The sequence below is a fragment of the Apium graveolens genome, chromosome 5 (genome assembly GCF_009905375.1).
Source record: "Apium graveolens cultivar Ventura chromosome 5, ASM990537v1, whole genome shotgun sequence".
Taxonomy (NCBI): Eukaryota; Viridiplantae; Streptophyta; class Magnoliopsida; order Apiales; family Apiaceae; genus Apium; species Apium graveolens.
Genome location: NC_133651.1, coordinates 313,957,481 through 314,029,569, shown reverse-complemented (window position 1 = coordinate 314,029,569; position 72,089 = coordinate 313,957,481). Strand labels below are relative to the sequence as shown.

Genomic DNA, 72,089 nt, shown 5'->3' with positions numbered 1-72,089 from the left:
GTTGATTCATCAAGTGGCTTGGTAAATATGTCAGCAATTTGTTGTTCACTTGGAACAAAATGTAGTTCCACTGTACCATTCATGACATGCTCCCTGATGAAGTGGTACTTAATATCAATGTGCTTGGTCCTTGAGTGCTGCACAGGATTCTCGGTTATGGCTATGGCACTTGTGTTGTCACAAAAGATAGGTATTCTATCAACATGAAGTCCATAATCAAGGAGTTGATTCCTCATCCATAACATTTGAGAACAGCAACTTCCAGCAGCAATGTATCCAGCCTCAGCTGTAGAAGTAGAGACTGAATTTTGCTTTTTGCTAAACCATGATACAAGCTTGTTTCCCAGGAATTGACAGGAGCCTGTTGTACTTTTCCTGTCTATTTTGCAACCTGCATAGTCTGCATCTGAATAACCAATTAGATCAAAGCCAGATTCTCTAGGATACCAAATTCCTAAATTTGGTGTACCCTTGAGATATCTGAAAATTCTCTTGATAGCAATTAAGTGAGACTCCCTAGGATCAGCTTGAAATCTTGCACACAGACATGTAGCAAACATTATATCTGGTCTGCTAGCAGTTAAATATAAAAGTGAACCAACCATGCCTCTATAACTTGTAATGTCCACAGACCTTTCAGTCTTATTTAATTCAAGTTTGGTGGCAGTGGCCATGGGAGTTTTTGCAGATGAACATTCCATTAAGTCAAACTTCTTTAAAAGATCATGAATATATTTAGTTTGACTAATGAAAATTCCATTACTAACTTGTTTAATTTGTAAACCAAGAAAATAGGTTAGTTCTCCCATTAGGCTCATTTCATAATTACTTTGCATTAGCTTAGCAAACTTCTTACAAAGATTATTATCTTTAGAACCAAATATTATGTCATCTACATAAATTTGAACAAGTATACTAGAGCCATTAACATTTCTAAAGAAGAGAGTTTTATCAACAGTACCTCTAGTGAAGTGATTCTCCAAAAGAAATTTTGATAATGTTTCATACCAGGCTCTAGGTGCTTGCTTCAGTCCATAGAGTGCTTTCAACAGATAATACACATAGTCTGGAAAATTTGGATCTTCAAATCCTGGAGGTTGACTTACATAGACTTCTTCCTCTAATTTCCCATTTAGAAATGCACTCTTGACATCCATTTGATAGACTTTGAAATTGGCATGGGCTGCATAGGCTAGAAAGATTCTGATAGCTTCAAGTCTTGCAACAGGAGCATATGTCTCATCAAAATCTATTCCCTCTTGCTGAGAATAGCCTTTAGCAACCAATCTGGCTTTGTTCCTTATGATAATGCCATTTTCATCCATCTTATTTCTGAATACCCATTTTGTATCAATAGGACTCTTGTTCTTTGGTTTGGGTACCAGCTTCCAAACTTGGTTTCTCTCAAATTGGTTTAGCTCTTCCTGCATAGCTAATATCCAATCTGGATCCAATAAGGCTTCTTCCACTTTCTTAGGTTCCTCCTGAGATAGAAAACTACTATACAGACATTCATCTTGAGTAGCTCTTCTTGTTTGCACTTTAGATGATGCATCACCAATGATCAGTTCAAAGGGATGATTCTTGGTCCATTTCCTTTGAGGTGGAAGATGAGCTCTAGATGAGGTGATCTCAGTATTGTCATGATGTGAGATAGAGTTTTGATTAGTTGAAACTCCCCCTGAGTTGTTGGTCCTTTGCAGGGAACTTGGAGTTCCATCAATTAATGATGTAAATTGATTATCAGTTGATGAGCTATGATCAACGGATGCTTCATTAAGTACTTCAACGGATGATGCACAATGTCTTTCAACGGATGCTGAATTTTGTGCATTATCCAGGAGCAAATTTTGTATTCCTTTTGAAGTGTCGTCTCCATCAATCTCTTCTTCACTATCATCACAATATATTTCAATATTGTCAAATTTGAGTCTCTCATAATGTTCCTCATCTGTTAGTCCATCAATCTTTTTATCATCAAACACAACATGCACAGATTCCATAACAATGTTGGTTCTTAGATTGTAGACCCTATAAGATTTTCCAGCTGAATAACCAACAAATATTCCTTCATCAGCCTTTGCATCAAACTTCCCTTTATGGTCAGATTGATTCCTTAGTATAAAACATTTACATCCAAAGACATGAAGAAAGTTTAGAGTTGGTTTTCTTTTCTTGAACAACTGATAAGGAGTCATGCCTTTAGCTTGATTGATCAGAGAAATATTTTGAGTGAAACAGGCACAATTAACAGCTTCAGCCCAAAAATATGTTGGTAACTTTGATTCTTCAAGCATTGTTCTGGCAGCCTCAATTAAAGATCTGTTCTTTCTTTCAACTACCCCATTTTGCTGAGGTGTTCTTGGAGCTGAGAACTCATGCATGATTCCATTTTCTTCACAGAACAGCCTTAATGTCAAATTCTTGAACTCAGTTCCATTGTCACTCCTGATGTTTCTTACTTTCAAGTCAGGATGATTATTGACTTGCCTGATGTGATTGATAATGATTTCACTTGCCTCATCCTTTGATCCAAGAAAATAGACCCATGAGAACTTTGAGAAATCATCTACAATCACTAGGCAATATCTTTTTCTTGCTATTGACAATACATTGACTGGTCCAAACAAATCCATATGTAGCAGCTGTAATGGTTCATCAATTGTTGTTTCAAGCTTCTTCTGAAATGATGCTTTCCTTTGTTTGCCTTTCTGACAAGCATCACACAGACCATCCCTTGAGAATTCAACAAGAGGAATTCCTCTTACTAAGTCCTTTTTGACTAGTTCATTCATTGTCTTGAAATTCAAATGGGATAGCTTCTTGTGCCATAGCCAACTCTCAACTGAACTTGCTTTGCTGAAAAGACAAGTAATAGATTCTGCATCTGTAGAGTTGAAGTCAGCTAAGTACACATTTCCTTTTCTAACTCCAGTTAGAACCACTTTGTTGTCTTTCTTACTAGTGACAACACAGGCTTCAGAATTGAAGGAAACTGTATTCCCTCTATCACATAGTTGACTGATACTCAGTAAGTTGTGCTTGAGACCATCAACTAATGCAACTTCTTCAATGATGACATTCCTTGTTGAAATCAAGCCATATCCCATAGTAAACCCTTTGCTGTCATCTCCAAAGGTTATGCTGGGGCCAGCTCTCTCTTTAAACTCTGTGAGCAGGGAGAAATCTCCAGTCATGTGTCTTGAACAGCCACTGTCCAAGTACCATAGATTTCTTCTATTTTCCTGCACACCACAAAATCAATCAATTTGATTTTGGTACCCAAGTTTCCTTGGGTCCATTCTTGTTAGCCTTTCTCCTAGACTTCATTCCTCCTGCATCTTTAGACTTAGGTGAGTTTGAGTCAACCTTGGTCTTAGATGTGGTTGGTTGAGGTGTAGGGTTAGTCACAACATTATCCAGCACATTTATAGTATTATTAGGCATGGATTGTGCATACATGTTATTCCACATTGGCATATTGTATGGCAATTGAGGCATACTGAATGCAGCAAGATAAGAATTGTTAAAATATGGCATGTTTGCAAAATGTGCATAAGGATTTTGTTGAGACATAACAGGCAGAGCATGTAGAGGTGATACAGACATGTTAGGCATGGAAGAGGGTACAGTTATGGGAGATTTCTTAATAGATTTACAGTTAGCAGATAGATGATTAACACTACTACAATGCACACAGCTTTTTCTAGGAGCATACTTGTCAGGTGTGTAATTGTTATGTTTGTTAACTCCTACCTTCCCATTTCTGTTGGATTTCCTTTTGGATTCCTTTTTATCCTCAACCATCTTGAGCCTATTGTTTAACTGTTCTAAGGTCATGTGCCCTACATTCACCTTTCTGACATCTTTGGATGTGCTTGCTCCTTCTTTGACAAAGTTCTTTGAAGTTGAACCAAACTTTTTGTTGAGTTTCTTTAGATTTTCTCTTTTAGAAACATCTGCCTGTTTTAATTGAGGAACCTTCAACGGATGTTCCTTTTCTTCCTTCAACGGATAACTTTCATCATCCGTTGATTCCACATCCGTTGACAGTCCATCAATTAATTCCAGTTTCTTTTTATTTTTATCCCAGGCAGTTTCACAGAATGATTCAATTCCTTGGACTTTGGCAATTTGAGCACTTACATCCCTAGATGTTTTCCAGGCTTTAATCACCTCTTGCTCTTTCTCTAATTGATTGGAAAGTATTTCTACTTTCTTAATAGATTCAGCTAGTTCATTTTCAACAGATACACAATGCAGCTTAGTCTTTTCTAGGTCAATTAACTTATCTTCTAACACAGCATTTCTATTACTTAAAAACAGATTGTTCTCTTTAATCCTGCTATTTTCTTTAGCAAGAGATTTAAGAGATACACGCAAATGATACAGTTCAGTAGACATGTCATTAAAAGCATCATTGCACTCTTCTTTAGTAAGCTGTGTTATATCAGTAGTAATTACCTGGTTGCTTGATGAACTAACTTCATTCTCCTCAGAATCAGCCATGAGAGCCAAGTTAACATATTCCATGTCTTCATCCTCTTCTTCTCCATCAGCTGCCCAGTCTCTTTCTTGAATAATGAAAGCCCTTTCCTTCTGTTTGAGCAGATCAAAATATTTCTTTTTGTAATCTACTTGATCAAACTTCTTCTTTTCAGAGGTTGGCTTTCTGCACTCACTTGCAAAGTGTCCACTCATACCACAATTAAAACACTTGAACTTGGATTTGTCCACCATGTTCTTATGGGGTTTAGTGGCTCTAGTGTTTTTCCTGAACTTCATCTTTGCAAATCTCCTGGACAGAAATGCAAGATGCTCATCAATACCATCAGAGTCATCTTGACTGGAGTTGTCTTCATTTTCAGCAACTTGCCCTTTACCCTTGTCTGATTCTGGATTTCTTACACCATCTTTGGAGCTTGATGTAGATCTCACAGTTTCTTTTCTGCATTCTTTCTCATTTTCAGCTACCAATGCAACTGAACCTCCTTTCTTTCTCCCCCTCTCCAATACCTCATCCTGTTCCAACTCTAGTTCATAAGTCTTCAAGATTCCATATAATCTTTCAAGAGTAAAGTCCTTATAATCTTGAGAGTTTCTTAAGGAAACAGTCATGGGTTTCCATTCCTTTGGTAAGGATCTCAAAAATTTAAGATTTGAATCCTTCACCTGGTACACTCTACCATACAGCTTCAGTCCATTCAACAGTTTTTGGAATCTATTGAATGTGTCATTTAAAGATTCATTTTCTTCAAAATGAAAGTGCTCATACTGTTGAATGAGAAGCTGCATTTTGTTCTCTCTTACTTGTTCTGTACCTTCACACAGCAGCTGAACTGTGTCCCAAACCTCTTTGGCAGTTGAACAATTTATCACATTATCAAACATATCCTTGTCAAGACCATTAAACAAAATGTTCATAGCCTTCTTATCCTTGTGGACTTCTTCTGTGTCTTCCATTGTCCATTCTGCTCTAGGTTTTGGAATGGATTGACCAACAGCAATTGTGGCCGTAGCAACTGTGGCTACTTTGTGGGGAATGTGAGGACCATTCACAATGCAGTTGACATAACCTTCATCTTGGGAGAGTAGATGAAGGTGCATTTTCACCTTCCAGTGGTGATAACTGTCTTTGTCAAGAACTGGGATCTTTACTCCAATATCCTTCTTACTCATCTTTGTTAGATTCCAAGATCTTTAAACTCTTTGTGTGTCAAGAGCCTGCTCTGATACCAATTGTTATTCCTAGAAGACTAACAATGAGATTTACAGAAGGGGGGTTGAATGTAAATCTCAAAACTTTTTCAAGTTTTGAGCAGTTTATAAAGTTGTGTGTTCAAGAAGAACAAGTGTGTGAATTGCTTTAAGCTAATACAGACAGATATATATTCAAGCACAAATGTAAAGAACACAACAGACCTTAAAAACTTTTCTGGTGGATTTGTTGTTCCACCAGAGATGGTGTATTAGAAAATCTGTGTTCAACAATGTTGATCACAGCTGCATCCTAGTACAAACTAGATGAATTTTCTCTCAAGATATTTCTTAACAGCTCTGGAAAAATCTCTCTAATTACTAGCTTCTTCTTGGTTCATATATATATTACCAAGTGTACAAGTGAAAAACAATATAAAATTACAATAGTAAAATAAGTTCTTCACTTGCTTCTTTTCCTGTTCACTCAAGTACTTTGTTGACTATTGCAACTTTGTACAAAAGAAGAACGGCTGCTTTTTCTGTTGATCCTGAAATTCGGCTACCACATCTCAGTTTTCTCTGTCAACCCACGTGCCTCTGCTTGTAGGTACAACTACCACTTATCAACGGCTGATTAGCAGAACATCCGTTGAAGCTTTCATCCGTTGATGACTTCATCCGTTGAAGGATGTTATCCGTTGAAGCTTTCATCCGTTGATGCTCTCATCCGTTGAAGGATGTTATCCGTTGAAGCTTTAGAGACATCCGTTGAAGCTTAGCTTCTCATCCGTTGAAGGTCTTTTAAATCATCCGTTGATACCACTTCATTTATACAAAATTACAAGGCATGAAATATTTACAATTGGCCTTCCTATCTGCATATCATCTAGTAGTCAACATGACTCATAGTTTCTCTCAACTTCTAAGAATTACAATTTTAAATACAGAGACTGAAATATGCTACAATACTAGACTTATTTCTAAGTAAAGCTACACCATCAACGGATAGCCAAAGTGGTCTTATCCGTTGAGGCTACAGACACTAAATTTCTACTTAAGTGTTTTGTTAAACATATCATCAAACTAATGCACATATATTCCTAACAGTAACTCTGATGGGTTTGAGAAGGAGATGAAGAAATGGGAGGAGAGAGCCAAGGTCCTGGAGAAGAAGCTGGACACGAAGAAGGAGGAGCTGGTTAAGGCTCATTCCGAGCTGGTGAAACTTAGGAGCGATAAGGATAAGCTCATTGATGACTACATGGATTCTAACAAGTTTAAGAATCTCATGGAGATTCATGATGAGGGTCTTTATTCCCTACAGTTTACTCAGGGATGGGATGTGGCCGTAAAGGCGGTTTCTGAGAGGCATCCGGGCTTAGTCGACCCTAAGGACTTTATAAGTCCTGAGTAGGCTGAGACGGAGGACAGCATAGATGCCCTCTTCAACTCCCCTCAGCCAGATGATCGCATCTTGGATCCTAACACTGCTTCTCCTCCCGCTTCTCCTGCGAAGGATGCTGAAGGTGCTAATAAGGAGCAAGAGAATGAAGGCTCCCGCATGGAGGAGTAGTTTTTTCATTTTGTAATTTTATCCTTAACTTATGTCTGGACTTTTGTTTGTATCAAAACTTATTATCCTCCGGGGTTATTTTATATGCTACTTTCCTTATTCGCATCTTTCTCCTTTATCTTTCCGATACTTTAATAAGCATTCAAACTTGAACTAATTGGCCACACAAGTACTATCACAACTCAAACATCCATAGGTTGAAATAATTTCGAACTATTCAATTTGAAGTCTGGTTTTTCAAAACCTTACATAATATGGGTTCGACCCTTAACAATAATAACTTGACAATGTAAATTCTACTGGAATATAAAATCCTATGCAAGCAAAGCTTCAAGGTGCTTTTCAACCTACTTGTCATCCCGACAAGTGAGAATCGCATTCAATTGCCCTACACATAGTAAACCTTCAGGTTTTGTGCATGCCAAGTTCTTGGGACTTCAAAACCATCCATTGTCTCCAGCTTGTAGGTTCCTCTACCTTGAACGCTCTTGACTTTGTACGGCCCTTCCCAATTCGGGGAAAGCTTCCCTTTCTGTCCTACCCCAGAAGCTTCTATCTTCCTCAAGACTAGGTCACCTTGTTTAAAGAACCTTTCTTTAACCCTTAGGTTGTAGTAGAATGAAGCCTTCTTCTGATACTCTACTATCTTTGCATGTGTCCCATCTCGCACTTCATCGATTAAGTCCAGAGCCAACCTTTGTCCTTCCTCATTTTCCTCAGCATTGAAAGCCTGAATCCTTGGAGAAGAATGTGATATCTCCACGGGAACAACTGCTTCTTCCCCATATACCAACATGAAGGGGGTTGCTCCAGTAGTGACTCTATAGGTAGTCCTATAGGCCCATAATATTGGAAGTATCTCATCCACCCAATTATTTCTTGATTTCTCGATCCTCTTCTTTAGTCCATCCAAGATTATTCGATTTTCTACCTCCGCTTGTCCATTGGCTTGCAGGTGAGCCACAGAGGTGAACCGTAACTCAATTTCATTTTCTTCACAATACTTCTTAAATTCCTCATTGTTAAACTGCGTTCCATTGTCGGTGACTAGGATACGGGGAATTCCATACCGGCACATAATATTTTCCCACAGAAATTGTGCAACCTGCTTAGTTGTGATCTTGGCCAAAGGTTTGGCTTCAATCCATTTGGTAAAATAATCAATGGCTACAATCAGGAACTTTCTTTGTGCCGTGGCCATGGGGAAAGGCCCTAGAATATCTATCCCCCACATAGCAAAGGGAATAGGCGAGTTGATAGAGGTCAGCATCTCGGGGGGTTGTCTAACAACTGGTGCATGCTTCTGACAGCGATCACACTTCTTCACATATTCTTTGGCATCAGCCATCATTTCTGGCCAATAGAAGCCTAAACGGGTTATCTTATGAGCCAAGGCCCTGCCCCCCAAGTGTTGCCCACAAATACCTTCATGCACTTCCTCAAGAGCCAAGCGTGCCTCATCGGGCCTGAGACACCTCAAGTAAGGAACCATGAAAGATCTTTTATACAGAATCCCATCTATCAAAGAGTACCTTAGTGCTCGAACAGTTAACTTCCGTGCTTCAGTTGCATCACTTGGCAACCAATCAGTTTGAATGTGAGCCTTGATGGGATCAATCCATGATGTCCCCAGGCCTATGGGAGCCACAAGCTTAACATCTATACTTCGTGTCTTCAAAACACGGAAGTACACACTTCCTGAACTTTCTTCTATCTCAGATGAAGCAAACTTTGATAACGCATCTGCCTTAGCATTTTCTTCCCTTGGAATGTGTTCAACATGGCATTCATTAAATTGGGTCATCACAGCCCTTACTAGGCGGACATACTTAGCCATCGTATCATCCCTTGCCTCAAATTCTCCCTTTACCTGGGATATGATTAGTTTCGAGTCTCCACGGACCTTTAAGTTTTTGACTCTAAGTGTCTCAGCTAGGCCAAGGCCAGCTATCAGGGCTTCATATTCTGCCTCATTGTTTGTGTTTTGGAAGTCTAGCTTCATAGCATACTCAATTAAGAACCCATTAGGGCTTTGCAATACCAATCCTGCTCCACTGGAATTTGTTTTTGATGCTCCATCAAAATAGAGAACCCAATACTCTTTCTCCTTATCATCCTTCTCTCTGTCCCCATTATCGACTCCCTTATCTTGCGGTATGGTATCTTCCTGCCCCCGACTTCTTGGTTGGGTATGGTACATTCCACCACGAAGTCAGCTAGCGCCTGGGCTTTTATTGCCGTTCGCGGCTTATACTTGAGATCGAACTCTCCCAGCTCTATTGCCCACTTAATCAATCTCCCACTTTCCTTGGGACTGTGAATGATATTTCTCAGTGGTTGATTTGTTAGCACCTCAATCCGATGAGCCTGAAAGTAAGGACGCAGTTTTCTCGAAGCCATTACCAAGGCTAGAGCAAATTTCTCAATAGTTAAATAATTCAATTCAGCACCGTACAGAATTTTGTTGATATAATATACGGGTTTATGGACTTTCAGCTCCTCCTTAACCAACACCGAGCTCAAGGCGCTCTCTGAAACAGCCAAGTACAAGAATAAAACTTCATTCAAAGATGGTTTGGCCAACAACGGGGCCTGAGCCATATATTTCTTTAACTCTTCGAATGCCTTCTGGTTGTCCTCATTCCATACAAAGTCCTTGATGTTCTTTAGTGACTTGAAGAATGACAGGCACTTGTCTCCTAACTTAGAGATGAATCGTCCTAGCGCAACAACCTTTCATGTGAGTTTCTGAACACCCTTGACGGTTTTTGGTGGTTCCATGTCTAGGATTGCCTTTATTTTGTCGGGGTTAGCCTCTATCCCCCTCTTGGAGACCATTAATCCCAAAAAAATTCCAGATCCTACTCTGAAAGCACTTTTTGTAGGGTTTAACATCATCTTATGGTACCTCAGAACCTCAAAAGCTTCCCTCAAATGGGTTATATGATCAGTCTTTGCTAGACTCTTGACTAACATGTCATCAACATAGACTTCCATAGTCTTACCAATAAGGTCCTTAAAAAATTTATTTACCAACCTTTGATAGGTGGCTCCTGCATTCTTAAGACCAAATGCCATAACAAGATAACAATAAACACCAAAGTCAGTGATGAATGATACCTTTGAAATGTCATCCTTATGCATTTTGATCTAGTTGTATCCGCTAAATCCATCCATGAAACTCAGCATCTCATGCCCAGCAGTGACATCAATCAAAGTATCAATCCTTGGCAACGGAAAACAGTCTTTAGGGCATGCATCATTCAGATCAGTGAAGTCTATACACATCCTCCACTTTCCATTAGCCTTTTTCACCATTACAGGGTTTGCTAACCACTCCGGAAATTGAATCTCCTCAATGAAACCAGCCTCTAAGAGCTTTTCTACTTCCTGTTTTATAGCCTCTTATCTTTTCGGGGCAAAATTTCTTTTCTTTTGTTTCACTGTCTTCCGGCTTGGATCCACGTTTAACTTGTGAGTAATCAGCTCCGGGTCTATGCCTGGCATATCAGCTGCTGACCACGCAAACACATCACTATTTTCTTAGAAAAATTTCACCAACTTCCCTCTAAGGGGCTCCTCTAATGTGGCTCCAATGAAAGTCATCCTCTCAGGATTCTCGGGGTCTATAGGAACCGAAACCAAGTCTTCTGCTGGTTTTCCTCTCTTCTCGTCATTTTCTCGGACATCCGTATCTTCAATAGGAAGAACCTGCCCTCTGACTCCATCTGCCCTCCAAGAGGCCACATAACAGCTTCTAGCCATTTTTTGATCTCCCCTCTCTTCTCCAATCCCGTTCCGGGTGGGAAACTTCATGACTGAATGGTAGGAAGAAGGGACAGCCTTAAAGGCATGTATCTCTGTTCTTCCCATGATAGCATTATAGGTTGAACTAGCCTTTACTACCACAAAATCCAACATCTGCGTTGCTTGCCTTGATTCCGTACCTATGGTGGTTGGCAACTTGATTATCCCTTCTACATGACATTCTACTCCAGCAAATCCATATATCGTCATGTCGGTTGGTGTCAACTGGGAGTCGTTATACCCCATCCTTTGAAAGGTGTTGTGGAGCAAGATATCCACAAAAGCATCATTATCCACAAGGACCCTCTTAATCGGGCTATTTCCTATTATCGGTGTTATGACCAGCAGGTCGTCATGATGAAACTTTACACCCTCTAGGTCAGAATCATCAAAAGCCAATGTTACTTCTATCATGGCCCTCTTCGGGGCTTCTCCAACAATATGCATAACCTCTCTAGTATATGCCTTTCTGGAATTTTTGGACAATCCAGCAGCAGTTGGACCCTCAAAGATCGTGTTTATCACAGGCCCTCGAGGTCGCGGCCTTCCAAAAATTGTATTTATAACCGGCCCTCTAGGTTCGGGATTCCGCCCCTGATCGTCTTGGTCCCTCCTACGATCTTTAAAGTTCTTCCTTTCATTATTATTCCTGTCCCCTCCTTCTCCAGTATACTTGTTCAATCTTCCTTTTCGAATCAAAAACTCAATTTCGTCTTTAAATTGCCTACACTCATCGGTGTCATGGCCAACATCTTTGTGAAATCTGCAATACTTGCTCTTATCTAGTTTTGCGGGATCAGCCTTCAAGGGCTTAGGCCAGCGAATATCTCTATCTTTCTCAATCTCCATCAAAATCTGGCTTCTAGGAGCATTCAGCTTAGCATATTCAGTGAACTTTTGCCCAGGTCCTCCCTTCTTGGGGGTTGAATCGGAATTTTATTCGGTTCTAGGATACTTGTCCTTAGCAATATATTCTAAATCAGTTTTCCGCTTCTTGTTTCCAGTGGCCTCATTACTTACTACGGTCTTCCTCATACTTTCTTCAACCTTGATATACTTCCCTGCCCTCTATTGGAGCTGCAACATGCTTTCAGAGGGACGTTTGGCCAAGGACATCTTGAAAAACTCATCCATAGTTCTTTGTTGCAGTGCTAGCATGGCTACCTTATCATCAAGGTCCGGGACTTTTAAAGCCTCCTTTGTGAAACCATTCAAGTAATCTCTCAAGGATTCCTCAGCTCCCTGCACAATACTCATAAGAGATGCTGAACTTTTCTCATGGACTCTCCCACTGATGAACTGCTTAATAAAAGCCTGACTTAACTCTCTAAACGATCCAATAGAGTTTGGGGGCAAGCGACTGTACCATCTTTGAGCCATACCCGACAGGGTTTGAGGGAAGGCCCGACACTTTATAGCATCATTCACGGGTTGCAGCAGCAGTGCATTAGAGAATGTCCTAACATGATTAGCGGGGTCTCCTGTGCCATCATATGCTTTGATAGTGGGCATCTTGAATTTCCTTGAGATATGGGCATTCATTATCTCTTCAGTGAAGGGCGGAGTTGGATCATCAGGATCTCCAAGGGGAAGGAGATTGCTTGGATCAGTTCTTGGGACAACAGCCCTTCTCCGTACCGGACCATCCAGGTTTATGACAGGAGGAGGATTTCTCCCCCTAGGAGGTATCTGGGGTCTGGTGGCCTAGTGAGCCTCCAAATCACGCCTCAGCCTTTGGATCTCGGCCTCATGAGCCCTGAACCTTTCCTGCACTTCTTGGGGATTCGCCCCTTGGGTGCTTTGGGGCGTTGCCTTCCATCGGCCATCGGCTCTTTGCCAGGACGCCTCCTTCTTGGGGCCACTTCATCATCCGAAGATTCGGAGTCTCTCTCGGTGTAAGGACCAGAAAATTCCCGATCCTCGGGGATAGGAGCCAAACCTCGTATATAGGGGGCGATTGCCCTCGTGCTTCACTTCGCCCAACATATCCACTTCCTCCAACCTCGGGGTAAAGTGGCATCCCATAAGGGGGGTTAGTAGTAACAACAGTTGAATATTCATACCCGACGGGTCGAGAATTCACAGGTATATGTACTTGATGAACTTGAGGATTCATACCTTCAATAGTCGGGGGAGTCGTCCCTTGTGGCTGAGGTTGAGTTGCCCCTATCTGGGCTTCCGCTTGATTAGATGCATAAGTTGAGTGGGGAGGTATCTCCACGGTTGATGAAATCACCTGGGTTGTCCCCCGATGGCGTTCCTTCTTCCAGAGCTCTAATTGTTCTCCGTGTTCTCACCATGGTTGTTGTTGTGCTTTCCCACAGACGGCGCCAAATGTTATGGATAAAAAAACTAATACATATAATTGCTGTATTTATTACTAAGGTACGGGAGCTCAAGGCCTTTAATGGCTGCTCTCGTGTTTCGTAGCTTAACTCTGCCTTTACGAGATGTCTACGTATCTCTGTGAATTAGAGAATCAAGCCAAAAAACGTAGTTCTGATTTGTGGGGTGAGACCCCTTATATAGATGTGGGAGTCCTTGAATTGGACTTGGTATAGGAGACTTGGTGGTCAAGTCTCTGAATTAGGATAGACTTAGGAGTCCTAGGGAGTGGGAAGCTGATTCCTTATCCCATGAGGTTCCTTGGAGGCCAATCTACAAGGATTTATATCCCTACTAGGACTTATCTTAATAGTTGTTTTTCTCCCTTATTTATTAATTATGAAATTAATAAATAATCAGGGTTTTTGGGCCTTCTTTGTTCCATCAGGCATGATCTGGTCCATCAGGCCTGATCAACATGTTAACCTTTCTGGCCTGAATGTCATACATCTTCTTATTGGGCCTTGCAGCCCATACTGTAATATTTAATTATGTAATCAGGATTTATTTATCCCTATCAGTGATCAACCAACTTTAAATGTGAGTCAAAAAGTTAAGAGACTACCATTTAAAAACAGAGATAATAAGCTTTTTGTTTTAAAAAAGTCAAAAGTGTCCAAAAGTTATTAAATTATTCACGAATCATAATTAAAATATATTAATTGGCAGCTCGTATATGAATATGTGGGCCCATTTTATTTACGAGGAAATCAATTATTACTTTATTACACGGGTGTGCACGTTTTGTCTCAGTTTTTACTAAAAATTGTTACTGTGCATATCATATCGGTTTTGGCCTATTAACCGTAATTGAACCGTATGAAAGGTTTTTTTTATTTTTAATTAAAAAATGTTATACAAATTTATTAATGATAAAATTGAAAATTTTATTACATAAAAGATTTTTTATTTTGAAATTTAAAATAACATAGTTTTAATTATCATACAATTACAGGTAAAAATTAGTATATCTCCTTCTATACATCTACTCACGAACTTTGTCAAACTACGTCTACCTAAATCAAAAGAAAAATCACCGGATCTAAATCTAAATCATAACAATAATCACTAATCACAACCACCACATCACCACCACCACCATCTACATACCACCAATGCCATTTACAAACCCCCCAAATCTAAAAAAAATCACCAATAACAAAGCAAAATCACTAAAAATGAACAAAAAATGATAAAACCGCTACATGATGTGAGAATCAAAATTATCCGATCGGCGAAGGAACAAAAATGACACAATCATTGGAAAAATGACAGGGCTCCAGTCAGTGGTCATTTCAGACGGTAATAAAAATTTATTCAGCCGCTGGAAAAGCTGCGAATCCAAAAAAAACGGCGGGATAATGATTAATATGAGGCGAAACAGCAGTGATAAGGATGGGTAAAGAGGTTAATGAAAAAGATGAAGTATAAAATGAAATTTTAGAATACGTGGTTGTGATTTAATTTAGGGATAAAATGTGTGGCTGAGATTAGATCTCAGTTCTCACAATAACGTGAGTTCTCATTTGAACAAGAGCCTATATATACAAATCACACATTATTTATTTATTTACTTATTTAGTTAATCGATTCAATTTTTTTAATTTGTCTGGAATCTAAATTTAAAATCCAATCATTATAACTAGTTTAATTTCTTGAATTTTGAATTTCGAACCGGTTAAATTTTATACATTCCAATTTTTACCATTTTCATGTTATTTTTATTTTTTGCTCAAATTCACGTTGCGTAAGCAGCATTATCGACGTCATCGGTGTAACCCCGAGTCACGTATCAAGTAGATCTGGAACTTCTGTTCAATTTATAAGGCGAAATACTACTACTATATACACCAACATATCGTATCTTTTGGGACATGTGGTGGGTTTGTTGTTTAACCATTTTGGTTACATTTTATCCAATAGGCTTCGGCTTATTTCAGACTCGTCGTGAGGACTTGACCGATTTCGAAAAAGGTTCGAGATTTGATCCAAATTATCACAATCGTTCTTGCCTTATCGATTGTAATCAATTCTTAAATGATGATCTTTTACGAAATATGTTGTATATAAATTTAAATAATTGCCTAAATGATGATATTTTACGAAACATGTTATTTTATATAATTATCTAAATTCATGTCACTTTTCTATACAAAATCAAGGTTATTTTTTGTAAATATAAGGGGTGAATTCTATTATTACAAAAATGTGATTCAACTTTTATATACAAAATCTTAGTGAGTTTAGATAATTTTCCTAAAGTGAACTTTGAGAACATTTTTTTCTTTTACGAGTATATTTTGTTTTTTCCTAAAATTATATGCTTTTCAAAATTAAGATATTCTTTAATTCATTGTTATTATAAATGAGTCGAGTCGATTCTAATCGAATCGAATTCTAAATAATTTATGCCTCATCTCGTTTAAAAATATGTTGAGTTAGAACTCAATTTCAAATTTTTAGCGAAGTGTTAAAGGCCCATTATATTTAGGCCCATGTTACGTATTTGGGCCGAAGACGAAAAAATGTTATTCCGGCCGAGAAGAGGTCAACCCAATAATAGGAACGGGGATTGGTCCAGTAAAGGCGAGGACGCAGTCCCGTCAAAACGTCCACTTCCCCTCTAAGCGGAACGAACCAAAGACTCTGAGAACATACTGTTAACTTGGTACAGGTTATATACACGATGAATCGAGATTCACTCATCAACACACACTTTAGATCACACAAACTATCTTGTATTTCAATCAACACACCAAAAACTAGTTAACTTATTCTTACACCGGAGGTGAATATGGAGGATCATCCCTCGCATTCTTCTCTTCGCAGACTGAAGTTAATCCATCAGGGGCGAAGCAAGGTCGGCAGAAAACTAATCCTACAAAGCAACTTTAATTACCCCACGGAATCTGGAAACTGATTTTGATGAGGAAGCGGATATAGTCCCAATTCCCGAAGAACAGGCGATGTTGAGGAGTTTGAGGGTTGAAAAGATCGCCAAAGCGAAGGGAAAATCAAAAAAAATCGATGAAGCTGAACAGGAAAAGGCTAAAAAATGAGAGATCAATGCACTGAAACTCAAGGTTATAAGGCTACAAAGGGAGGAGTTGGAACTGCAGGAGAAGACGCTGAGGGCGTCACTTGAAGAGACCGAAGGGGCTAAGAGTTCTCGAAAAGATAAATGAGTCCATGTTGAGGAAGATGATTCCACGAACTCTGACTCACACTAAAGGTTGAGGAGGACAAAAGTCGCATTGACTTCAGACTCTGACTAGGAGGAGGAAAAGGATATATCCCGTACTAGGCTGTCCAAGATGGAAAAGACCATGTTTGGGGACAAAAAATTTAAACGTGAACCGGTGGTGACCGAAGAGATCGAGGCATATCGACATCTTCCCGGGGAAGAGAAACAGTTCCCGAAGATGACTGAGTTCAATGAGAGGGGTGATCCCGAAGTCCATTGTGACAAGTACAAATTGCTGATGACAGGAATGGACCACAATCAGATGATGTTATGCAAGATGTTCAAGACATACCTTAAAGGAAGGGCTTCAATGTGGTATAAATCGTCTCAGCGACGTTCGATCCACTCTTATGAGCAACTGAAGGGGAAGTTCATAAGGCACTATTCACATCTGTGCTAAAGAGAGAAAGATACTGAGACTCTCATCCATTGTAGACAAAGGACGAACGAGTCCCTAGGAGATTACGTGGCCATGTTCAATGAGGAAGCAGGCATGGTCACCAACCTGAACAAGACGAAAGCTATGGGGGATCTGACCACTGGACTGGACCCAATCAAAGGTAAAAAAAACTCTTATATTCTCTTAATAATTACCCCCTAAATTCCTTAATGACATATATGTGAGGAGTAAGAACATTCAGAGGAAAATGGAAACTCTGGAGGGGTATAAAGAACCTCGAAGAGATGACCGAAGCAGGCAGTCAGGTCTCTACGAGTACTCTCGAGAGTCCACCCGTGACCGAAGGGACGATCGTAGGACTGATGGGGCCTGGAAAGGTGAAGAGATAGAGATTCAACCGCGTTCACACCTCTTAACGCGCCAATCTCCAAGATTCTCCATGAGATTTAAGGCAATCCAGGCTTCGTCCGCCCTGCCAAAATGAAAATGGACGATCACAAGAAAAATGCTGAAAAATACTTTGACTACCATCATGATAAGGGTCATAATACTGATGAATGCTTCCACCTGAAGAAGCTAATAGAGAAGATGATCAAGGCTGTAGAGTTGAACGAGTTTTTAAGGGATCTGAGGGACAAGCTGGAACAGAACGATGCAAGAAATAGAGGGGTTGTAGAAAGGTATTGGGGCGAGGTGAAGACTATTTTAGGAGGCAATGCCCTTGGTCTCGATAACAAGAATTCCAGAAAGAGGTACTCCCGCCAAGTCTACAACTTGTATCAGTTCAGCTCTGCTAGACAATCCATGCCCCTATCCTTTATCGAAGAGGAATATAAAGACGTCATATGTCCTCACGAAGACCCGCTGGTAATCAATCCCATAATTGGAGAAAATAAGATATGGAAAGTGACGGTGGACGGAGGAAGTTCGACTAACATTTTGTTCCATCGGACATACACCAAGATGAACCTAGCGGGGCAACAAATGGAACCGTGCCGTGAAGTACCCCTTGAGGCCTTCGACGGGCATCACATTCCCTGTGAAGGTACGATCACCTTACATGTTCTTAACGGTAAAATGCCCTACATTGCTGAAAACAGGTCATATTCGACATTGTGAGGGTCAAGAGCCCTTACAACGCACTTCTGGGGCAACCATTCCTATCCGTTTTTCAAGCCATAGAATCAATACCACATCCCAAGCTAAAATTCCCCACTGAAAAGGGAGTTGGGGAGATGAGAGGTGACGAGATGACATCTAGGATTATTATGCTTGAGGACCTCGACAGAGACAAAAAATATGAGGAGAAGGACTTAAATGGGAAAAGAAAGCGTACGAAAGCCGAATCGAGCAGGAATAATCAGTTGTTGAACATTGAGTTGGAAAAATTTTGGGCCGACTTGTCTTGTCCAATTGCCAAACCTGCAGCCGAAGTGGAGGAGGTCGAACTCTATGCTAGATGTTCGGGAAAGATGATCCATATCGGGAAAAATATGAAACCTGGCCTGCAAGAGAAAGTTATCGCAGTGGTAAAGAAGTACCATGACGTCTTCACATGGGTCCCTAAGACATTCCCGGGTTAGATCCGAAGACGGCCAAGCATTGCCTTAATGTGAAGCCCGAGGCTAAACCCGTAAATGAGAAGAAGAGAAACTTCACCTTAGAGTGACAAAAGGTTATCGAAGCCGGAGTTGAGAAGTTGCTGGAAGCCAAGTTCATTGAGGAAATTGAGTACCTTGACTGGCTCGCTAATGTGGTAATGGTCAAGAAAACAAACAACAAATGGAGGATGTGTGTAGACTACACGGACCTTAATAAGGCATGTCTGAAAGATCATTACCCCTTTTCGAGAATTGATCAATTGATAGACGCCACGGCCAGCTACCAAGTCCTCAGCTTTCTCGATGCTTTTTCGAATTACCATGAGATAGCCATAAACACGGCTGATATCCTGAAGATAGCCTTCATCATGTCGAAGGGAACATACGTTTACATCAAAATGCCCTTCGGCCTGAAGAATACAGGGGCAACCTTCCAGCGTATGGTCAATAAAGTTTTTAAAGAACAAATCAGGTGTAACATGGAGTGTTATGTAGACGACATGATCGTTAAGTCACTCGTTCGGGATCATGCCGAAGATTTCCGAGAATGTTTCGAAACCCTGAGGAAAAATAACATGAAAATTAATCTAAGCAAGTGTACTTTTGGGGTAGTAAGCGGGAAATTTCTGGGATACATGGTAAGTAAACAAGGCATACATGCCAACCCGGAAAAATAAAGGCAGTGTTGGATATGGAGCCCTCGAAATGCATCAGGGACATTCAGAAGCTAATAGGCCGATTGGCAGCACTTTGGCGCTTCATATCACGATCAATCGAGAAGGCACTTCCTTTTATTTGTTGTGCTAAAAGGCTCGAGAAACTTTGAATGAGGACTTGAAGGCCAGATAGCCTTTGAGCAAGTAAAAGAATATTTGAATAAAGCCCTTTGTTGATGAGACCAGATCCGAAAGAGATACTTCAGCTTTATCTCGCTGTTTAAGACCGAACTCTGGGGGTAGTTCTGGTGAAAGAACATGAAGGTAACCAGCACCCTATTTTTTATGTATCACACATGCTTAAAGATGCTGAAACCAGGTACCCCAATACTGAAAAGTTCGCATATGGGTTAGTCATGGCCACCCAAAAATTGCGACATTACTGTCACGGAAGGACAATGCAATTTGTGACCGACTAGCCACTCAAAAAGATTCTGACAAGACCAGAGGCTTCGGGAAGAGTGGTCGCCTGGTCGATTGAGTTAGGCGAATATGATCTGGACTATGTACCGAGAACATCTATTAAAGCACAAGCCCTGTCCGATTTCATGCTAGAGTGCACTTTCTCAGGGTAGAAGGATTTGACGCCCGAAGATAAGTTGGTTCGGTAACCAGGGAAATGGAAGCTCTTTGTCGATGGTTCAATAGCGGGGTCGAAGTGTGGGGCTGTCCTCTCCCGATAGATTTAAAATATGATAGGCTATTCGGTTCACTTTCCCCCTCACCAACAATGAGGCCGAGTATGAAGCCTTGCTAGCTGGGATGAACTTGGCGAAGAATCTAGAAGCAAAACACATGTGGGTTTTTAGTAATTCTATGCTGGTGGTAAAGCACTTTTCAGGAGAATATAAACAGAAGGATACTCGAACCAGCGCCTATGATACCAAAGTACGAGAATTGTATTTGTCTTTTCAGTCTTTTGAGTAGTCAAATTGTCAGGGAAAATAATAGCCGAGCGGATGCACTATCCCGTTTGGCATCAGCCGAGACTCAGAGCCTTACTGGTTCAATCTACCTTTCTGAGGTGAAGACTCCTTCAATTGATAAGACACATTGTATGGAAATCCATCAAGTAATAACTTGGATGACACCAATTCTAGCCTTTCTGGAAAAATGGACATTACCCCTAAGTAAAAAAAAGCGCAAAAAGGCAGATATAGGGCGGCCAACTACACAATCATTAATGGGAAACTTTACAGAAGGTCGGCCTCCTCTCCTTTTCTCCGTTGCTTGAACACTGAAGAGTAGAAACTAGCTATATAGACGGTCCTTGAAGGCATCTGCAGCGAGCATCTTGCTGGAAGAGCATTAGCCTTCGAGATTCTCCAACAAGGTTTCTACTGGCCGACGCTAAGAGCCTATGCACATCAGTACACAAAGAAATGCAGGCAATGTCAGCTGTTCAGCACTATCCCGAAACAACCCCCACATGAAATGGCTTCGGTCCTTACCCCTATCCCTTTCGCCATGTGGGCAGTAGATATTGCAGGAATCCTGCCTACAGCACTAAGCAGGAAAAGTATTGCATATGACCAAATGGGTTGAAGCTCGTCCGTTGGCCACCATAACCGAGGAGGCAGCGAAGAAGTTTATTCTAGAACAAGTAATATTGAGGTTCGGGACCCCCAAAGTGTGTGTTTCGGACAATGGTACCCAGTTTATTGGAAATAAATTTAGAACTTTCCTGCACCACTTCGGAATCCAGCAGAAATTTAGCTCTATGGGTCACCATCAAGGCAATGGGGCGATTGAGGCCGTGAACAAGTTCATCTTTGACGACATCAAGAAGAGACTGGGCGAAGCCAAAGGCCTTTGGGCTGAAGAGTTGTCATGGGTCTTATGGGCCTACCGGACGACACCCAGATCGTCCACAAGAGAAACACCTTTCAGACTAGCCTATAGAAAAAATGTTCTTCTCCTAGTCGAAGTAGGCCTGAACTCTTATCGAACTGAGGTTTTTAATATTGAAAGAAATGAGGTCGATTTGAGAGCCAACATAGGCCTCTTAGAAGAAGAAAGGGAAATAACGTACCAGAAAAATCTTAAATACCAACTTCAGACTGCCCAATACTATGATTCGGGCGTGAAAAACATAATTTCTTCGTCGACGACCTAGTATTAAGGGAGTTAGCTACATCAATGCCTACTAAAGAAGAAAAGCTTCCGCCTAATTGGGAGGGACCCTACTCGGTGGCCGAAATCAGGCCAGGAACATCAAGCTGAAGACCATGACAGGAGAGCCTATCAAAAACACTTGTCATGCCTCTAGACTACGGAAGTTTTTCCAGTAAGCTTGTCTAAAACCCTGCTAGTCTATTTCATAATATTTAATTCCGTCATTTAATTCAGTATTACAATTTGAATTCCCTAAACATGAAACATGTATGACATTGTATGGACTCCCATTTTTAATGAAAGTTACATGTTTCCCATTCCATTTTTACTTAACATTGAATGATAACTGTCTAGTTTAGCGAATTACCGAAAGTTATATATATTTTAAAGATAGAATTATAGACCTTCGGATAGGGGAAAGAAATCAACCAACTTATTAGATATCTGAAGTCGTCACACGTCTCTCTTTAAAATTGTGCGGCACGAAGGTAGTCAACAAATTTTACTAAGGCCAAAATTAAAGCCGAAGAAGTAAACTTTTTCAAAAATTTATTAAGGCCAAAATTGAGACCGAATAAGTAAACTTTTTCAAAAATTTACTAATGTCCGAATTGAGGCTGAAGAAGTAAACTTTTTCAAAATTTTACTAAGGCCCAAATTGAGGCCGAAAAAGTAAACTTTTTCAAAAATTTACCAAGACCCCAATTGAGGTCGAAGAAGTAAACTTTGTCAAAATTTTACTAAGGCCCAAATTGAGGCCGAAGAAGTAATTAAACCTTTTCAAAAATTTACTAAGACCCAAATTGAGGCCGAAAAAGTAATTAATTTTTTTTCAAAAATTTACTAAGTCCCAAATTGAGCCCGAAGAAATAAACTTTTTCAAAAAATTTACTAAGGCCCAAATTGAGGTGAAGAAGTAAACTTTTTCAAAAATTTATCAAGGCCCAAATTGAGGTCGAAGAAGCAAACTTTATCAAAATTTTACTAAGGTCCAAATTGAGGTTGAAGAAGTAAATTTTTTCAAAAAAATTACTAAGGCCCAAATTGAGGCCGAATAGATAAACTTTTTCAAAATTTTATTAAGGCTCAAATTGAGGCCGAAGAAGTAAACTTTTTCAAAATTTTACTAAGGCCCAAATTTGAGGCCGAAGATGTAAACTTTTTCAAATTTTTACTATGGCCTAAAAGGTATAAATAAAATATAAAAGTATGCTAAGGATAATCAAAGATGCATAAAAGGAAATGAATTTATATAGTACAGGTCTGAAGGCAAACCCAAGTAAAGCCCTTAAGGCAACATAAGTTTAGAAGGCAATAAATTTGCAATAATTAAATAAATTAAATCAATCAGAAAGGTCTTCATCTGGGTCTGAAGAGACGACTAGAGACGCGTCATCGACAGATTTTCCGACAGGGTCTTCTATGCCGACATCTAGCAGGAGCTTGTAGTCTCATCCCCCGTCGCTCGCCCGAATGACGGTTTCGTCGAAACCATCTAAAATTAGTGCTCCTATGTCAGCTCCAACTTTTTATTTTTCTTGTGGAACATCTTCTGGGAGGCCTTCAGCTGAGCATTTCTCTGCTCCACCCGCTTTTTCAGACGAGACACTTCTTCTTCTAGGTTCCGCTTGTCATTGGCCAGAGCTGAAATTTGTCATTCAGACACCTCTCCTGCTCTCTGCTCTCGCCCGAGCTCCTCTTTGGCTTGTGTAGCCCTGGCTTCGACCTAGCTTACGGCCTTCATCCACGCTTGTGCATCTTGAACTTTATCGGCTATAATAGCCACCCAAGGAACAACCTGGAATATGAAACAAGTCAGAGCAATAGTCAAGAATGAAAATAAGTGAAATGATACATTAACATAAAAGAAGAAACAAGTAAATAAATACCAGGAAACGCCGAGCCTCCCTTATCCTTTTTGCGAGGGTCGGCCAGGGTATCCGAGGAATCTGGCCCGGTCTCGCTAGTCAACTCCAAAGAAGGTGTAGGCGAATGAGCAGGAGACGGTACCGTGCTCGGGTATCAGTGTCTTCAGGATGAGAACTCCCTGCGACTACCCTTTCACGAGCCAACTTCTCTTCATCCTTGTATTTTTTTCTCTCTAGAACTTCTTTCCTGGTAGACACTACACTGTCGGAAACATAAAAATGAGGTTAAACGTCTGAAACAACAGAAGACAGTTGGTTCATACAAATAAAAGTAGCAGAAAGCTAAAGCAAGATAAAGGAAATGACAAGTTAAAAAGGTTACCACAACCCCATAGGGCAAACAGCCAGCCAGGATCCTGACTGCAGGAAAGAGGCAACTTTGAGAGTTTGGCACTCACTAACTTATGATAGTCGCAGAGTCTTCGACTCTAAGGACATGCAAAACTGTAGACGAAGGCTCGACATCGTGCCATACGCCGAACTCAACCAACAGGGTGCCCGAGATGTAGCACCAGTGTGTCTGACTCTTCTTGTTTAAGAATTGGTGGCACACCAATCTCCACGACCGACCCTTCAGCTGATGATGAAGAAGCTGTCACTCTTTTCGTATCTACAGAAGCCAAAGTGAAATCAGAAGAGTGTAGTCGAACGCTTTACCTTCGCCTCCAGACATTGGAAATGGAAGTTATTTAACCCGTTAGGGTCTATCTGGCTGAAGGCAATCTTCATCTCCCTAAAAAGTTGCTTAAAGAGCTTCAGCTGAGGAACCCGAAAGCCATGATGAAAAGCAGCCTCGGAAATTCCTATTGCACGACCGCCCGAGGTGTCAGGGACAGGGGGTATGGTATATGTTAGGTCACACACACTGTAGAAGGGGGTTGAATACAGTGTATAATACAATCAAATCAAATTAAGAACATAAGTAACAGAACACAGATTTATTCAATATAATAAACTCTGTTACGATAAAACTGTTCTCTCTCAGTGATGAACAATATCACTAAGAGCTGCTAGGGTTATAATTAATAATATTCTCGATAATGATAACACTTATAGTGTAAACCCTATGTCTGTGTTTATATACCACACAGCTACAAGATAATCTCTAATTGATATCGAATATGATTATGTATCCTAAAATATATCAATTAGTTATCTTTTCCTACAAGTCTTCTATTCTTCATAGAATTCTTCTCCATGCATATCTCTTCTTATTTTAGTCTTGATCTTCTTTCCTTTCAATCAGCCACCTTCCTTATCTGAAAGTCTTCTTAAGTCTTGATATTATCTTCTGATGAATATCTTCTGATATCTTAAGTTCTGTCTTCAGTATAAGTACTGATTTCCAGTTAAGTTATGATTTATCCTGTTAGTCAAGATCTGAAAACTAAACACAAATCATTATTAGACATGACATCACAAATATATCTAACAATCTCCCCCAACTTGTAAATTAGCATAATATACAAGTTCAATAGATATTTGATGATGTTAAAAACATTAAGTACAAATGCATATGAGAATTTGACTAGATAACTACAACTCACAGTCCTTGTAGCTTTTACCATCCTTAAAGTCTGATATCAACTTTAGTCTGTATATCCTTCAAAAATTTAAAAGTTGTAGTCCTTGACTTGGCTTCAGTGTGTGATCTCTTGAATGTCAGGATTTGTTCTGAGATAGTTCTTTAACATACTCCTCTCAACATATTCAAGTTCATTCTGCATCCTCCTTTTTGTATCTTTAAGTTCAACTGTATCTTATCCTGTCTGAAAGATAGCAGCCCTGAGATCATTAATCTTTGCTTTCCTTATATTCTGAACCAGTCTGATCAGATAAGCTTTTTCAGACTCTAAATTAAATTCAACACCCTTAATACCCAGAAAAGTAGTAATCTTGGCGGTATTGGGCTTCATTTCAACTAGTTCTCCATTGTGAGCTCTGTACTTAGGATAGTATGGCCTGTCAGACTTTACAGAGTAGAGTTTCTTCTGTCTATCAATATCAGTCCTTAAGTATCTGGCACCATCATCTGTTGATTTGTTTTTCACTTGAAGTAGAAATAGTACATGTTGCAATTATTCAAAGTAATTCAAACAAATAACATCCTTTCTTATCTGGAATACCCTCCCATCTGTCATGAAATATAACATGATATCTTCTTTTAGCACAGAGTGGGAGACCATTTGTGCATACTCCAATTGATTCAATCTTTCAAGAGTTGTCCCTACTCCTGGTGCACTTAAGGAAGTTGGATCATTGGTAGTGTTGTGTATTCTTCTCTCACCAGAACTACCCAATCCTGATTTATCTTTAGCTTCCTTTCCTAGAATAACTCTTGCTTCAAAACCACTTGATGTAGTCTTCAAAGGTTGAGTAGATTGTTGAGCTTTAGTGAACCCAGGTAGCAGAACTGTTGATAGTTTAACATGAGCAGTGTCAGAGGTTAGTTCTTCTTTATCTTCTGATATCAAGACAACTTGAGCTCTGTCAGAGGTTGCTTGCTTCATTGTAATATCAGAATTTACTAAGTCTTGACTCTGAACAACCTGAGCCATGTCAGAGGTTGCTTGAGAAATCTTCCTTTTCTTCAGCGTAAGACTAGTACTTCAGCAATTATTTCTTCATCCATGGTTGGCAGATAGATTTTTACAGAATCATCAACTTTAGCTTTTCCCTTGAACCTTGGATCTACCTCTACTTGTGATTTGGCTTCGAATTTAGATTTGGTTGCCTCAGAGTTTGTCTTCTCTTTAATCACAATGCCCTTAGGCTTTGGAGGTTTCTTTACAGTAATAGAAGCTTTAGACTTGGATTTGACATTTTCTGCTTTAAGTATGGCTTCTTCTTCCTGTAGACTTTCAAAGTCCATTCCTGGATTGTCTTTGAGAAATAGTCTTTTTGAAATTTCTTCATCCAGCTTCTGTATCTTGGGGTCTTGATAGTAGACTGTTGTTTCCTTCCCCTTGAGCTTCAGTGTCTGCATAAACTTCTGTGATTCTTGACTTTCACCTTGTATCAGAACATCAGGCTTAGTCAGAACTTGTTTATCAGAATTTATTCTTTTATCAGCATCAGAGCTTGATCTCTATGTAGAAGTTCTTGCTTTCCTAGATGAAGAGCCTTTGCCTTGACCGTGACCTCTACCCTTTTCAGAATTTCCCTGGTCATCATTTCCATCATCCTTTTTCTTCAGTGCTAAATCAGTAGAGCATTTGGACTTAACCACCTTCTCCCCCTTTTTGGCATCATCAGGTAGTAGGAGAGAGAAGTAGTTCCGCTGAAGATTGGATTTCATTTAGTTGAACTTGTTGAGAAGCTTGATTCTTTAGTACTTCAGCAATATGAGCTTGCTGTTTCTCCTGAGCTTTCTCAATATACTCAATGCGGTCAAAGGCTGGTTTGAAAAACCTTTTCTTGTCCAATTTGACATTCATGTCTTGCTGAATCAGTGTTTCTTAAATTTTGTCCACCTTGGCTTGAGTTATTAAGTGTTGACCTTGAAAGTTCCTGGTACTCAATGTAGTAACTCTGAGCTGTGCTTTGAAGTCATCAGCATCTCATCAGCCTTAGCCAGGTGCTCAGCAAGAATATTTGCAGTTGGAACAAAATCAACTTTGTTCCACTCCTTGATCCATTCTCTTCCTCTGAAGGTTTCACTCCAAGGTACCGGTGCATCCTCTCTCACAAACTTCTTAATCAAATCAGCTTTATCAAATGTTTGTAGAGGTGCATGTCCTGAAGGACCAGCTGCATCATCATCTTCATTTGTAGCAGCTTCACCAGTATTGTCAGCATTTACTTCAACAGAATCTTCACTATCAGTATCTTATGATAGAATGATTGTGTGTGAAGCAATAGAAGATTCATCTGCATTGGCATCAACATCTAGCAGTGGAGTTGCTGGTGGAGTTTGCTGAGGAATGGTTGGAGTTTCCAAGTACAGAACCTCAGGCACAACCAGGTTGTGAATATCTATTTCAGCACTTGTACCTGGATTATCAGCATGTACTTGATCAATGATAGGAGACACAGGAGGTGTAGGTATATGTTCTTGAGCAGTCTCTTCAGCTTGAATTGGTGACAGTGGAGGTGTAGATTCAGTGGCTTCAACAAATTCTGGTTGTGTAGATGGAAGGGATTCAATCACAATTGGCTCATTTGGGATCAGAGATTCGTGATCTCCTTCCTTAGTTGCTGCTTCCTCATCCTCTGAAACTGACTCAGCTATGTTCCTTTTAGCTCTTTGTTTCTTTAGTCTCTTTGCTGGTGGAGAGACTTTGGGAGCTTTGTCATCAGAATTTATCTTTCTAAGCCTTTTGAGGGGTCTAGAACTCCCAGTTTCCTTTGTTTTCCGAGGAGAGACTTCCTCAGCTGCTTGAACAACAGGTTCTGAGTGTTGAACATGTGCCTCATCTTCTGATTCATCTCTCAGAATCATCTTCCTTCTCTTTTGTTGTGTCTGAGGTACAGTCTTTGTCCTCTTTGCTCTAGAAGAAGAAGGTTTCACTGTAGGTGTTGATGGTTGTGGTTGCTATATTTGGTTAGTGGTGGCTTCTGATGGCTGTTGTGTGTTGATGGGTTGGACATCAACATTTACCAGAGCTTGCTTTACTGATAAAGGAATTCTAAGGGGTCTCAGAACTTCCTTCTTGTTGTCAGCAGTTAAGAGATCAGTAAAAGCCCTCTTAGCTAATCTAAATGGTTCTATCTGTTCACTTGCAAATTGTGGTTCTTCTGAAGTATAATGACTGTAAATTAATTGACAGAACCTAGCCAAGTAAACTGTATTCTTGTCCTCATGCATCCTATCTCCTATAAAACATAACACAGTCTTTGCATAATAAAAATGAGACTGGTTTAGGAGTGCATACCCAATTTGTTGTGTCAGAATAGGAATGGCATCAAAATTTGAGCACTTGTTGGCAAACGTCTTCGTGATGCAATCGAAGAAGAAGCTCCATTCCCTTCGAATATATGGGCGTTTGAGTTGACCCAACTTTGCCAAACTCTGTTCATACCCTATATTAGCCATCATTTGTTATAGCAAGGGCTCCTCCACAGCAGAACTGAATTGACAGTTTTCAGGAAGGTGAAGAGCTTTTCGAACTGTTGTTGGAGTAACAACATACTCCACCTCCTTTGCTGTAAACACGGTGCTTGGAGTCCCATCTTCACCACCATCATCATAAAGTCATGTACGCCAAAACGTCATAACTTGAGTTCCAGATAAAGAGGATGGCTGCGTCAAAGCGAACCCAATTTCACTATGAGATAAGAAATCCTGAATAAAATGAAGTTACGTGGGTGCTTCACTCTTAGTGAGAATGGCAGCATAGTTGTTTGGTACAAACTTAGCTCCATTGAAGATTATATCCTTTGGTGCCATCGAAAATAAGTGAGAAGTTAGAGTGCCTGAAAGGTGTTTGATAAAATGTCTGTATAGTAAACCGTCAGAGAGAGAATTAGAAAAAGAGAGAGAGTATAGAAGAAAATGTAAATAAAAGATTGTAAAATCTTTTATCTCTTTCACTTAGACACTCCACGTGACAACAGTTATTACGAAGTGGAACAGACTTTACACCTGTCAGCCATGCAGTAGTTAAGACAAAAGTTAATGGGGCACGGTAAATAAGTAATGATTACTATGCACATGCAGTTTTTCAAAAAAAAACCGTTCCCACTAAACAAATGATTATGACTGTCTTTATCTCACTTAAACCAATATTCTGATAAAATAGAACCGTTCAAGTATTGACCAAAAATAAATCAAGTAAATAAATACTGCCACGTAAGCATCAGAACTTGATTATTATCAGAATTTAAAGGTCATCAGAATATGGCTTCTATACTCAAAAAGTGAATGTTTATTTCTATAATTCTTTACACAAATACTGATATGGTTTCCTCAGAACTTAATCATCAGAACTTCCATCAGAACTTGTCCTCAGAATTTATGCAACTGACACTTAAACTGTTCATCTAAAATAACATTGATCACCACAGTAATTTTCATCATTCATGTGGAGTGTAAGTGTGTGCTTTAAGCTAAATATCAGACAAAGAGTAAAGTTTGATTCACTTCAGTACATCTAAGAAATAAGGCATAACTAAGAACTTTGCTCAAAATCTGTCATTAGTCTGAAGTCTACTATAGAATGAGTTCATGCATGAGTCCACCTCAACTGTTTTGTTCTCATTTTATGCATCTTTTGAAATTCCTTTGTACAGTGGCTTCTCAGTGTAAGTGAGTCACGACTGCGTATTAGAATTTATGCTATTATCAGAGTATTTCTCCAATAATCAGAGAATGTGAAAAGTCACCAAGAAAATTTTATTTTACTTTTCTAATGCATATTACTTAATACTAGCAATGCACTTGGGTCTTCCCTTTCACATATATTTTTCTCTAGATCTCAAAGGAGTACTTGATATTTATTTCTTTTCTTTACTTTTTCTTTTGATAAGTGAGGCTTATCAGCACTTAGTACATCCATAAGATTTACCAACATCAGAACTTAACAGATAAGAAGCACTATTCTAGTTTTTGACTTAGTAATAAGATACACAAATTAAACCTAACCAAGCTCAATATCAGACTTTGCTTGTGTTAAAAGATTTTCACATAAACAATTACTTCAAACATAGGATCTCTAGTATATTAAAGACTACTAGGTCAGCATCTAACACAGTTATCCTCATTGGATTGAATAGTCACAGAAACATTCATATCACTATCAGAGTTTAGAAATTCACATCATACAACAATCAACACTTAGGAAAATTTCAATTTAAGCACAGATTACATAAAGATGGTAATATCTATAAATACTGATCATAAAATCTGATGTATCAGAACATAAACTAAGCAGATTTAGAGAAAGAACCTGAAACCATTCCAAGTTCATTTACCAATCTTGTAAAAGTAGCTTCACACAGTGGTTTTTTGAAGATATCTGCTAGTTGTTGATCTGTTGGAACAAAATGCAATTCCACTGTACCTTCCATCACATGTTCCCTTATGAAGTGGTACCTAATGCTGATGTGCTTTGTCATTGAGTGCTGCACTGAATTACCTGTCATAGCAATAACACTTTGATTAATACGGTAAATAGGGATTTTAGAAAATTCTAACCCATAATCCAGTAACTGATTCTTCATCCAAAGAATTTGTGCACAACAGCTTCCTGCAACAATGTACTCTGCCTCTGCAGTTGATGTGGAAATTGACTTTTATTTCTTGCTAAACCAATAAACTAATCTGCCTCCAAGAAATTGGCAGCTCCCACTTGTGCTTTTCCTGTCAATTTTGCACCCTGCAAAATCTGCATCTGAGTAACCCATTAGCTTAAAGTCTGATTCCCTAGGATACCATAATCCTAGATCAGCTGTACCCTTAAGGTACTTGAAAATTCTTTTCACAACTGTTAAGTGAGGTTCTCTTGGATCTGCTTGAAATTTTGCACAAAGACAGGTAGCATACATGATATCAGGTCTACTTGCAGTTAGATAGAGTAATGAGCCAATCATACCTCTGTAATCAATAATATCTACTGATGTACCAGTATCCTTATCCAATTTTGTTGCAGTGGTCATGGGAGTGGATGCACTTGAACAGTTTCTTCAACAAATTTCTGGTGTACTTAGATTGACAAATAAAAGTTCCTTCTTCATTCTGCTTGACTTGAAGGCCCAGAAAATAGCTAAGTTCTCCCATCATACTCATTTGATATCTTGATTGTATTAGTTTGGCAAACCTTTTACGAAGTCTGTCATTTGTAAAACCAAAAATGATATCATCAACATATATCTGTACCAAAAGTAAGTCCTTTCCATGGTTGAGATAGAATAAATTTTTGTCAATAGTCCATCTGTTAAATCCACTTTCCAGAAGAAACTGAGCTAATGTCTCATACCATGCTCTTGGAGCTTGCTTAAGGCCATAAAGTGCTTTATCAAATCTGTAGACATGATTAGGAAATTTTGAATCTACAAAACTTGGAGGTTGTTCAACATATACTACTTCTTCCAATTCTCCATTAAGAAAAGCACTTTTTAAATCCATTTGAAAGACTTTAAACTTTTTGTGAGCAACATAAACCAAAAATATCCTTATGGCTTCCAATCTAGCAACCGGTGCATATGTTTCATCATAATCAATTCCCTCCTGTTGAGAATATACTTTTACAACCATCCTTGCTTTATTTCTTGTAATTATGCCATCACTATCAGTTTTATTTCTGAACACCCACTTTGTACCAATAACAGATCTATTCTTTGGTTTTGGCATTAAGGTCCAAACTTTATTTCTTTCAAATTCATTTAACTCGTCCTGCATTGCTTGCACCCAATCAACATCTTGAAGAGCTTCTTCCACTTTTTTTGGTTCAGTCTGAGAAAGAAAAGAATGATAGAGACATTCATTTGATGTTGTTGTTCTAGCCACTTCCTTACAGATGGAAGGTGATCTCTAAAACTGGATGCTCCTCCATAATCCATGCTGTCTCCATCAACATTTTATGATGCTCCCCCTAAAATTATGCTCTCTGAGTTGGATCCTTCAGAATTTGAGTTTCCAGAATTATCAGAACTTGGCCCATCAGAACTTGATGAATCAGAACTTGAAGAGCCTGTTCTAGGTTCTGATGCTTCTTGAGATGTGGTTGGATCTTCAATATGCTCCCCCTGCATAGGTGCATTTTCCTTTGGCGTAGTCACCACAGTTTTAATAACATCAGAGTTTAACCCATCAGAGTTTGCAGTATCAGGATTTAGACTATCAGAATTTATAGAATCTGATTTTAAAACTTTATTCTCAAATCTCAGCTGATCATGATCATTGAAATCTTCAAGTCCAGTAATCTTCTTATCATCAAAAGAGACATTGATAGATTCCATGACAACCCTTGTTCTTAAATTGTAGACTTTGAAGGCTTTTGTGGAAAGTGGACATCCAACAAAAATTCCTTCATCAGCCTTTAGATCAAATTTGGATAGTTGTTCAGGATGAGTCTTAAGAACAAAACACTTACATCCAAATACATGAAAGTACTTCAGATTTGGCTTCTTTTTCTTCACCATCTCATATGGTGTCTTTCCATGCTTGTTGATAAGTGTTGCATTCTGAGTAAAACAAGCAGTCTGCACAACTTCAGCCCAAAAGTAGGTTGGTAACTTTGCTTCATCAAACATAGTTCATGCAGCTTCAATAAGAGTTCTATTCTTTCTTTCAACAACTCCATTTTGCTGTGGAATTCTAGGAGCAGAGAATTCCTGCTTTATTCCATGGTCTTTGCAAAACTCTTCCATGATCAAATTCTTGAACTCAGTGCCATTATCACTTCTTATGATTTTCACAGAGTCTTTGACCAATTTATCCAGTTGTTTGACATGATCAATCAAGATAGATGCAGTTTCACTTTTTGTGTGCAAGAAATACACCCATGTGTATCTGGTAAACTCATCTACTACGACCATAGCATATTTCTTCTTTACAATAGACATGACATTCACTGGACCAAATAGATCAACATGTAGTAGGTGATAAGGCTCAAGAATTGAATGTTCGGTCTTGCTCTTGAATGAAGATTTTCTTTGTTTTTCCTTTTGACATGAATCACAAAGGCCATCAGGAGCAAATACTGATTTTGGCAGTCCTCTCACAAGATCTTTCTTGACTAGTTCATTTATATTGTTAAAATTTAAATGAGAGAGTTTCTTGTGCCAATCCCAGCTTTCTTCAATTGATGCTCTGCTTAACAGACAGATTGCAGAACCATCAGAACTTGTTGAAAGCTTGGCTTCATAAATGTTACCATGCCTGTATCCCTTCAGAATAACTTTGCATGTAGATTTTCTTACAACTTCACAGTGTTCTTCAAAGAAATCCACATGATAACCTCTGTCACAGATTTGACTAACACTCAGCATATTGTGTTTAAGTCCTGAGACTAGAGCTACTTTTTCAATGATGACATTCCCAAGATTGATATTGGCATATCCCAGAGTTTTTCCCATGTTGCCATCTCCATAAGAAACTCCTAGGCCAGCTTTCTCCACAAAGTCTGATAGCAGGGCTTTATTTCCAGTCATATATCCTGAACATCCACTATCAAGAACTATGATGTTTTTCCTGTTGCCCTGCAATCACAAAGACCACTAATGGTTAGTTTTAAGGACCCATACTTGCTTGGATCCTTTGGCCTTAAAGTTTGTTATCATTTGCAGCGGATTTAAAAACAGAGTTTATGCTAACTTGTTGTTTATCAGAACTTATATCAGACTTTGCATCAGACTTTACACTAGAAAGAATTAAAGCAACTTTCTTCAAAGAAGGTTTTATTTGATAATAATCATAGTACAAACTATGATATTCCTTATAAGTATAAATGGAATGTCATAAACTACCACAATGAAAACAAGGATTTTGTGGTTTAAACCTAACAGACTGACTCTTTACTCCTGATTTAAGAGCTAAAGAGTTTATATCCTTATTCTTCCTGCAAAAAGAAGCAAGATGGTTAGAGTTTCCACAGTTATAACATTTCTTTTTAGGAGCATTAGGAACAGGCTTATAATTATTGCTTTTATTCACACCTTCCTTTCCATTCCTATTTTTCCTAGGTGGCTTTACCTTGTTTACATTCTTAATCTCTTTCAGCTTATGCTTAAGCTGCTTCTTTGTCATTAAGCCTATGTTGACTTCAGTTGGCTTATCCTGTTTTAATTTGTCAGAAGTTAAATCTGCCTTCACTTCTGTTTCAGTATCTTTCATCTTTTCAGTTGCAGATTTTACAGTTTTAGCTACAAACTTAACAGGATTTACCTTTGGCTTAACAGTTTTCTTAACAATAATTGGCTTAATTTGTTCAGTTTCTTTTTCACTTTTATCATCTCCATAACCTAAGCCCTCTTTCCAGTTTCCACTACTTAGCAAATTCTGAGTTGTTCTGCAGAGTTAGTCCAAGTCCTGATAATCTCTCTTTCCTTTTCTAACTAAGTTTTTAGAGATTGATTCAATTTTAACACTTCATCTCTAACATAAAAAGCATCATCTCTTTCTTTCTGAGTTTGATGGAACATAACTAACTCCTTTTCTAAATAATCATTTCTTTTCTTAAAAGCCAGATTTTCAGAAGTTAACCTATCACATGTTAAAGTCTGATCTCTATAGCTAATGAATATGGTTTTAAGATAAGATCTCAACTCAGTAATATCATCAGTATGAAAAGCATAAGTTATTTTAGGTACCTTTAACTCAGCAACATCAGAACTGCTATCAGCATTTGCCATCAAGGCATAGTTCACTTCATCTTCAAAATCTGAAGTGTATGTCCAGCTTTTCTTCTTTGTGACAAGTGTCTTTTCCTTTGTCACCACAATTGTAGCATTTAACATTAGTAGTCTCCTCTGTCAGACTTTCCTTCTTTGCCTTCAGATTTTCTGAAATTCTTCTTATCAGAACTTCCACTTTTCCTGGAAACCTTCTTTCCCTTTCTGAATTTCCTGTAGGCTATCTTTGTGATACCCTTCACCATAAGAGCACACAATTTCATCATCTCTTCATCAGCATCCATCTCAGATAGACTTTCAGTTTCTAAATCCTCATCATTATCAGAACTTGATGACTCAGTATCAGACTTTGTGATGAGAGCCTTTCCTTTGCCTTTCTTTGAGGCAGCCACTTTGGGGAATTCCTCCTCATCCTTAAGAGCAACTGTTCTTGACTTTCTCCCATGTCTCTTTCTTCTTTGATCCATCTCAAGTTCATAAGTCATGAGCATACCATAAATTTCATCAAGAGCGGTTTCATCAAGAGCATAGTTGTCTCTTATAGTAGTTGCCTTCAAATCCCAACTTTCAGGAAGAGCTAAAAGGAATTTAAGATTTGAATCTTCAAGATCATTTTCCTTATCCACCAGTGACAGATCGTTCAAGAGTTTGACAAATCTGTCATATAAACCAGTTAATGACTCATCAGGTTTTGAGTCAAAGTACTCATACTCTTGAGCGAGTATAGTCTTCCTGTTCTTCTTAATTGCATCAGTTCCCTAACATCTTATCTCCAAGGCATCCCGTATCTCCTTTGCAGTCTTGCAGTTAATTACCCTGTTTGACATGACATTATCAATGGCACTATGCAGCAAATGCCTTACCTATGCATCCTTGGCAATAGATGAGATATCTTCAGCTGTATACTCACTTTTCTCCTTTAGTACGGTCTTTGCTGGCTGATCTGCAACTACAATAGAGAGCTTGGTTGGCTTATGTGGTCCTTCATTAATTCTGTCAAGGTATTCTGGATCTGTAGCTTCCAGAAACATAGCCATCTTCACTTTCCATATGGGATACTCAGAAGGTCTCAACATGGGAACCCTAATAGTCTCATATCGACTGTGTATTTGAGTCTTAGGAGTTTCTTCAGTTTTGGTGGGCTTGGTTGGAGTTTGTTCTTCTTCAGACATGATTGTTTTTGGATCTTAAACTGTATATGTGTTAACAGATAGGCTCTGATACCACTTGTTAGGTCACACACACTGTAGAAGGGGGTTGAATACAGTGTATAATACAATCAAATCGAATTAAGAACACAAGTAACAGAACACAAATTTATTCAATATAATAAACTCTGTTACAATAGAACTGTTCTCTCTCAGTGATGAACAATATCACTAAGAGCTGCTAGGGTTACAATTAATAATATTCTCGATAATGATAACACTTATAGTGTAAACTCTATGTCTGTGTTTATATACCACACAGTTACAAGATAATCTCTAATTGATATCGAATATGATTTTGTATCCTAAAATATATCAATTACTTATCTTTTCCTCCCAGTCTTCTATTCTTCATAGAATTCTTCTCCCTGCATATCTCTTCTTGTTTTAATCTTGATCTTCTTTCCTTTCAATCAGTCGCCTTCCTTATCTGAAAGTCTTCGTAAGTCCTGATATTATCTTCTGATGAATATCTTCTGATATCTTAAGTTCTGACTCCAGTATAAGTACTGATTGTCAGTTAAGTCCTGATTTGTCCTGTTAGTCAAGATCTGAAAACTAAATATAAATCATTATTAGACATGACATCACAAATATATCTAACAATATATCCTATCAGATTCCTTCGGCATGTCCCTTTGGAATATGATACTTGGTGCAGAAACTCTCCATATCTTTCTTTCTTAATTGGGTTGGGTTATTAGCAGTTGAAAAGGCGGCTACATCGCAGAAGCATGCAAGTCCAAAGGGAATACGTGCCGCGTTAGAAGGCCCGACGTCTTGGTTAGACCGATCTATATCCCTACATCCGAAAATGGGGAAATATTAGACGTGTACTCAGACTGAATAGATAAGAAGGAATGAACGAGGAAGAAAGGCTGAGTACAACAGACCGGATCGGTCCAGAAAATAGGAAGAAACTTAAGACCCGAAGAGTCAAGGGATCGGCTCCCGAAGCATGTTCAAGGGCTTGAGCAATCCGAAGACTGTTTAAGACCAGAACACACCTGCAAACCATCTTTAAATCCCACAAACTTTCAGGAAAAGCAAAACAAAAAAAGGAAGGGGAACACAGAGGGACACTCTACCCCTATAAACTAAGAATCCCTAGATCGTTGCAAACAAAAAAGAGGAAAAATCCAGAGAATCTACTTATACATAAAAAAATGCAGAATAACATAAATCAGAAAGATTGCAAGAAATGGTAGACTTACTGTTATAAAGAAAGCTTGACACACTGTAAGGATGCCTGGGGAAATCTGATGTTACGTTTCCCGTCGCTTGATGCTTGTAAGGAAATGGAATAGGCACAGAGGAGAGGCACAGAGGAGAGAGTTTTTGTAAATGGAGTAGCAACAAAATGACAAAGTAAAGAGATCTGTGTATTTATAGGCAAAAGAAGACGCGACTCCTGCGATCTCTGCCCAAAAGATGTTGATTTCGAAATCAACGGTCGAGATTTGGAGCGATTGAGATTCAACGCTAGATGAGAGTGGCAATCTCGAGGCCAAACAATTGTCATGATTAAAGTAGTCACGATTTCCCAAGCGACGCTGTCCACCAAAGACAGCAAAATGGGACGAAGAGGTTGGACTTCACCCAAGAAATCCGCTCTCGGCCGAAGTCCATGGACATGTTGAAGGCCCATTATTCTTATACCCATGTTACGTATTTGGGTCGAAGACGAAAAGACGTTATTTGGGCTGGGGAGAGGTCGGGCCAATAACAGGAACGAGAATTGGTCCAGTAAAGCCGATGACGCAGTCCCCAAGCTACAACGTCCACTTCCCTCTCTAAGCGGAATGAACTGAAGACTCCAGGAACAGACCGTTAACTTGGTACAGGTTATATACATGATGAGATTCATTCATCAACACACACTTCAGATCACACAGACTATCTTGTATTCCAATTAACTCACCAAAAACCAGTTAACTTATTTTCACACTGGAGGTGAATCGGGAAATCATTACTCGTATTTTCTTTTTTCATGCTGAAGTCATTCCATCAGAAGCGAAGTAAGGTCGGCAGAAAACTGGTTCCAACACGAAGTGTTATGCCCAAAAATTGGTATAAACAATATTCAAATTGAGATTAATAAAATAAGTCAAAATTGAGGAAGAAATGCCTAAAATTAAGTAAAATACAAAGAAAGTTTCCTTCTTTGTAAAGGATCAGGCGCGCCCTATTGTTAGGGGAGGCGCGTCCAAAAAACATGAAACTAAAAGATTGTTGTGGAAGAAGAAGGCGCGCCCTCAGGGTAGTGAGGAGGCGCGCCCAGTTACTAAGGAAAGGTGGGGAATTATCTGATTGAATCTCTTTCTATGGTGAGCCTTAGGGCGCGCCCTAAATGTACAGAAGACTTTGTAAAGACATCAAACATGACTGCTTGGCCGGGTTCTTTAGAAGATTCAAGGAAGATGGAGATTATTATTACTAACCTATTTGATGCAGGTACTCTATTGAAGAACTCCTTCCTGTAGCATATCTATAGGAAAGGCGGTGTCCGTGGTCAGAGACCTCCAGGGGTATGCCTGAACTGAAGGTCTCCTCCTGTAGTCAATGAGTGTCCTCATTGGGGATGTGGGTGAAATTCAATGTGTGCTTTGGGAGCTCTGTCTCTGTAGTCAACGGGTGTCCTCGTTGGGAGACTTCGGAGTATCCTGCACTTTGCACCCAAGAGCTTGGGATCACTTGTCCTGTAATCTGGTAGGGGCTCCTTGTCGGGGGACAAGGATGCATCCAACATTTGGGGTGAACCACGGCTATACCTGCATCCACAAACTAGAGAAACAGCTGGTAGCGGAGGGTTATCCTTGACTAGGGAGATGCCTTATCCGTGAAGTCTTGAAGCCACGGACGAGCCTTGGGCCTTTATGGTTGGGCTTCATCGGCGGACATTCCTAAAGCTAGTAGAAGACGGTTTCTAGTGGATTTCCCATTGGGCCTCGGGAAAAGAGATCTAAGCCCATTAGGTTTCTTGTTCCCCAAGAACTATGTTGGCTTGATTCCCTATAAATAGGGATACGTAGGCAAATTGCAAGGGGTCAGAAGCGAGAGCGCAAATGAGCCACCACTAACCCTAAGGATTCTCAGCCACCAATAACCACCACCAAACACTGTTCATCTTTTCCGATGAATACTGTTCATCGGATCCACCGATTACTGTTCACGTTTCCGACGAAGAACCACCATCACAGATCTTGTTTCCGACTACGAACCTCAGACTTTGTTGCTGCCAAATTCCTCCATCAACAAATTGGCGCTAGAAGGAGGGCTAATCAAGATCTGCATCTAGGAGGAAGGATGCCTCAATATCATGATGGAAGTTTTTATGATGGAAGCTTTTAGGAAGAATCTGATCATGGCTATGAGCGCCATGAACCTTACGTTCCATCCATGACTGATCGCCCCACTCCAGATGTTGGGGGACAGCCGCCTGTGCTCATTAGCAACGCTGACTTGCTAGAACAACTGTATCGCATGGGAGATGCTCTGAACGGTTTCGATTCAAGGCTGAGCACTGTGGAGTGACACAATACCAGAAGGGGCCTTCGCCGCAATCGTTCTACTCATGCACCTGGGAAAGCACCTATGACTGATAGAGATACCTCGGCCGAACATGGTCAAACTGGAGGAGGACGTGTGCCGATAACCCCGCGACGCCTGAACTATTCCAATGATATATCTCCAATCATCGAGCTGGTGGAAGAAGATGCTGATGGTCGAGAAATCCTGCGGACGGATAACCGGGGGTTGCCAATCCGCACCGGTCTGGATGTAGTCTTGAGGAGCGCCGACAGGCGGAGTCCGTGCCGTGAGCAAAGAGGTTTTGCGGCTTTAAAGGATCATTTGGGGATCCGCTTAGGCGACGATGATCTGAGAATGTTGTTACTTGAATGGCAAAAGGAAGCTGATCATGGAGATGTGACGCCCCATGATACAACGTGTGTGCCCCTGAATTCCCATGGAAATCAGGAGCGGCACCGCGATCATGAGAGAGCTCCTCCCCACAGATCGCTGGACCAGTATGGTCGAGGATATGGAAGCGACCGTTTGAGAAGACCCCAATGGAGGGGAAGAGGCGGAGGTCGAGGTAGGTACTTAGATGGGTATCGCCGCGACAACTACCGTGGCCGTAATGATCCCCGCGAAAACTACGTGGGCGATCTGAAAAGGCTACTTAACCATCTGGAAGGCAGAGTGACGGCCACGTCCGAAATTCCTTCCCCGTTCTCGGCGGCTGTAAGAGAGGCGCAGTTACCCTCCGGGTACCGAAACACTACCAGCGATCTCCGTTTCCACGGAAGTTCAGACCCTGTGGAATTTCTGGGCTGATTCAATATAGAGATGGACGTATATCAAGTCCCGGACTTGGCTCGATGTCGGCTCTTAGAGGCGACTTTTAGAGAAAGCGCCCAACAATAGTTTCAAAAGCTTGGGCTGGGGGTAATCACTTCCTGGGACCAAATGAAGACTCTGTTCTTGACCAAGTTCCAAGCTGCTGTGAGATATGCTCCCTCCGTTACAACTCTCGCCAACGTCAGGCAAAGGGAGAATGAAAGCTTGACGTCGTACTTTAAAAGGTTCAATGCTGAATCTACCAGCGTAAGAGGGGCATCAGACGAAGCCTTGAAAAGCTTTTTGATAGCAGGGCTAAGGGTTGGTTCGGATTTCTGGAAGCACTTACAGGGAAAAGACCCAGCCACTTTGGCGGATGTCTTTGCTTTGGCAGAATCGTTTAAAGCCATAGAGCAATCTCTGGCAGAGGTACAATCGACAGCGCAGGTAAGTCAAAGAAACACAGCAAGGGAAAGAGACAGATCTTCATGCCCAAGGTACAGAAGGAGTAGTTGAAGCCCAAACCGAGTGAATGCCACAATCACGAGGAGGGAATGGTGTCCTCCCTCAAGCTATGACTACAGAACAAGCCGGTATACGCCTTTGGCCACGTCTATTGAGCATATCTTTGAGGTGAACAAAAACAGAGGGCTGTTTAGAAAACCTGAGGCTCTATCATCCTGGCAAAGTAAAGACAAGAAAAAGTACTGCGAATATCATGAGTCATCCGGACATAACACACATGAGTGTCGACAATTAAAAGATGAGATCGAAGCACTTATCAAGGAAGGATAGCGCTGACAGAGTGAAGGAAGAAGAAGGGCGAGCCCCACGAGGATCAAATAATGAAACTTTGGAAGAAAAGAAATTCGTCAGGGACGGCAGTATCCGAACGATCTACGGGGGAGATCCCGGGATGGAATGCAGCAACAGGGCCTTGGCAAGATATGCTAGGGAAGCTCGGTTCAGACCTCTCACAGACATTCATAGGGTGGAGACTCGACCACCCAAAGTGTTCAAGGGCGAATCCATGGATATCACCTTTAGAGAAGCGGATTCCCGGTGGGTACATCACCCCCATAATAACGCGTTGGTCATCTCCATCCAGATCGGAACCAAAAAAATCCATAGGGCCTTCGTAAACAATAGAAGCTCGGTAAACATCCTCTACTATAGTACCTTTAAAAAGATGGGACTTCCTGATCGGGATATGTCGGGGGAAGATTCGCGGGTCTATGGTTTCTCTGGCACGGGAGTTAGAGTTATGGGATCAATTCGGTTGCCATGTACTTTGGGGGAAAGTCCGTTGTCCGTGACAAAGATGCTCGAGTTCAAGGTTCTGAATCAAGAGTCATCCCACAACGTGCTGTTAGGACGACCTTTTCTTCGGGAGATGAAGGTTGTCACTTCGATCCACCACCTTACCATCAAGTTTCCAACCCCAAATGGTGTGGGAAGTATAAAAGGCTCTCAGTATGACTCTCGAGAATGCTACAAGCAAGCTATGAGGGGCTTTAGGAAGGACTCCCGCAGCGAAGATGCATCAGATGATGATCGAGAAAGGAGCATCGAACAACCAACCGAGGAAATCCGAGTCCATTACTATATCGATCAAGGAGACGAGAGCCCCACTGAATTGCCTCCAGCAATATTGTTCTTAGAAGACACAATCAGAATTGAAATGTTGGAAGAAGAGGAACCCCAAACATCATAATCCAAGCAGATTTCAATGGGGAATGGCTCGAAGGAAGATTTGACGTCTTGCAAAGTCTTGGACAGGATGTGCATAAGGTAGATGCCCCACTCCCGGAGGGCGCACCCTTATCTTCGGAAAATTTAAAGGAAGTTAATGCCCCTGTGATACAGGGCGCGCCTTCTAAAAAAGTTGATGCTCCTTTCCAAGGGGATGCGCCTTCTCTACAAAATGATGAGAATCGTGATCTACCCGACCTAGATCCGTGAATACCAATGCCAACGAAAAAGATGAGGCCAGTGGAAGACACAATTGAAATCCCTGTCGACGAAAAAGATCCAAGTAAGGTTTTGAGAATTGGATCTCAGTTGGCGCCAAGTTTGAAAGAGGGACTTTCAATATTTCTCTTGACAAACCTTGATGTATTTGCGTGGAACCATTCTGATATGGTGGGAATCGACCCAGAGGTAATGTGCCACCGTTTGAATATTGATCCCAATCATAAAGGGGTTAGGCAAAAGCGAAGGGCTGTGAGTGGTGAAAGGGCAGTAGCCTTAGCGGAAGAAGTGGATAGGCTCCTGGATGTTGGACTAATCAGGGAATCTTTCTACCCAGATTGGTTAGCGAACCCGATGTTAGTAAGAAAACCTAACGACAAGTGGAGAACATGTATGGATTTCACCGATCTGAATAAGGCATGCCCAAAGGATAGCTTCCCTTTGCCAAGAATTGACCAGTTGGTCGACGCCACGGCAGGACATGCCTTGCTCAGTTTCATGGATGCATACTCCGGATATAATCAAATTCTCATGTATGGGCCTGACCAAGAGCACACCTCTTTTATCACCGATAGGGGACTCTATTGCTACGTTAGGATGTCATTTGGTTTGATCAACGCGGGGGCTACTTATCAAAGATTGGTAAACAAAATGTTTAAGAGGCAGATTGGACAGACGATGGAGGTATACGTGGACGATATGCTTGTAAAATCTAAGAAGGCGAAAGATCACATCGCAGACTTAGCTGAAATGTTCCATATTCTGAGAAAGTATAGGATGAAGCTGAACCCTCAGAAGTGTATGTTTGACGTGGAGTTAGGAAAATTCTCGGGGTTCATGGTCAACCACCGAGGAATTGAGGCGAACCCGACAAAAATTAAGGCTCTGTTGGACATGAAATCTCCCTCCAGCGTCAAACAGGTACAAAGTTTAACGGGAAGGATTGCAGCTTTGAATCGATTTGTCTCAAAGTCATCGGATAGGTGCAAAGAGTTCTTCAAGGCAATCAAAGGAATGAGGAAGGATTTTGCGTGGACCTCAGATTGTGAAAAGGATTTTCTAAAAATCAAAGAGCAGTTGGGGAATCCTCCGATGCTGGCCAAGCCAGAAGAGGGAGAAACTTTGATTCTTTACTTGACGGTCTCGGAATACTCTGTCAGCGCAGTATTGGTAAGAGAGGAAGCAAGCCATTAATGGCCCATGTACTATGTGAGCAAAAGGTTGCTGGATGTCGAAACCAGATATACCAGCATGGAGAAATTGGTATACGCTCTTATTCTCGCAGCGCGAAAGTTAAGACCATATTTCCAAGCTCACCGGATAGAGGTTCGCACCGCTTATCCACTCCGGCATATTCTGCATAAACCAGAATCGTCGGGAAGGATGTTGAAATGGGCGATAGAGTTGGGGCAATTTGATTTGGAATATTGTCCTCCCACGGCAATCAAGGGACAGGCGTTGGCAGATTTTATACTTGAGTTTGATTCTGAGGTAGATAATAAGGCTATAGTATTGGCAGAGCCTTCCTCACAAGGAAGTCCTCCTGTTGAGGAAAGGGAAGAATTGCCACACCCTTGGTGGATCTTGCACATCGATGGGGCTGTGAATAATAATGGAGCAGGCACCGGGATTGTCTTAGTCACCCCAGAAGGGCATCATTTGATGAGCGCCATCCATTTCAAATTTTATGTCACCAACAATGATGCTGAGTATGAAGCCTTGATCAATGGTCTGAAAATAGCTTTCGAAGTGGGGGTTGTAAATTTGATAGCTCGGAGTGACTCTGAGCTAGTTGTAAATCAAGTCAACAGAGGTTTCCAAGCCCGGGGACCTTGGACGGAGTTATATATGAGATGCGCACAACGTCTATTAGAAAAGTTTGGAAGTGCCAGACTAGAGGGTGTTCTGAGAGAGGAAAATAGTAATGCGGATGCTTTGGCAAAGATGAGGTCACAAATGGATAGCGTCCAACTTGGACAAATTCCTTTGGGAATCCAAGAGATACCAAGTGTTCCAGAGGTAGAAGTGTTCCAGACACGGGAGACCCCGTTAGAGAATTGGATGACCCCCATTCATAACTATATTCGAACGGGAGCGTTGCCAGAAGACAAGTTATAGGCTCGACACCTTCGTTACCAAGCTGCTAAGTATGTTGAATACAATGAGGTGTTATACAAGAGAGGATTTAACCAACCACTGTTACGCTGTGTGGACATAGAAGAAGGAAATTATATCCTCAGAGAGGTGCACGAAGGGATTTGTGGTAATCACTCGGGGGTGGTTCATTGGCATTAAAAGTCCTCATACAAGGATATTACTGGCCAACTATGAAAGAAGATGCCTTCAAATTTGTCTGGGCTTGTGACTGTTGCCAGCGTTTCGCCAATTATTCCAATGCCCCGACAACGTCTATTACTTCATTGGCAAGCCCTTAGCCTTTCGCCATGTGGGGGATCGATCTCATTGGAGAGTTTCCCAAAGTAAAGGGGGTGTGAAATACGTCGTGGTGACTGTGGATTACTTTACTAAATGGGCGGAAGCCATGCCACTGGCCACGATCACAGCAAAGAAGATAAAGGACTTCATTTTCAACTCCATAGTCTGCAGGTTTGGTATTCCATACAAACTCATCTCGGACAATGGGAAGCAGTTTGATAGTAAAGAGATAAGGAAGCTTTGTGAAGACTTGAACATCAAGAAAGATTTTGCCGCAATCTAACACCCGCAAAGCAATGGTCAGACAGAAGCCATAAATAAAATCATAAAGCATACTTTGAAAGCTAAGTTGGAAGAAAAGAAAGGAGATTGGCCAGAGGAGATGCCCATGGTCCTTTGGTCTTACAACACAACTCCCAGATCGACCACAGGAGAAACCCCATTTTTACTGACTTACGGGTATGAAGCTATGGTTCCCGTGGAGGTAGGAGCCGGATCCCTATGAAGAGACTTGATTGTTGAAGAAGATGCAGAAGTTAACCAGAGGCTCCACTTGGACTTACTAGACGAAGCCCGAGCGAACTCTCAAATAAAATTTACTGCATACCAGCAGAGAATCGTGAGGTATTTTAATAAGAGGGTAAAATATGTGCCATTCCAGGTAGGGGATCTCGTGTTACAAAAGGTCATGCCAAACAACAAAATAGCTCAGCATGAAATACTTGGAGCTAATTGGGAGGGACCATACAAGGTCAAGGCTATACTTTAGAAGGGAACCTATCGCCTAGAAGATTTGGATGGCAAACTTATTCCCCGAGCTTGGAATGCGGAGCATTTACGGAAGTATTATCAATAGGGTGTGGCTTTGTCCCCCTCATTTCTATAATTAATTCCTATGTAACAGACTAGTAGCAAATAAATTCCTCCTAGCCTAGGGGGTAGTATACATGACTACGAACCTTGGAACTAGTAGAAGGATAAAATTTTCAAATAATTTCCCCACAGAGCATAGTAGCCATGGGACTGGTGTAATTTGTACACTAGAGCGCATTATCAATAAAAGAAAGAAGTTGCTTCAAATTGCTTTGTTTGCTTGGCATATAAAACTTTCAGGTAAAGTTCCTTCATAATAAAGAATTTCTATGAGTGATACACCAACAAGATATATTCATGCTATGATATGACAGCAGGATTCCAACATTATACTAAGGAGTATACTCTAGTAAATCATAAGTTATAAAATCACCTATCTAAGAAAACCTGAGACACGCCCTATTTTAATGCGTGCCCAAATTATTAATGATCAGGATACCATGACACGAATCCATAAAAGGACGTGCCTAGAAGGATGACACTTAGCAAATTGATGGCATAAAAGTAAAGCAGTGTGGTTGATCAAATGAATTAAGGAAAAGTCTTTCATATCAAGGCGCGCCATTGGTTTGGTACATAAATAAATTATTGCAAAATAATCACTGATAAAAAAGGTATACTTGGCACTTGCACGTTAAAAAGAACCAGGGTGCGCCCTGATTTCAAAATGTTCCGGTAATTTTTTTTTTAGATCCCCATGACATAGTAACAGTTTTAAAAATCTTGTAAAAAGACAAGTACCCATGAATGTACTAAATAATGTTTTCTAAATGCTAAAGGGTGCGCCCTATAGTAAGGCACACCATAACGATTTGACTAAAGAAGATTTATGTTCTAAAAATATAAACATGATGTAAGGGCGCACCATTATGGAAGGACGCACCTCATGTTTCTATATGATAGAAGTGTATAATGGTTTGATAGAATCAAAATAGAAAACTATATAAAATTAAGGCGCGCCCTAAATGGTTGAGGCGCCTTAACAGATTTTATATGCATGTTGAAAAAGATAAAAATAAAACCATACAATATGTCATAATGCAAAAGTTAAAGAGTGGCAAAATATAAGTCATACAACCTTGCACAACATCAAAAGAGGGCTGGCTCCTTAAAAGTATTTGAAGCTTAAGTACGAATACAGTTTAAACATGACAACAAATCAGGGCGCACCCTGAGATTCATTAGTTGGAGGAATGGACTGAAGAGGAATTGAGGGGTCTACTTCAGGCGCGTTCTTCTCGGGCTCGTCAGTAGGCGCGCCCTCAGCCTCCTCCAATCCGAGCTCGATCCTTTTGGCTTGGATTTCCTTGGCAAATTCCTTCTTGAACTCTGCCATCTCAGCAGAGTTTCTTCGCCAAACTTTTCAAAGCTGTATTCAGGATCATTCGCCACAAACCCTAACCTGTAAAAGTGAAAACCATTAGCAAAGGCTTCGTCTGTGATGATCCTCCTCTCCTCCAGCCAGCCATTCATTTCCTGATCTTCAAGGTACTCTATCCTCGCTTATTTCAGCTAGTTCTATATGAAGAGATTCTGCCTTTTTGTTGGCAATCTCAAGCAAAGAGGATGAGTTTGCAACTTCACCCTTGAGGAAAGCTATTTTAGAGTCCTTGGCCTTGATGTCCTTCATTATGGAGGAAATCCTTATCTTTAAGAATATTTTTCAGAATGTTATTGTCTCCCTGAAGCCTCTCCAGGCGCGCCTTCTCCTCTAATAGCTTATCCACCACTTGGTTGGAGTGGATGAACAACTGACAAGAAGCTTTAATAGAGGCCCTGGTGGCATCCTCCAGGCTCATGGCTTGCCACTTCTCCACCTCCTCATCAGTTACATGAAGAGAACCCAAAGGGCCAAGGCAATTGAGAGCAGCTGAAAAGCCTGAAGGCGCGCCATCTGTCCTTGGTTTTTTAGCCGCGGCTTATTTTTCGGTCAGGTCGATGATTGGCCTCTTTGGAACATGAGTAGGTTGAGGAACAGGGGTGGACACATGCATGGATGTTTATGCCATGGGAGCATCTCTCTTTGGTTTGGGCTTAGGTTTATCACTTAGGCGCGCCCCGAATGACTTAGGAATTCTTGGAGGAGCCATCTCTGCATAAAACATGAAAGATATTAGTTAAACTTAATAATAGGGCGCGTCTAAATGTGAGAACATGCCGAACCAATCAATTAACAAAGAATTCAGACAGGAAATATATATATATATAAAAACAACAAAACAATTAGTAGAGATAGTGGCAGTATAAATGTGTAACCTATTAAGCCTCGGGTAAAAGGCGCGCTCCAGGTAGGTAGTATGAATTAATGATCTAATATGCCGGGAATAAACTTATGAGAAGTTTTGTTAAGTGACAAGGACGCGACAACAATGAAAGGCGCACCTTTAGAATTTAAAATGATCAAACCTGAAGGTGCCTCGCCTTGAAGGGAGTTGTCTTCTGCTTCTTCGTCTTCTTTCTCAGCTTCTTCGTCACTATCTGGGTCAAGGCACGAGAGACAGGAATGCCTTTCCTAAATCTCATGAATTTACGTCTCACCCCCACCTGGTCAGAAAGGATTCCAACCCTCATGAGGTTGGTCCTGGTAACCAACGATTTTAAGTTCCATTTCTCAGCAGAAATTCTGAGCAAAGCTTCAGCCCGCCTTTTAGGCTCGCCTTCAAGGGCTCTCATCACTGGTTTGTCTAAAAGGAGAAGGAAGGCTATAAGAATCAGGTAATGCATAAAAATGGGGAAAATGAAAGAGAGGGTGCGCCCTTACTTCGGGATGTGTTGAACTGAATCCTTATCCTTGGAACATCGTACAGGTAGAAGAAGTTTTCTTTCCAGCCCTTCTCATGGCTGAGTTTCCCGGAAGAAAACCCTTTTTTGTTGTACTGAGCCACTAAGTAATAGTAACCGTGGCAAGATTTCCTTAAGCTAAAAAAATGACTTACCTCGGCCATTATGGGCTGGGGAAAACCTAAATCAGTGTAAAGGATGAACAAAGCAAGGACAAATTTGTAGCTGTTTGGAGAAAGTTGGAGTGGGGCCACATCATAAAGCTCTATCACTTCTCTCAAAAAGGATGTAAAGGCGCGCCGACACCTAATGAAACCATCTTAGGACTGGTTACCATTCTGGGAATCCTGAAGATCCTCCCATAGTTGAAGATATGGGGCCGCATCATGCTAAGAGGGCGCGCCCATATACCTTCCATGTCATAGTACTCCATGAGCCACCCTAACTGTTCATTTGAGCAGGTTGAAGGGAGTCCAACACAGAATAGCTTCCCATGCTCCTTTCTGAAACGTTTCTTCACAACTTCAGTGCATGGCTCATATTCATTCCAGTCAAAGTCCAGCTCGCTATCAGAAACTTCCCAGTGTTGAAAAGGGATGGGAGAAGGATCAGGAGAGGTGGAGAACTGAAGGGTGTCCTCATCAAAAAAGTTGCTCTCATCTCGGAGAGGCGAGGTGTTTTCTTCAGACGCGCCTTCAGACTGTGGGGGAAAGGGTGCGCCCTCAGACTGTTGTGGAGAGGGGCTTGGAGAAATAATCTTATAGGATACCTTGGAGGGTCCTGCCCCAACGTTCACTCCATATTCGGTCCCCCTATACCTATCCGCATTCAAACTTTCCAGCCAGTCATCATTATCTAGTTCTGTACTAACAGGGACTGGAGATCTTTCTTTTTGGATTAGCTTCTGTTTACCCCTTCTCTGATTTAGAGGAATGTGATCTTGGGAGTCGGTTGATGATTCTGCCATTATATTGCTAACTTTAAATTCTTAGACAAGGCGTGCCTCTTGTTTCAAAAAGTGGGGAGTTCTATGTGCGTTCGGGAAGTCTGGTTTGAAAGAGATAGATGGAGGGGAATAAATCCCTAACTTGATACAAAAATCCTTAAAAGGATGAAAGGGTGAGGATGCACCCTCGTCTTCCAGCTTTCAAGAAAACCAAAGAAATATTGTGGGCGCGCCCAAGTTGAAAGAATGGAAAAAGAAAATATGAAGGAAACAGACAAAGTAATGGATGCCTTGAGAAAATGGTATTTCCTGAAGGAACCTATGTCGACTTCTTTCTAGGGCATGACCTACGTTAGGAAGGCGCTTCCTATCGGTTACAAGGCACGTCCTATTAGTTTACATGTTTTGGGCGCGCCCTAGACATGTCTTGCGATATGTACGCTCTTAAATATAATTAGGTTAAAGGGAAAACAGTTGGAATTCTCAGAAATAAGAATTTGAAAATTTTGCTAAGCGGTTTTAGATCAAACCCACAAAAATATAAATATACATATATATACACACACAAGTATGGATGAACTATGAACTAGAAGTTGAAAGGGTAACATGGCATGCAGTGTGATTTACTTGACGTAATTCAGAAATACAAGAAGTTTTTCATACCTTTTAGATTGGAGAAGGAGTTGACCGGAAAAGATTTGGAGAATGGTAGCAGAGGAGGTCGATTCCGAGAAAATTAGTACCGCCAGAGTTGAAACTTTGGAGAGAAAGAGAAAGTAAAAAAAAGGAGAGAGTAAAAGTAAAAAAGAAAGTGATTGATTGTGACTTGTATTTATAGCGAAAAAAGGACAACTGTCAAAATCAATCATGTCAATCACGATTCCCGAAGAATAGGGGAAACCGTTTCGAATCGTTTCAAATTCTAGGACGCGCCCTCTTGAAGGCGCGCCTCATATGATTACCACAGTAACTTGAAATTCTGAATGCAAAAATTTGGAACTTTAAAAAGGCACGCCCTGTTTAGAGCGCACCCAGTAAATAATATTGGAAAGTATGTTTATATAGATTTTGATAAAGATGAGGAAAAATTCCAATCCCATTTTCAATGACATATGGAATTTGGGGGTAGCTGTTATGCCCAAAAATTGGTATAAATAATATTCAAATTGAGATTAATAAAATAAGTCAAAATTGAGGAAGAAATGCCTAAAATTAAGGAAAAGACAAAGAAGATTTCCTTCTTTGTAAATGACCAGGCGCGCCCTATTGTTAGGGGAGGCGCGTCCAACAAACATGAAACTAAAAGATTATTGTGGAAGAAGAAGGCGCGCCCTCAGGGTAGTGAGGAGGCACGCCCAGTTACTAAGGAAAGGTGGGGAATTCTCTGATTGAATCTCTTCCTATGGTGAGCCTTAGGGCGCGCCCTAAATGTACAGAAGACTTTGTAAAGACATCAAACATGACTGTTTGGCCGGGTTCTTTGGAAGATTCAAGGAAGATGGAAATTATTATTACTAACCTATTTGATGCACGTACTCTATTGAAGAACTCCTTCCTGTAGCATATCTACAGGAAAGGCGGTGTCCGTGGTCAGAGGCCTCCAGGGGTATGCCTGGACTGAAGGCCTCCTCCTGTAGTCAATGAGTGTCCTCATTGGGGATGTGGGTGAAATTCGGTGTGTGCTTTGGGAGCTCTGTTTCTGTAGTCAACGGGTGTCCTCATTGGGAGACTTCGGAGTATCCTGCACTTTGCACTCAAGAGCTTGGGATCACTTGTCCTGTAATCTGGTAGGGGCTCCTTATCGGGGGACAAGGATGCGTCCAACATTTGGGGTGAACCACGACTATATCTGCATCCATGGACTAGAGAAACAGCTGGTAGCGGAGGGTTATCCTTGGCCAGGGAGATGCCTTATCCATGAAGTCTTGAAGCCGCGGATGAGCCTTAGGCCTTTGTGGTTGGGCCTCATCGGCGGACATTCCTAAAGCTAGTAGAAGACGGTTTTCAGTGGATTTCCCATTGGGCCTTGGGACAAGAGATCTAAACCCATTATGTTTCTTATTCCCCAAGAACAATATTGGCTTGATTCCCTATAAATAGGGATATGTAGGCAAATTGCAAGGGGTCAGAAGCGAGAGCGTAAAGGAGACACCACTAACCCTAAGCAATCTCAGCCACCAATAACCACCACCAAACACTGTTCATCTTTTCCGACGAATACTGTTCATCGGATCCACTGATTACTATTCACGTTTCCGACGAAGAACCACCATCACAGATCTTGTTTCTGGCTACGAACCTCAGAATTTTTACTCCCAAATTCCTCCGTAACACGAATCAAACTTTCTTTTTTTGAAATTTAATAGACGTGGCTAAGGCCTCCATGGGGCCTTGTGATGTTTATTCGATGGGCCTTGCAGGAGAAGGATTAAGAGTCTCGATCTCTTGGATGAGAGATTTTATTGACCATCAATTTGTTGGGTATAATTTTAACTACACAGCAATAATGGGCAGTTATATATATAATAACAAGAACATGGCAAATAACCCAACTAACGAAACAAAACACGAAGGCAATAACAAACTATAAAGACTGTAATTGACAAAGAAAGTAAAGAAAACTTATCTCTTATCGCTTTTCAAATTCTGATAAGAAGAAGAACACAACATCTGAGTCGCCAAACCCTTCAAGAGGACTTGACTGTTCTTGAAGAGATTATTGCCCCCCACTTAAACTGTGATGGAATGCAGCAATATCGCTTCCAGGATAAAACAGCAACAGATCAATCTGGCCACAGAACCAACAATGATCAACGGTGACTCGCACCTCAGTTTGCCCAAAAAACCTATGCAACTCATATATGTTTGCGAGGTAGGCACCGAGACTTGTGTCATTTTTATCTCAAGTGTACCTCTCAATATATAGGCATCTCAAGTTACTCTTCTTCGATTTTACTCGATGTGGTACACCAAGTAACAAAATAGAAAAAGTAAACAAAATGGGTTTTCCTTATTATTTATATTATATCCAGATTACTTAATATTAATATTATAAAATATATTCAGAGTATGATTAAAATAATCCTTACTCAATATATTTTATATTAATAATTAAATAATTAATATAAATAATTAAACTTGTAATAGAAAAGAAAAATATAAGAGTTCCCACTAGCACTAGGCCACACAAGCATTCCACTTATGCTAGTAGTTGTAAACAACACTAACACAAAATGCTATATAAACTCAATATCTTTCTTTTACAATACCAATGTGGGACAAAATCCCCAAAACCCATTTCAAACAAGCAACTTTGTCGCAATATATTCATGGATTCCACTAAAAAAATGTCTTAGATCCAAATATGAAAGTTTAAGTCCTCATGTCAAGGAACAACCTCCAAGTGTTAGTTTCTGGAAATCATATCAAGAACATATTTAAAATATGCCTCAAACTTTCCATTTTCTAACAATCCCCCATAAATCCATAATTAAATTGCATATCAGATTTTATCATGACTTGCTTTTCAGAGTCGGTACCCTCCCGGGTTTGAACCCTCCTAAGTCCTCTACTTCGATGGCTTCCGGATACAGATGGAATGTTTCACCTTGAATCTTTATCCATTGGGTGTAACCACACTTCATAGATGACGACAAGTCAAAGGCTATGGTGCCAATCTACGGCTTTGAGACGTTAATGGTCATGTCTCGATCCTGTTCGTCGAATGTTTCGAGGAATAACCCTTTCCTCTAATTGCGACCACACAATTACATTCGCTTAGCTGGGAATCTCCAGAGATGTACTGCTATCATCTCGTCAAACGACTTGACCCCATTCAGAGTTCAAATAACTCTTGCTAACTAGCAGTTCAAGTGCCTCTTAAGGTTTATAGGGAATAGACTCAAATACATAAGTATCTAAATGTATATGGTAGAGGTACTACCAATTCATCCTTACAACTTGTTATTACCACATTGAATACACTTTGAGGGATCTCCTCTCAGGTGTATTGGGTTCCCGCTGTTGATGAATTATGATGGGTTACCAGTCTCATCCCCAACCTCAACTTAAGGACTATAGCATGTTCAATCCCTTTAGTTAGCGGATCAGCTATATTATCTTGAGTTCCTATGAATTCTATAGCAATAATCCTATCAGACACAAGACCCCTTATAGACTTTAGTCTAACTTGGATGTGTCTCTTTGTTTTAGCATTATACTTTACACTTCTGACTTTGTCGATAGTTGTACGGCTATCACAATGAACAGAAATGGCAGGAAGCGGCTTGCTTACTACAGGTAACATACTCATGAGTCCATGTAACCATTCAGCCTCCGTCCCCGTGGTATCAAGTGCACACAACTCAGCCTCAAAAGTAGACCGAGTAATCAAAGTCTGTCTAGAAGACTTTCAGGACACTGTTCCACCCGTAAGGGTAAACATATATCCAGTCACTCCATTGAAACCAGATTTCTTAGCTATCCAACTTGCATCACTGTACCCCTTGAGTACCCCCAGAAATCTCCGGTAATGCAAGCCAAGGGAAATAGTTCCCTTCAGATATTTAAGAACTCTATCCAGTGCCTCCCAATGAGTCTTGTTTGGACAGCTTGTATATCTAGCCAACTTAGACACAGAATAAGAAATATCTGGCCTAGTCACATTAGCAAGATATTGCAAACTCCCAATAATCTAAGATTACCTTAACTGAGACACAGGAACTCCTGAACTATTCTTGACTAAGGCAACTTTTGAATCATATGGTGTACTAGCGATTCTACAATTTGAATAACCATACTTCTCAAGTATAGATTTCTCTATATAATGAGACTGTGACAAAGTTATTCCATCAGTTGACTGAGTCAACTTGATCCCAAGAATCACACTAGCTTCACCCATATCCTTCATCTCAAAGTGCATCTTCAAGAAACTCTTTGTCTCGTTAATAATCTCAATATTGGTTCCAAACAACAAGATATCATCTACATACAAGCACACGATCACACAATCATTACCTCTAACCTTATATAAGACACACTTGTCACTTTCATTAACTAAAAAATTCGAAGTCTAAAACAGTTTCATCAAACTTTTTATGCCAATCTATAGGTGCTTGTTTAAGGCCATGGATGGACTTGACTAATCTACATACTTTCCTCTCATTACCAGAAGCAACAAATCCCTCAGGCTGATCCATATAAATCTCTTCTTCAAGGTCACCATGAAGAAAAGCTGTCTTTACATCCATTTGATGGATGATAAGACCATGTACAGAAGCCAATGCAATAAGCATTCTGATTGTTGTCATTCAGGCAACTGGAGAATATGTATCAAAATAATCAATGCATTCCCTTTGCCTAAAGCCCTTAGCAACTAGCCTAGCCTTGTACTTATTTATTGAGCCATCAGGGTTTAGCTTCCTCTTGAAGATCCATTTACATCCAATAGTAGAACACCCTGGAGGGAGATCAACTAACTCCCATATTCCGTTTGAAACAATTGAGTCAATTTCACTCTTTACAACGCCTTTCCAATGCCTTGACTCCGAAGAATCTTTGGCTTGACGGAAAGTTAAAGGCTCATCCTCGACATTGTAAGTGATAAAGTCACTTCCAAAGTCCTTGACTACCTTTGCACGCTTACTCCTTCTAGGTTCCTCTACTTTATTAGGAGTAGAGCTACTACCAGGATCCACCCCCACATTTGTCATCTTTTCCACATGATCAGGAATAGAATTTGATGTGTGAGTGGGATCATCCTCAGAACTACCCAAAGATATAACAGTCTTCATTGGGAATACTTCCTCAAAGAAAGTTGCATCACGAAACTCAACTATCTTATTCGCCACAATACCATCTATGTCAGACTTTAATACTAAAATCTCATAGCAGTTGTGGTTTCAAGATAGCCCAGAAAGATACAATCAACAGTTTTCGGACCCAGTTTCTTTCTCTTGTGTTCAGGGAAAAGCATATTAGCAAGGCACCCCACACACGAAGATAATTCAAACTTGTCCTACGCTTTCTCCATAATTCATATGGTGTCTTATCCATATGTTTCAGAGGGACTCTATTCAGAATATGGCAAGCCGTATTCAGAGCCTCTCCCCACATGTACTTAGGCAACCCAGAATTAATTAGCATACTGTTGATCATGTCTTTAAAAGTTCTGTTCTTTCGTTCTGCCACCCATTAGACTCAGGTGTGTATGGTGGAGTAACCTCATGAACTATACCATTGTTTGCGCAATATTCATTAAACAAGGTACTCGTATACTCACCACCTATGTCAGACCTCAAACGTTTAAGTACTTTGCCAATTTGTGTTTCAGCTTCATTTTTATATATAATGAATTTATCTAGTGCTTCATTCTTATGTTTAAGCAAATAAACATAACAATATCTACTATAATCATCTATAAAGGTAATAAAATATCTACAGTGATCCTTGGTCAACACACCACCAAATTCACATATGTCTGAGTGCACTAAATCTAACAAGTCTGAATCCCTAACAATATTATGAAAAGGTTTCCTTGTTTGTTTAGCAGTTACACACACTTGGCACTTAGATTTCTTATCAATGGCGTACTTTGGAATCAACTCTAAATTCATCATATTCTTTAGAGCACCAAAATTTAAATGACCAAGTCGTAAGTGCCACAAATCAGATGATTCTACACAATTAACAGAAGGTGCAACACTATCATTAATAAAACCACCCAAAACGGGTTTAACATTTATTAAAACAAACCATTAGACAAGTAACCCTTGCCAAAGAATGTACCAGTATGAGTAATAACTATTTTATTACACTTCAAAGAAAGTTCAAAGCCGTTTTTAACTAAACAACTTCCACTTATAATATTTCTACGAATAGAGGGAACATGATACACTCTAGTGAGAGATAGAATCCGCCCAGAAGGAAACTTCAGGTCCACGTTTCCTATTCCAAGCACTTGTGCAGCACTAGCATTCCCCATCGTCACTGTCACTCCATGACTCTGTTGATAAGATACAAACAAGCTAATATCAGCACAAATATGTACATTAGCTCCAGTATCAATCAACCACTCATGTGACAGATAAGTGGAAAGTAGTACAAGGTTGTAAGTAACATACCCGTCATCGGTTCCAGAGGCAACAACCTCACCAATGACCATGTTAGCTATTGGCCCACTCGTGGTTCCAAGTCCAAGCACAGTATTTGCTTGAGCTACCACTCCAGCTTTCTTAGCTTTCTTACTTGGACAGTCCTTGCCTTTTCTGTACTACAGTCACTACATTTACCTTCGAGCTCCCATGTTCCACAGGCAACACATGTCCCTATTTAGACTTGTGCTGCTCCCTACTGAGATATCCAACATCAAGTTAGTCCATGTGATCTCTCCTTTCTGTCTTTTCAGGGAGAGAGCAAACTCTTCCCAAGACTTAGGGAGCTTTTCAATCACAGACATCACTCGAAACTTCTCAAGCAAGACCATACCGGACTCACCCAAATCATGAACTAACATCTCAAACTCATGAACCTGTTCAGTCATGGATTTTCCATCCACCAGCTTAAAATCAAGAAACCTAGCCACAGAATACTTCTCAAATCCTTGAGAATCAGTATTACGGGTTTGGTCCAGTTTATCCCATAAGACTTTAGCAGTATAGACATCTGATGAATAAACATCGAACAAGGTGTTCTCCAAGGATGCCAAAATTGGCTGCCCTAGCCACCCCATCCTTTTTCAACCCATAAAGCATAAACCTTAACAGATTCAGCTTTCTCTTGATCCAACCCAGGAGGATCATTCTGTACCACTAACAATAGACCCTTAACCGTTAACTAGAGCTTCGTCTTTTTCTTCCAAAGAGAAAAAGAAGCTCCACCACTAAATTTATTAGGCATACCCGATAAATCAATTGGATGGGGAAAACGATAGGTGGTCCAGTCAATGGTAGTGGTACCACCAGAACCAGAACCAGTCTCAACAATTTTAGGAACATCAGTAGTTTCGTTAACCATCTTGCTAATTAACTATATATAACTATAATCTCTTCAAGATTGTTGGGTATAATTCTAACTACACAGCAACAATGGGCAGTTATATATATAATAACAAGAACATGGCAAATAACCCAACTAACGAAACAAAACACGAAGGCAATAACAAACTATAAAGACTGTAATTGACAAAGAAAGTAAAGAAAACTTATCTCTTATCGCTTTCCAAATTCTGATAAGAAGAAGAACACAACAGCAGAGTCGCCAAACCCTTCAAGAGGACTTGACCGTTCTTGAAGAGATTATTGCCCCCCACTTAAACTGTGATGAAATGCAGTAATATCGCTTCCAGGATAAAACAGCAACAGATCAATCTGGCCACGAAACCAACAATGATCAACGGCGACTCGCACCTCAGTTTGCCCAAAAAACCTATGCAACTCATATATGTTTGCGAGGTAGGCACCGAGACTTGTGTCATTTTTATCTCAAGTGTACCTCTCTATATATAGGCATCTCAAGTTACTCTTCTTCTATTTTACTCGATGTGGTACACCAAGTAACAAAATAGAAAAAGTAAATAAAATGGGTTTTCCTTATTATTTATATTATATCCAGATTACTTAATATTAATATTATAAAATATATTCAGAGTATGATTAAAATAATCCTTACTCAATATATTTTATATTAATAATTAAATAATCAATATAAATAATTAAACTTGTAATAGAAAAGAAAAATATAAGAGTTCCCACTAACACTAGGCCACACAAGCATTCCACTTATGCTAGTAGTTGTAAACAACACTAACACAAAATGCTATATAAACTCAATATCTTTCTTTTACAATACCAATGTGGGACAAAATCCCCAAAACCTATTTCAAACAAGCAACTTTGTCGCAATATATTCATGGATTCCACTAAAAAAATGTCTTAGATCCAAATATGAAAGTTTAAGTCCTCATGTCAAGGACAACCTCCAAGTGTTAGTTTCCGGAAATCATATCAAGAACATATTTAAAATATGTCTCAAACTTTCCATTTTCAAACACAATTAATATTGAACAAACCCGTGACCTATAGAGCAAATCAATTTATTTATTTTTATCCAAGCTATGATAGTTGAGCGGCTACACTGTTTCAAAACAGTCTGCAGCATCCTTCACATTTGTTTATTTGAGTTTTTATCTTATGCAATTATCTTTGCTACTTGGAGGCCTAGTAACTTTAAAAAAAATATCTTTTATACTTGGAGGCCTAGTAATTCCTGTTCAAATTGTAATGCACTCATCAAAATAATACTCCCTCCTCCTTTTCGATTGTTTACGTTTTGGTGAGTATTCGCACAGTACTTTCTCTCTTTTTTGATTGTTTACGTTTAGGAGAATGTCCGACATATATTTTAAGGTTCATAAAAAATGTAATTTTTTAAAAAAAAAATTCAGAAAAAAAGTTGAATGTTAAATTTTTATTCAGAAAAAAAATGTGAAATTTTTTCAGAACTTCTTTACACACACATAAGTGTCAGGCACTATCTCACATGAATATAAATAATTGAAAAAAACGGAGGGAGTGCTAGAGGGAGTGCTAATATTATGATTTTAAATCTCACAATTCTTTCCTGGTAAAATATTTTATCAAAATCTGCACTAGATTGAATGCTTTGCCAGGTGAGACTTCAGTCTTTTTCACTAACAACAGCAATACATTTAACATGCCAATCAATTTAGCATGCAATCTCCATTACAAAACCAATCAAACAAATTAATAAAATGAAATCCAACAAGTAAATTTAGATTTTAAACATATGATTTCTTAAACTGGATAAGGCAAATAATTTAATTCTTGTTGAACCTTGGCACTTCTCTTCACACCATCCTCCTCATCCAAAGAATAGTATTTGACAAAGAATGCAAGTGTAAGAACAATCCACTCCAAACAAAAGATAACAACACACAAACCACCAGCCAATTTCAAGATCATCACACCATCTTCTTCTCTAACATATGACTTCAGTTTGCCAAGAAAGTCTTTACTGCTAGTAAAAATTAAAACCGAAACCGAGCCTTGAAATATTGCAGTAAGGACTGTGACCATCATGTGTGCAGCATACCATTTTCCAGCACCAGAGGAGGCAGCTGCGCAGCCTGCGACAGCTCCTCCTATGGTGAGGATGTGCAGGAGGATTAGAAAAAACCCGACAAGCGATGGAATTAAGCGGACAGATAGGGTCAAGAAAATGCAGCTAGAAGCTGCACCTAGGAGAATGTAGTTTGTGAAGAGGAAGATTTTTTGAGTGGGGTGTGAGGAGGAATCGCCTAGTGTAAGACCACCCATGTTTCGAAATGTTGGAATGAGAAAAGGGTTTGTGTTTTCTTGGAGATCAATGCAAGAAAGTGAGTTTATATGTGAAGATCAGGAGAAGTGTTGTAACGGTTGTATTTGAATGTAGATGACCGTTGTGCAAGAGCTGGAGAGCAATTGTAACGTTTGGTTTTCTTGTCAATTACTATCAATAAAGTTTAGAAAACATGTCCACTTCATGACAAATCATTGTTGTTTTAAAAGTACTCTTTGGGTCTTAAAATACAAGTCATTTGACAAGGTGTATATAAGTCATAGCATATTTTTTTCTAAAATTTATTTTCTTGAATTAAAATTTTATATATACACGTTTGTTCAGAAAAAGAAAATTTGAAAAATGATTTGTGAAACTGTACTTTTTATTCATCTAAAAATACATGTAAAAAGTCAAAGAAACTTGTATTTTGAGACAATCAAAGTAATACGACTATACGAGTACCAATTGGATTATTCCATTACGAAATTTATGTAAATCTAAATTCTAATGAGATAGCTCAAGTGATTAAGGGTTTATCTCTTGTCGTCCCAGATTCTTGGTTCGATTCTCGTTCACCCCGAGATTTGTTAGAACAGATACTCAATTGTAAAACATATAAGCCAAATTAGTCAAAAATTCTAAACGTTTGAACTTGTGAAAAGTGAAATTGATTAGAAAAACGCTTATCAACCAATATGGCCCAAAAATAATTCCCAAATGATTATATGTAACATGGATAAATGATAATTTTTTTAATATTAGAACGAGACACGTGTGCATATATATATATATACACTCACAAATTAGAATGTGCCAAATGACGTGATATCTTATTTGGGAAAAAATTCGGAACGGAATCGAGATACCGATAGTAACACTACTTCATGATTATTTGTTCTTTTGATTTTAATAATTAGGGTGGTCATCGGGTCCTCGGCCTGATCCCGGAATCCAAAAATTATGCACAAACCCGACCCGATCCCCGAACAAACCCGTTCCGATCCCCGAACAGACACCAGGATCGCCCCGGAATAAGGGATAAAGCTTTCATAAACTTGCTTGTAAGTTGTATCCTTTGTTTAACTCTTTACATTCATTTCGTCTCCCCACATGCAATTATCTCTCTCACACACGAAACTTTGGACATTCTGGAGATTATGTAATAGTAAAAAGGAAATTTTTGTAGAAATTGAGAAGAGTTCGTGTACTTGATTATATTTGATAAATACAGTTGAAAAAATGTTCACTTTATTTTATAATATTACAAAAATGATAACTCTCGGACATAAATTTAAACAGCTGGAAGACAGGACCTCCATCTTTCCGTCACATTTTGATGATTAGAACAAAAACACGGCACAATCAGGTCGGACTACTTATTTCATCCCGAAAAACCAAATATCTTTTCAGGAAATGATCTCAAGCCTGCAAAAAGCTGGCGTACTTGGCACCAAGAAATAGCCTCTGGATGCAAAGCAAGGCATTCTTGGTGACCTCCGCATTATCATGATTCATCAATTTCATTACCTGTTCCTTTGCTTTCAGGTCGGTCACTATAATCCGACCAGCAGGATGGTATTGGATGAACTGTGAGATATCATAGCAAGCAACAGCAAGTGACCTTGCATCACCGGATGTGCCCAGAATTGTTATGAGTACTCTAAGAATCTGCCAGTGTACAAAGTGCCACAATAGTTAGATTTAGTATAAACAACACATCAACGGGATACAGAGATCCAACACAACTCTGCTGACAAAAGAAAGAGCAAGCAAAACCACAATTCACAACTAATGGAAGTATTTTGTGCAATATAGCAGAGACTAGAGATTAGCAGCATCTGATGCACACATCAATTGTTAGTGTTAAAATAGTTGAAAATCCAAAGAAGATGGGAGTTGTAGTGCTAGACTCCTGCCACTACAAATTTAGATAAGATATGAAAAATGTAACGCTTGAATTATATGATCAGATATATAGTCACAAGGCACTTCAAGAATCACACCCTAGTTCTGATTTGTAGAAAACTTCGTAACACTGCTACCCTGTACCCCGAAAGGCACACTTCTACAAAGATTAATGGACACAATTAAATGCATATGGGCTGAAACTTATCATCTTTAACAACATATTGAAAATCCCAATGTTGCCGCGAACCTCATATGTTATCACCTTTAGCTCTGATCAGCTGGCATTGCATATTACCTAACACTTAATGCACGACGTAACTCTTGCTTATCCATATCAACGGAAAAGTCAAATCAACAGAAAAGTAAAGGATTCCCCTAGGAATAAACTCAAGTTTACTAATCCTAGTTCTCATACTTTGGCACCATGCTTATCTACCCAAAGAAAGTGTCATAACTAGACATGCAACCTCGTACAAAGAAAGTGTCAAAATAGGGATAAAAGCTGGCTGAAAACTCACATGAGGGAGACGTTTTTGTAGACTGAGTTGAACTGTATCACCTTTAATTAGCTAAAGCTCAACAATCTAGTAAAAATGACAAGTATCTAACATTGTAATTGAAGAAAACAAAGAATGAGGTCACTAGAAGAGTACCAAAAAAAATTACATTCTACCGTGATGTAATGTAAAGATTGAAAGAGAGTAACTCCTCAATATATTGATGCAGACCACAAGTGCTGTGCTCCCTTTTAGCTTTTCTTCTATGATAAGAATAAAACTTAGACAGAGAGGACCTGGTTGGAAGTTGGACAGTGAAGCTGAAATAGATCTTTATAAAGTGTTTCAAGAATGTCCTCATTTATGCACATGTCCTCTATTTGCACTGTAAGACCCCTTTTATTTGATGTTCTAACTTCAGTAAAATTAGTTTGACAAATTGCTTTCAAGTTGGGTTTGAGAGAAATTTATGTAGTATGACCATCTTGAGGGAGATATGTAAATACATTTTTTTAGATGTTCTTTTCTGGAAACAGTTTTGGCGCCTTTAAGTATTATACAGTATACTTTTATAATTTGTCCACTAATTTACTGTATTGTTTCAATAGCATGCAGAAGCTTGTAATCAAATTAGTTGGGCGTTATTAGCCAACTGATTAAGAAATAGGTTAAATACTATTTTGACATAGATGAACTACAGAGTAGTTATAAAGTTATTCAGATGCAGCAAGTGTACAAGCACTACCTGGAAATCATTCTCTTCGAAGTTGGTAATGTTATCTCTCCAGAAGATAGAATCTTTGTGCATGGGGGACCAGTCAAGCTGCCCAAGAAGGACTTCCTGTTTGTACTTGTCAAAAGAACTTAACTTCTTAATCTTTTCTTTCAATCCTTCATCCAGTTGGTTCAGAGCTTCCAAAAGATCCTAAAACAGTTAACTAAGAGTATTATAATTAGGAAGCAAGTATCTATGATAAGTGGGTCTAGGATATAGCCTTAAGGAACAGGATTCACTCTCTTCAAACTCACTGTATGGAATTTTTTGATGGACATCTACATCTTTTATGTTGAATGCTTTGTCGGTACCCTATATGATTCCCAGGGACTTGATTGAAGCAACTTGTAAAGAGCATATTACTTAAACTTGGTGTTTCACTAGAATCATAGTTCCTTAATCTCTTCATCTCAAATATCAACAATTTTTAAAAAAAAACATTAGCCATCTCAGGTGGCAGCTGTAATGAGGCATAAAGCTGCTGATAATTATTGGGTTTGCACGCGGATTAAGATACTTCTGTTAGCTACTTCCACTCAAATGTTAGCCGTCTCAAGTGGCAGCTGGAATATAAGATGATGAATTAGGAAGGTGATATATATAAGGCGTGCAGAGGGATTTAGATATTACTTCACTTTCTGTAGTTGAATATTTAGCCTAACAGATATCAGCTAGAGAACTCCGAAAAATTATAGTAAGTGTAATAATAAACAGATCGCAGATAGTAACATGTCCTAACTCCTAAGCAATATTGCATGTCATAACAAAGTCCGAGAAAGATTATATACATATTCCATTGTTAATTATCACCGGATGTAACAACAATATATTTTTTTACAGGTTTATTACACTCTAATGCTTTAAGAAGTTAAATATTTTCGTACCTCGTCACTCCATGCTTGTGCTTTCAAATTCTGAACAACCTGTAGCAATCCGAGGTCTACCATTTGAGCACCAAAGGTACCTTTGGAAAGCAGATTCTTGAGTGTCAAGACAATCACCCGAACAACCTACACGCGTTTATACATCAAACGTCATAAATTCAGATTAATGAATTTAATTGGTATTCATCTATTGATAAACCGCTAAATGCCAATATTGATATGGGCAAAAATGCAATCCATGTAACAAGACTATAACTTACTTTTTCTTTTGTTGAACCTTTGACAACCTCAATCAGTCTCTGCAGGCTTCTAGAAGTAGCCAAGTAATCAATTGCAGGTTCATAGAATGACAAAAGCCAAATGCAAAGACAAGTTTCATAAAGGAGCTGTTTAAGAAAAGAAATGCAGTCATATTGTTTGAACTAAGGAGAGCATGACAGAGTGACCAAATAAAGATATTTGAGCCTGACTAGAATATAAATAAATATTAAAACCGGTCAAATACCTGTCCCAACAATTAAAGCATTGGATAAGAATTAGAGGGACTGAGTTTTTCCAACTCGGCCTATAATTTTAAGGTTACGATGACATGAACAAAATGCGCGGTTACCTGCATGGATTGCTGAGTGGAAGCTGGTGAAATTAGAGGAACAAGCAGCTTCACGCCATCTGCTTGTACAAATGACGATCTAACATAAGGCTCTTTTAATAATTTTGCCAGGCAACTCATAGCTGTAGGAATGCTACAGCTTGGATGAGAAGGCTGTTTGAGCTGCACAAGTGACCCAAAATTAAAATAACATTTATAAAAGCTTATCCAAATCAAGGTTTCTTGGTATAAAAGACAAACTTAAGTTTTATACTAATCTGTTTGCACTTAGCAATAATAAAAACATCATTTAAGTGTTAGTTTAGATCTTGCTTATAGCTTGAAAACAATGTTACTAAAGGAATTGTGATTTCCATTATTTGCTTCAAATAATTAAGCATTGCTGTAAGAGTCCAGAGACATAGACACAAAGAAAATGAAAAATATAATTGTAAAACTTTAAGATGAAAAACATCTGTAAACTAGTGTTTTTTTTGCTAATTCACTGTGAACTGCTTTCCATGGCACTAATATACCAAAATTTTCAATAAATTAAGGTAATGAACTTTTTTCATTGACTTTATCTTGAATAATCAAAGACGACTCGTCGACTACACTTCAAAGAATTAGTTATTGAAATAGCACAAAATGCCAAATGAATTAAAAAAAGAATGGCATCTACTGCATAATTTAAATCACAATCTCTTTTTTGAAGATCACCAACTTGACATGTTAATATTTTTCAAGTTAGAGATAGAATATACCAACAGTCATGTGCTACTATCTAAGTTAAAATTTCAGTATCAGGTGCTTACCATATTGCACTTTCCAATTCTTAAATCTACTCTTCTTGAGTTACAAAGATGAACCTGCTACCTAGGATTTCAAATAAAATGAATTCAACTATATTTTCAGGACTACAACGGGATTCTAATTTCTACTCTTATACATAATTGTATCAGTTTAGGCATTAAAACATCTATGCTTGTGAAGTGTTTAGCACAATATAATATATCATACTTGGGTTTTCTTCGCTCCCACACGACCATGCTGCAGTATTGTCTATTATTTATTGAACATTGGTTCAAAACTATTGAATTGTATTCGGGCTTTGAGATTAATTAGGCAGGATTTAATTACAATGGAGATGCGCCACTACAATTTTGTCTCTATTGAGTCCAGACTCTTGAGCACCTTAAGAGGTGCACTCCATAAAAAATGCAGAAGAATACCATCATAACAATTAGATTATTATAAGAAATGAATCATTAAGATTAAAATTACAAAGTTCAACACCAATTAAGCTTAACATATCGAATTTAATGTAAAATCTCATCTTAATTTTAATAAAATGTTACAAAATGTAAGCTCAAATCCGACATATAATCTTCTATACGTTTTTTGTAACGAGAAAACTTACATATAATAATCCTATTTTTTGTTAATTTCATGCTAGATTCAATTTTTGTTCATAATAAAAGCATAATTGTTGTTGAAATTAGAATCTAAATGAAATTTTATGTTAGATTATATGGTGTTCTTTCTTTGTTCTTTGTATAAGAGTATTCTTGTTGGAGAAATGGCCTAATATAATATTATTACATATAGGCAGGGTCTCTGAAATACTTGTACAAATTAAAAGACAAGAAATCAAATTTAAAGTAGTTTATAGTACATGGCTATCTACGAACCTCAGCACAAATCCAATCCACCAGTCCTCTCAGAACTTCCTCGACAGTGTTAAGTTTCTTCTTGGAATCAGAGGCCTCACCATTCATAATTGCTGCATCCTGAGCTTTTAATCTTGCACTAATATGACATATCGTGTTTGCAAAAGTTAGGTGCACCGAGTCAAAATTAAGTCTCTGAATACTTCTAAGTTCAAACTACACTGTGTAATAATTCATAATATAAGTACCTTATTATCAAGGTAAGTATGTTACAGCTTTTCTCTTGTATAAACCAACTTCCCTTCCAAAGCAATCTGAAGAAGACCAAACACTGTTTAATTAATTAAAACCAAATATAAAAAATACCACAAGATAAGTTGGTATTTAATACATTGTGCCAGATTGACTACTTGCACTATTCGGTGAATAAGAAAAATAGATCCAAAGAAAAACGTTAATAGAACAGAGAATAATTATTGTAATGTTCTGATCACATTTGACATGATCACATAGGCAGCGGTACCAAAACATCTCAATATTTACATAGAGCATTAACAGAGGACAGAAGTTTCCATACTACAAGAGATTGTCTAATAACTCTTCCATGTAACTGAATTAATTGAAGTCACTAATTTTATCATTATGTCTGTTTACTTTTAAGCTCTTATATCAATGAATAAGGATAAAATATTAAGGTGATTATTTAACACTCCAATTCGATTATCCAGTCAATTCGTTCAGATTGCCTAGTTTTACTAAAATCACCCAAGAAGTATGAAGGTAATTCTTTTTGGTTTGATCTGGAGCAGTAGGGAGACGCATCAGCATTTATTCCCACATTATTAATGATGACTGACTGTTACTGCTTCGTGAGGATATGAAAATCTACACTAAAATTTGACAACTTGTGAAATAAAAATAGTTCACAGTGCAACTGATAATTAGCGATTGTATTACTTGTAAGTGTATAACAAGTTATGCTTCCATTAATAAAATTAGAGTTTCAGCTTTAGGTATAAGATGTTTGCTTCAGCAATTCCAGTTGCCCATTACAGAGCAACGATACATAACTGATATAATCATTTAATACTTGCAACCACTTTTCCCATATCAAGTTTATGACTGACAGTTACAAATAGACAAATAGACAGTTCAAGAACCAGACCTTAGGAAAGGTTCATAAGCTGCACTTCCAACAGACTTGTCATGGAATAATCTTGCTCGTGCAGGGTTTTCTGCAAATCGAATATATTGAGATTATAAAATCTATTATGTACTAGAACTGAAATTAGCATTCACCATGTTTACCTGCTAGCATTTCATCAATCAAAGCCAGAACATATTCAACTGTGTCTTCTTTGAAGATCTCTTGCAAAATCGTGACGAACACTCGAACGTAAGCCGGACCATCCTGTCCCAATTTTATTCCATATAAAGCTCAAATGGTTATAAATCATTGCATAATCCACAACAAAAAAATTCGAGATCATTTGAAGACATCATTAGAGCGAATCTGGGATAGAACAAGGTGACACGTCAAGGAAAATGGATAAAGAACAATTATTAGCTGTGATCATGCGACAAATAAAGATAACCAACAATCATCAGGAAAGTCCTCATCTTCTTGATGATGATGCTAAGTTAGTATTTGGGGCTACTTAGTCTAGTGCACAGGAAAAGGTTAGACACGTAGAGAAATGTAAGCTTTTTTTTTGGGGGGGGGTGATAAGTATATTTAAAAGGTGAATAAATTCATAACATTAAACACAAACTATAACTCGCTTGTATTACAGTTAACTACTATGATAATATGGAAGCTGTTACAACCACAATTCTATAATATTGCAGCAGTAGTAACAGATGCATAATCTGACTTGTATAACGGCAGGTAACTAACTACTATGACCATACAGAAGCTTTTACAACATTTCTATGACATTGCAGTAGTAATAACATGCCGATTATCATACACAATTCATCGGAGAATCAGAGTTTGGAGCATGTTAAAAGAACAATATAATACATATTAATATAAAACAAAAGTTTAGGTAAAATAGTTACTTTATCCAGCAACTGCGCCTTGGAATTTTGAGGCTTCTTATCATAACGCTTTATCAATTGAAGGCCTGTCCCAGAAATGAGCTTAGTTGACATGTACGTTTCCCATGGAATATCCCGCTTCAGAATCTTGACAACAGGAGAAGATTCATTATTACAAACATAGCAGGCACTTGTACATTTATTAATATATCGACAAATAGTTCATGCACAATGCACTTACATACTACCTATAATTATTTTTTTAAAGCTTATCATATTTTAAATGACCCGATTATACACTTAACCCAATTGTTTTTCAGTACACCATCTACACTGTACACTACAAAGACCATCTTTCTTTAGCTAAGCCAAATATTTAAACCCAATTATGTTCTATAAATTGTCTAATATCCTCTTTTTCAAACCACATTTTTCTCAACACAAATTTCTTATATATATACACTATGGAGTCCCCATTTATGAAAAACCAGTTTTTTTAACCCACCTATACAATTTAAAAACTACCATAATCCTATACTTTTTTTAAAGTCACATAAGTTCAATACCATATTAATTCAATTATTAAGCCAAAAGTACCGACCCGAATGTTAAAGTATTAGTATAAGACCGTGACAAGGCCTCCGTCTGACACCTTAAGGTGTCATTCGACTTTAAATCCTTGAATACCACCGACCCACAAATGATCTTTAGCTAAAATTCAAACATACACATAGCACACTTGAACAAATTCGACAATGAAGCAACAAAACACACAAGACAATTCATCATGCCTAAAACATGTGATCATGCATACATTTTACAACCTAATATAATGAGTAAAAGTAATTTACATCAACTTAACAATAAATGTTAATTAATGACAATAGAGTAGAATATCATACACAAACATGTAGAACTAAAATCTTGAAATGAAAACATAATGTAATGAAAGTGATGTGAATTTGAATAACAAGTGTAATAAATCAATGTACATATATATAGGATGTGTGTATGTATGTATGTGTACCTGGTCGGTAGTGAGCTCGGCTTGATCCATCGGCATTTGTGGATGGGTTTGGGATCTCAAGTGTGTTCTGTCCGTGTGTTAATTGTAACCTGTTTTGCAGTATCTTTTTTTTAATAATGTTGTCCGATCATACGGATCTCTATTTTTTTCCTGGATAATGAATATCCCGAAAATCTAATTAGCAAAAAAGTCCTGAATTTTTTTGGATGTTTAACCTATTTTTATTACATACACCGATATTCTGAGTGGAGTATCGGTGTATGTAATACCCAACTAGTGATATATCTTATACAAATTGGGATACTCAACTGACAGTGCAGAGCAGTATTTAATCGGTTAAAATTGGTCATTGTTTTCAAAATGATTATTTATGTTAACTTTTATAAAAAAAATCTGTTATTATTGTCAATTTTTCAACTTTTTTTCAAATTTTTTATATAAAATCAGTTTTTAATAATTTTAAAGTTTTAATATGAATATCCTGAGCATTATAAAATCATTAATGTATATCCATCTTTAGTGTGTACACTGTGCTTCTTATATTAAATATGAAAATGTATTGAAAATTTTGTTGGTATTTATATGATCACATGTATTTTGGTAATTTTAAATTTATAATTATATCTAACGTAAAATACTATCATTAATACATAAAGATTAACAATATATTCATGTAAATATAAACCGAATTATAAAATATACACAATATTCATCTGGATTTAAATAATATTATACAATTGATCTGTGATAAAGATAAACAAAAATAAATTAAATATAAATAATTATATTAAATGTGAACTATTTGAAGTTTTGGAAGTTTTGTTGATAATCTAACCCGGTTTTGGAAGTTTTGTTGATAATCTAACCCGGTCACGTGTATTTTGTTCATATGCTAATTTGTAATTCTATTTAACATAAAATACTCTCATTAATAGGTTAATATTCACAATATACTTATATAAATATAAATAAAATTAAATATGTATAATGACATCGGGTAAAACAAAATTATATATACTATTCACCCAGATATAAAAATTATACTATAGAACTGTTCTAAAACAAAATTTAAAAAGTAATTGGTGATAGATATAATGAGTTCGGGTGTTTCCAAAGCGGGTACAACATATGTACTAGAGCGGGTACAACATACGAGGGACGTTACACAACTCCTCAAAATTTTTGTTAAGATCTCACTCTTTTTTAATATCATTCAATTAGAAATTCAATAATGAGGGATATTGGGTAAAATAGCACCGCAAATTAAGACAATCCAATGTTAAATGTCTCTCATGTGGGATAATCCATCATGAACTTCTCCGTGCATTGCCTCTCTAAACTTAGACATTAACGACATTAACAAATTTGAAATTTTTCTCACTTTTTCGCCCCAGGATTGTTTTTGTTTCAACACCAAAGCAAAAATTTAGTGTGTTTCCTTTACTTTTGGCTCAAAATCACGAGTTATAGTATGAAAATTACTTTGATTTGACAAGTTATTTTTTTGTTATAAAGGCAGTAAGGTGAACTTGTTAGATATTGAATTCTATAAAATATAACAAACAGGGGGTCAATGTGTTTCTTGGATTTTTCTTGGTTTTAAGTTTTATGGATTATGGTTTGGACAAAGCAATTTACGAAATGTAGATATTATGTTTAACAGAGTGAACACAAATACAATATATCAAAAACTCACTTAATTATATTAATCAAGCTATTATTGCTACAAATCTGTATTTTTAAGAAAATAAGTACCCAGTTTCTAATTTGAGAGAATACAAGAAAATCTATATCTGTTTGTTACTTGTGAACTAAAGACCAGTGCATGGTTTATAGACTAGCAACACGGGTTTACAAAACTTGTACTAAAATGTACTAAACCAATTTCTAAAGCAACCTTGTCTATTTCCTTTTCTGGTGTTAGCAAATCTGTGCAGAATCTTCCAGGTTTGTGACCACCTTTTGCCCAGATAATCTTGGTCCTTGATCTTGTATTCTTCAAGCTGCTTTGTAGACTTTCCGATTCAGTGAATGAATTATTTGTTGACATGTAATCTTGAATCTTGAACTTGTCTTCATTCTGAATTAGAGAAGTATGTCGAGATCTCCAATTATTATATAGAGAAGTGACATATTGATAAGTATAATGACTTATCGATATTTCTGAGATCTCTATAGTTATATTTGACTTGTCGATGTCTCCAGTTTCCTATGTGTGAAATGACTTATCGATAACTCTGAGATCTCTACATGTAGAAGTGACTTGTCGATATCTCCGAGATCTCTATATACATCTTTTGACTTATCAATATCTCAGAGATCTCTATATGAGAAATTGATTTGTCGATACCTGCAATTCTTCACATCTTCATTTGACTTGTCGATATCTCTGAGATCTCTACATGCAGAAATGACTTGTCGATATCTCCAGTTCTCTACATCTTCATTTGACTTGTCGATATCTCTGAGACTTCTCTATAAGCCATTTTGGATTTCTCTACAAGTCATTTTGTACTTCTCGAATGACTTCTCGATATAACTTGATCTGTGAATTGTCGATATCTTGACTTCGAACATTTTTCATAGAACAACTTTATTCAACTCCAAACTTTTACATCTTTTCTCTGAGGCATAATCATGACTTAATCTTCTTCCAGAGTTTATTCCTTAACTTGGAACTGTTCACGGAAAAACTTTCCAGTCTAATCTACTAGCCATTTTTACAGACTCAGAATTATAATACAGAGTACATATATAGATTATCATACAACTTAATCTTAGGGTTGTCAATGTGACTTAGTCTCGTTATTATACAGACATGTCTTCCACAACAATTTTCCCCAATTTGTGTGAAGATTGCTTATCACAAATTCATGCGTGATAAGAAGACTAACCCCAAGCTAAAATCAAATACATAAAAATTGACAGATTGACAAATACAAACTTTTATGCATTGAGTAATTACATCAGTTCAATTATTACAGCCATCATGTGAATTTCTCATAACCAAATTATTTCCTAATGAGGTCCTTGAGATTTACTAG

At 38.8% G+C, this 72,089-nt stretch overlaps 4 protein-coding genes across 4 annotated transcripts; 2 read left to right on the top strand and 2 right to left on the bottom strand.

Moving 5' to 3' along the window:
* Nucleotides 1-40,439: 40,439 nt before the first annotated feature.
* LOC141661291 (uncharacterized) lies at nucleotides 40,440-42,024 on the top strand. The gene is made up of 2 exons (XM_074468275.1): nucleotides 40,440-40,757; nucleotides 41,074-42,024. The coding sequence occupies exons 1-2, from the start codon at nucleotides 40,440-40,442 to the stop codon at nucleotides 42,022-42,024; spliced, it is 1,269 nt and encodes a 422-aa protein (XP_074324376.1).
* Nucleotides 42,025-43,532: 1,508 nt separating this feature from the next.
* Nucleotides 43,533-44,399, top strand: LOC141661290 (uncharacterized). The gene has a single exon (XM_074468274.1). The coding sequence runs from the start codon at nucleotides 43,533-43,535 to the stop codon at nucleotides 44,397-44,399; it is 867 nt and encodes a 288-aa protein (XP_074324375.1).
* A 14,547-nt stretch (nucleotides 44,400-58,946) lies between these two features.
* LOC141723293 (uncharacterized) lies at nucleotides 58,947-59,709 on the bottom strand. The gene has a single exon (XM_074525093.1). It carries the CDS (start codon nucleotides 59,649-59,651, stop codon nucleotides 59,130-59,132), a length of 522 nt encoding a protein of 173 aa, XP_074381194.1. The 5' UTR covers nucleotides 59,652-59,709; the 3' UTR covers nucleotides 58,947-59,129.
* A 1,101-nt stretch (nucleotides 59,710-60,810) lies between these two features.
* On the bottom strand, nucleotides 60,811-69,187 carry LOC141659438 (V-type proton ATPase subunit H-like). Its single transcript, XM_074466302.1, has 11 exons — nucleotides 69,046-69,187; nucleotides 68,040-68,165; nucleotides 67,287-67,389; nucleotides 67,144-67,213; nucleotides 66,227-66,292; nucleotides 66,000-66,117; nucleotides 64,330-64,491; nucleotides 63,980-64,105; nucleotides 63,720-63,845; nucleotides 62,806-62,985; nucleotides 60,811-61,323 (listed from the first exon to the last, which is right to left on the bottom strand). The coding sequence occupies exons 1-11, from the start codon at nucleotides 69,079-69,081 to the stop codon at nucleotides 61,075-61,077; spliced, it is 1,362 nt and encodes a 453-aa protein (XP_074322403.1). The 5' UTR covers nucleotides 69,082-69,187; the 3' UTR covers nucleotides 60,811-61,074.
* Nucleotides 69,188-72,089: the final 2,902 nt, after the last annotated feature.

What these genes read in the sequence shown, in the direction of transcription:
- LOC141661291 (XM_074468275.1), top strand. Translation starts at nt 40,440, where the DNA reads ATGAAGACTCTGTTCTTGACCAAGTTCCAAGCTGCTGTGAGATATGCT. An exon ending in AGGTACAATCGACAGCGCAG is followed by an intron (nt 40,758 to 41,073) that starts GTAAGTCAAAGA and finishes GACAATTAAAAG; the next exon opens with ATGAGATCGAAGCACTTATC.
- LOC141661290 (XM_074468274.1), top strand. Translation starts at nt 43,533, where the DNA reads ATGGAGAAATTGGTATACGCTCTTATTCTCGCAGCGCGAAAGTTAAGA.
- LOC141723293 (XM_074525093.1), bottom strand. Translation starts at nt 59,651, where the DNA reads ATGGGTGGTCTTACACTAGGCGATTCCTCCTCACACCCCACTCAAAAA.
- LOC141659438 (XM_074466302.1), bottom strand. Translation starts at nt 69,081, where the DNA reads ATGCCGATGGATCAAGCCGAGCTCACTACCGACCAG. An exon ending in ATACTTACCTTGATAATAAG is followed by an intron (nt 66,118 to 66,226) that starts GTACTTATATTA and finishes ATGTCATATTAG; the next exon opens with TGCAAGATTAAAAGCTCAGG. An exon ending in TGGATTGGATTTGTGCTGAG is followed by an intron (nt 64,492 to 65,999) that starts GTTCGTAGATAG and finishes TCACTTGTGCAG; the next exon opens with CTCAAACAGCCTTCTCATCC.